This window comes from Mytilus trossulus, unplaced genomic scaffold (assembly GCF_036588685.1).
Source record: "Mytilus trossulus isolate FHL-02 unplaced genomic scaffold, PNRI_Mtr1.1.1.hap1 h1tg000373l__unscaffolded, whole genome shotgun sequence".
Taxonomy (NCBI): domain Eukaryota; kingdom Metazoa; phylum Mollusca; class Bivalvia; order Mytilida; family Mytilidae; genus Mytilus; species Mytilus trossulus.
This window is the reverse complement of record NW_026963340.1, coordinates 783,449-855,537: the sequence shown is the minus strand read 5'-3', so window position 1 is coordinate 855,537 and position 72,089 is coordinate 783,449. Positions and strand designations below refer to the sequence as shown.

The 72,089-nt window shown below is 36.0% G+C and overlaps 2 protein-coding genes and 1 long non-coding RNA gene across 3 annotated transcripts in view; all 3 read right to left on the bottom strand.

The window, feature by feature from the left end:
• Window positions 1–6,114, bottom strand: part of LOC134701976 (uncharacterized) — a 7,606-nt gene extending 1,492 nt beyond the window's left edge. The window contains exons 1-2 of the long non-coding RNA XR_010104282.1: window positions 5,998–6,114; window positions 3,369–3,464 (exon numbers count right to left, since the gene is read on the bottom strand). This is a non-coding gene — a long non-coding RNA (uncharacterized LOC134701976). The remainder of the gene's footprint in view (window positions 1–3,368; window positions 3,465–5,997) is intronic.
• A 25,737-nt stretch (window positions 6,115–31,851) lies between these two features.
• Window positions 31,852–37,674, bottom strand: LOC134701938 (uncharacterized). The gene is made up of 2 exons (XM_063563046.1): window positions 37,610–37,674; window positions 31,852–33,330 (listed from the first exon to the last, which is right to left on the bottom strand). Exons 1-2 carry the CDS (start codon window positions 37,626–37,628, stop codon window positions 32,060–32,062), a joined length of 1,290 nt encoding a protein of 429 aa, XP_063419116.1. The 5' UTR covers window positions 37,629–37,674; the 3' UTR covers window positions 31,852–32,059.
• A 21,064-nt stretch (window positions 37,675–58,738) lies between these two features.
• Window positions 58,739–70,717, bottom strand: LOC134701996 (uncharacterized). The gene is made up of 8 exons (XM_063563107.1): window positions 70,639–70,717; window positions 68,774–69,100; window positions 68,392–68,409; window positions 66,010–66,114; window positions 63,889–63,948; window positions 62,174–62,239; window positions 59,520–59,603; window positions 58,739–58,806 (listed from the first exon to the last, which is right to left on the bottom strand). Exons 1-8 carry the CDS (start codon window positions 70,679–70,681, stop codon window positions 58,739–58,741), a joined length of 771 nt encoding a protein of 256 aa, XP_063419177.1. The 5' UTR covers window positions 70,682–70,717.
• Between the last annotated feature and the right edge of the window lie 1,372 nt (window positions 70,718–72,089).

The window sequence follows — 72,089 nt, the reverse complement described above, 5'->3', positions numbered from 1 at the left end:
ACAGGCTCCTGAATATGGGTAGGCACATACATACAGAATGTGTAGGGGTATAACATATTAGCGGGATCCGATCCCTTATACTAACCTGGGAATGTTGTGTAACAGTACAACATATCAACGAACAGTTACAACAGTTCAAAGGGGGTTACTATTGCACAACAGTCCCAGGTGAAATAGAAATGATCCATGCAAACTTGTCACTCCTTTAAATACACTTATTCTGAAAGGTTACCTATTCAACACTGTAATAAGATCATTGAATATTGTTTTATAGGTATAAATATTGATTTTGTTATCAGTAAATAAAAAGATAACTAAAAATTACTAGTACGTTATATATTTTCCGGACCATATGAGTATTTGGACCATACGCGTATGGTGAGGACCATATGGGTACTAAATTATAATCCTGGTACCTTTGATAACTATTTACACCACTGGGTCGATGCCACTGCTACTGGACGTTTCGTCCCCGAGGGTATCACCAGCCCAGTAGTCTAGACTTAAGCGGTTAAATGTTGACATGAATATCAATAATGTGGTCATTTTTATAAATTTCCTGTTGACAAAACTTTGAATTTTCGAATATAATATAAGGATTTTCTTATACAAGGCATAGATTACCTTAGCCGTATTTGGCACAACTTTTTGGAATTTTGAATCCTCAATGCTCTTCAACTTTGTACTTCTTTGGCTTTATAAATATTTTGATATGAGCGTCACTGATAAGTCTTTATGTAGACGAAACGCGCGTTTGACGCACTAAATTAGAATCCTGGTACCTTTGATAACTATATATACTCATAAGGTCCGACCGTATGCGTATGGTCCGACCGTACGCGTATGGTCGAGGTTATTAACAATATGTTACAGTTTACTTTTAATACTTCTATTAAAGTTTTCATATGGTATGACCGTTCATTAAAATACGCTATCATATAGGTAATTCTATTATTATATTATAATGAAAAGATTAGCTAAATAAAAATTAGCAGTTTCACTTAGTTAATTTTACTTTCTTGTCAAAACTACAATAAACACATGTTATACCGATGGTCATTACTGATTTGTTATTACGAGTGAGTGGCAATATGTCGACTTAAATAAATAAATTCAAAAAATGTCTTAATGAACTGCTACATCAGAAGTCCCTGAATATGGTGTATTGCAATCATGTTACGATATTTGAGATCAAGAGCTTCTTAAAACACCGTAGACATATCGGAATGGCACACGACCTCGGCATCACTGTACGCAACTATAAAAAGGCTAGCTTTTCACTCGCAAACAAAAGGTGTAAATGAAAAAATCTATGATACCATTTGTAAATAAATGTCACCCCAAGCCTACACGCAAGAATGTAATTAGCGATAAAAACTAACTATGACATCAATGTTTAATTTTTTAGTAATATTTTAAATATAAAAAAAATAGATTGTCATTTAACCATCATTCTTATTTTAGATAAAGTTTTTGTAGTATTGAGAAACTTTTATAATGTAATAAAAAAAAAATACCTATATGGTCCAAATACTCATATTGTTCGGCCCGTTAATAACCAAACGAGTATTATACTCATATGGTCCGACCATACGCGTACATATATGGTCATGATCATACGCGTATGGTCCAAATACACATTCATGGATCTAGAATCTGTCGATACCTGTAACTTGGCATTGCACAAGGTCATGTTTTTCTATGGACGTTGATGACGTCTTTACATTAAATCCATTGGATGTTGAATGTGTACGGATTGATATTTTAGTCTTAGATGCATGATTTTTTTTAGTTGTTTGTGGCTTTGAACTAGCTGTCAGATAACTGACAGTACTCTCAGATCGGTCCATTGTGTCTTTTTGTTTCGGGATGTATAAGTACCCGGCCACTTCGACTTGTATATTTGTCCATCTGATGAGTTAAGCCTTTTTTTACTGATTTTAATAGTTCGTTCTTATGTTGTACGGTTATACCACTGTCCCAGGTTAGGGGAGGGTTGTGATCCCGCTTCAATGTTTAACCCCGCTACATTATCTATGTATGTGCCTGTCTCAATTCAGGAGCCTGTAATTCAGTGGTTGTCGTTGGTTTATGTGTTACATATTTGTGTGTTGTTCATTTTTTTTTATATATATAAGGCCGTTAGTTGTCTCGTTTGAAATGTTTTACATTGTCTTATCGGGGCCTTTTATAGCTGAATATGCAGTATGGGCTTTGCTCATTGTTGAAGGCCGTACGATGACCTAAAGTTGTTAATGTCTGTGTCATTTTGGTATATTGTTTACTGTTGTCTCGTTGGCAATCATACCATATCTTCTTTTTTAAACACTAAACTTAACTGATATGTGAATATTAGATGGAAATAATCTTTAACAGATTATTAACTTCATTAACTTCATTAAAAGTTACCTTTATTTCCTTTTCTGAAATATAAAATAAAACTTCAAATCTAAAAAAAAAATCCATATTGCAATTACAAGTTTTACGACTTTGACATACGTGCAAACATTTTGTGAAGTTTTACGCATCTGGAATGAAAGCTGACCATTCAGTTGATTGCTAAATTGTACTGCTTTTTTGTTTTATTTTTCTCTAAATGAATTCTGCAAACAAATCTGTACCAACAATTCTGACCTTTCAGATGTATGAAAACAAATGTAGGAGAACTGGTGATATGATAAGTGTACCCTTTTTTTATGAATTATAACCCTGTATTGATTTTAGAAAATATGACATAATAGCAAATACTTTATATTGTGATTTTATTAAAACAGAAATTTGTCCTACTACATTTTACACCGTATAGGACTATTGTTTTGTTTGGTATTATACTACAGATTTATCATAAGGGCCTAATTTGAAGTTTTAAGCTGGAAGTTACCATCAATGACAGTTAACAAAACATCGGGAAACTGAGATTTATTTTAATTTGAGTTTTGATGAGTATTTCCATTACAAAAAACATGAATCAGTGTGTATTTCAAAGTCAAAATGAAATACACTAAATGACATGGTAACGAACGCGCACTTTAGTAAATTAACAAAGAATGGTGAAAAGAACGTAATATCTATACTTATTTCCGAAATTTTCCACAAATACCCGGTACTGCCAAATACATTACCGTAGAGGTAATCCGTTATATTTGCGTTATTCATGTTTCTCGCATGCTCTTTAATGGTACATTTACAGTTAAAGGTTTATATTTCATTAGCAGAATTTAAAAACTTGACAGAAAGGTCATAATATGTACTCTGTCTGAGACCTGAATAACATTAAGCGTTATGTTCAGGTGTACCATTTTTTTTAATTATGTATGTATTACACAGTTTGATAAAGCGTTTTTTTTTCAAATTTAGGGAGAACTTACACAATAAATATCTGGTTGCCTCTGTCAAACAAGCATAAGTGTCCTGCGTGTGCATAGTCTATAACTCTTTTCTGATTGCCGCTTATCTAGACATTCCTACAAAAAAATTAAATTCCTTGATGTTCTGTGATTTAGATTTTTTATGTTTGTTTTGTTTCAAGAAATAAGATCAAAACGGAAGAACTCTCATACTGGACCTTCTGATCATTTTTGCAATTGCAAGTTCTCTCTGTCTATTACGGTTTTTATAAAAAAAAATAGGTTAATCGAAAAAGTAGTAAAATGGGTCATTTAACAACAATAGTTTCTACAAGAAATCTTATGACAGTTTTGACGTATATGGACAAATTGGTGAAGATCAGCATACTGAATGATTTTACTTTTTCCAGTTTTCTTTATTTATAACGGGTATCAGAAAAGTAGACAAAACTTTCATTTTAATCATCAGGTTCTATTAGCCACGTATCATCGTATGCCGTCTTTGTTGGCTGGCGGGATCATCAGACATATTTGTTATTTTAAATACCATAATGATTATTGTGTCTTTGTTTGATTCTATGTGTAAAAGCTGACAAATATTTACCAAAAAACTGTTTAGAATTTACTATTAGGGGCAATAACTCCTTACAGGATCAATTGAAAATAATGGTCATGTAACTTATTTGTAAATGTTACTTTGGTGAACATAATTCTTGTTATTGCTATTTACACTTTATAATATATCTATAGTTTATCTATAATAATAATAAAGATAATTATCGAATACTTCAAAATTTTCTTAGAATTAAACATTCAGTGGCAGCAACCGAAAAATAGTTGTCTCATTCATCTGGAAATATTTCAGGGCAGAGAGATCTTAGCCTCACGATTTTTTTTATCTTTTGTTAAAACTACATCAAATGCTTCAGACTCGCAGATATTAAAAGCCGGGAAATGCATTTCACCTTTATGTTCTATTTTTAGCCATGGTTGCCATTTTGGTTGGTAGGAGGGTTAATCGGCCATATTGTTAAAACTGTGTACTCTTATGATGATTTTGGCTAATGTTAGTTATATTAATCGAGAAATTTAGAGGAGAAGTTTTTTTTGTAAAAGTTGACGGACTACAACTAACGACGGACAATGGACGTGATAAGAAAAGCGATGAACTTGGAGAGTTAAAAAAAAATGCGTAAAAATTACATTCAATAATAATAAGTGTTACAAACGTTGTTACTACAAATTGTCATATTTATAGGTCTTTTGTGTTTTAAGTGTGAAGTCGTTCATTTTATTTGCACAACAAAATGCCATCAAAATCAATAACTGTAAAGGGAAGTAAACTGACAATTAAAGACATTCAATTTATTTCACATCGCTGTCTTTTAAAAAGAATTTATTGCAGATTTTAAGATACAAAACAAATCATAAATGTCGTTAATAGAAAATTGAACTAGTATATATTTGTTTAGGGGCCACCTGAAGGACGCCTCCGGTGCGGGAATTTCTCGCTATATTGAAGTCCTGTTTGTGACCTTCTGCTGTTGTTTTTTCTATGGTCGGGTAGTTGTCTCTTTGGCACATTCCCCATTTCCATTCTCAATTTTATGTTAAAAGAGTGGATGACTCCAAAGTAAGACCATGAAGACTTCTTTGCGTACGTCCAAAAAGGTCATTAATAGTAAGCATATGCTTTCTGAATGATTTTGGTCCCTCGTATTGATTTACCTTAGTTTTTGCTCCTAGAATAAAAAGATACGGGGTCATTATGTTTAATATTTTGGGCTGTTTATGCGCTACATGAGAAGAGATCGTATTAGATAGTTTGATGCCTTATTACCTTACAATAAAGGATAACCGATGAAGCAGGCGGGTTACAACCTTAATACACATATCTATCAGAAGGTCCAAGGACACAGTTATCGTCCTTTAGTTTTCGTTGTCTACGAATATAGTCCCTAGTGTAAACAGTGTATAACTTGCATGTTTTATCTAATACACTTTCCCAATTTATTTCTTTATATTAAATGCATGAAATATTAAGTAGGGGGATTTAATTACATGTCAAAAAAATTTGGGTGCTGAAACTTAATGTTAAGTAGTGAATTGGTCCAGTTCTAAAAGGTCAAATTTTATCACGTTTGAAGCTGTCAAACTGAATTGTATGTCACATGTACCCCCTTCACACAGAATTGCCAATATTTTGAGTTAGAGCTGGTAGAATTTTCTATAATTTTGATATTATTTGTCTCACTAGTAGTACACTACACTGTAAAAAAAAATTTGAGTAAGAGCAGGTGCGATTTTTTTAATTTGAATTTATTGTCTAAAAGAAATGCACTACGAAATAACTGTGTTCTCGGGCCAGAAGCCGTGGTACTATGAATTCGGGGACGGGTGATGGTCCTGGTATGAAATATGTATAAACAAAGGACAGGTTAAATAAATTTCTAAACGAATTTTCCTCTTGTTCTCGTGGAATATATTATCAATATTTCAACTCTGGTTAAATTTGGCGAGACGTAATTGGCGCTAAAACACGCAATACTGCGATGATAACGTTAATGGTGTATTAAGTATCTACATATGATACAATTGTAATGATTTATTGTGTTTTGATTAACTTCAATAATTAAAAAGAATAACTTACCCGTGCTCATCTGTTCGAATAATCCTTAATAGTTTATCAACACTTATACTATGAGAAATCCTGCGAATAAACCAACTATTTTTGATAATTTCCCGCTTTCCTTGCATGGATAAATACATGAAACGCGGACGTAATTGAAGACACGGGATTGAAAATGTTATGAAATGATTGTAAGGCTTTTCATTGGTTGATTGAAGTCAAAGTGATTTCTGTTCACCTATATGACTTTACGTATTGCGTTCGTTACATTTTTGAAACTAGGTAACAAGTAAAACATTAATAACAATATCAAATTGACCATATTGACTAATCTGTGGCACCGTTGATTTTTAAACCTTACAATTTGTATTAGTTCTTGACATAGTTGTCCCTTCCATTAGCAATGATACCTGCAATGTTTACTTTCAGATTTTTGTAATGTGAAGACCATAAATAATACCAGATAATCATGATACTTCTATCACTCTGCATAACAATTTTCGATCATTTTTTTTTAAAACAACACGTTCATTTCAACATATTTATAGTTCTAAACTGATTGTTTTGTATAATAATTGTAGTCAAACGTTAATTTATTATGTGCTTTCCCCACAGTGGTATATAAATTAATTCAATCAAACTGTGTTATGAAATACATCACACTTTCCGGAATTAGGTTTTCTTCAATTTTGATTTCATTACTTATCGTTATCTATGAACACATTTCAAGTGTTGAAACAAGACCGATTTGTTGAGTAGAAGTATACTATTAAATTTAGATAAAACCTGAAAATATGATATACTTTTAAAATATAATCTTGGAAACTATATAAGTTAAACAATTATATTTTTTGTCTATCTGGTGAGTTAGGAGGAGGGTTGGGATCCCGCTAACATGTTAAACCCCGCCACATTATTTATGTATGTGCCTGTAATTCAGTGGTTGTCGTTTGTTTATGAGTAACATGTTTGTTTTTCGTTGATTTTTTACATAAATGAGGCCGTTAGTTTTCTCGTTTGAATTGTTTTACATTGTCTTACCGGAGAGTTTTATAGCTGACTATGCGGTAAGGGCTTTGCTCATTGTTGAAGGCCATACTGTGACCTATAGTTGTGAATGTTTGTGTCATTTTGGTCTTTTGTGGATAGTTGTCTCATTGGCAATCATACCTTATCTTCTTTTTTATATGTATGGTTGCAGTAGTTTATTTATCCAATAAGCGCATCTAACTCTTTAATTGACTTATTTAATATCACTTACACAAAAGAAAATATAGCGCATGTAAAACTAAGAAACAATGAAAACAAGTTAACAAATATATAACAACCATATTCTAAAGAATAGAGAACCATGTGCTTGAAAGAAAGACCCATAATGTATCCAAAATAAATTAGGAAAAATGTCTAGTTTTCGAGAATAATATTTTCTCCATAGCAATAGTTTATTTTAATTTAGCGATATACATTGTACTCAAGTCATCCGATGTCTGATATATTTTATGGTGCTTCACGTGGAGAATCTGTTAGTGTAGCCAGCAAGGCAATAGTTTATTTCGTCTTCTTGGTGAACCGGTGTACCACATCCCCCTTTCAACTCTCTATACAATTTTAAAAATAATACTTGCAAAAGATTAAGTTGAGATTAGGTTGATCCAATAAGGATTTGTATGTCGACACAAGTCATACATTAGCTATTTTATTTTTTATGATAGGAATTAGTTTAATAGCCAATCTGAGAGATACTTTATATAACTAAACGAAAAATATTATTGCCACAATTAGTTTTTAATCCCTTAGTTCGTACGTGTTGGAATGTCTGAATACCATCATCTCAATTTAAAAAAAAAAAACAGTTTGGCCGATTGTGTTTTTTTTTTTTTTTTTGGTGTTTTTCTTCATTAAGACTAAAAAGGTCATTAATAGTAAGCATATGCTTTCTGTGTGATTTTGGTCCCTCGTATAGATTTACATTAGTTTTTGCTTCTAGAAAAAAAACCGGGGTCATTATGTTTAATATTTGGGGCTGTTTATGCGCTACAAGAGAAGAGATCGTATTAGATAGTTTGATGCCTTATTACCTTAAAATAAAGGATAACCGATGAAGCAGGCGGGTAGACTAGACCCTGTGTGTTGTAATGAGCCATAACATACTCATATGGCATGTTACGGAGGTCCTGGGAATGTTATATCCCTTATAAAAGTAATAATTTTCACATTTTATAAGGTATTTTTAATTTTATTGGTGCACCAGAGAGATCCTGTTTACATATTTTCATATCAGTTTACCGTTTGAAGATATCTGTTAGAAAAGACATACCCTTTAATGGACATTGCCTATAAGGTGTTTTTATATTTAAGTGCATTACCTCCCTTCCTGTTTCCAGAGGGTTTAACAAATAACAATTTATTGATAAATTAGTACTTAAATTAGAAAAATAGGATTATGTGTAACTAAAAGTGATGATTGATCTAACTTGTAATGCAAAGTGATAGACTGCAGATGACGTACTGATACAAAAAAGTGTTAACCAGGTGATATAAAAAAAAACGTGAATGTATAATTTGGCTGTTCGGGCAACTATATAAAGGATGTAAGAAATATTAATTGTGGAACAGAGGTGGGAGGTGTTTTCCTGGCTTCATTTCGTATAACATTTTCACTCTTTACACTATCTTTGACATCATTGTACATCTTTAATCTCTCTTCTCTGTTCTTTTGTTGTTTTTACTAACGTAGGAGTTGAATATAATAATTTTCTATTTACGATCGTTTGATATTATGTGTTTTATTCTTTGCGTATAAAATGTGGAAGTGATCAATTGATATAGCGGTAGGGTTGGATTTCAACAGGGTATGACATTATATCTAAACTTTAATATTGTTTATTACATACCCAGGAGGACACAGGACATATTCAATATTTTGCTAGTGGACCGTGAAAAATGCTGGAAATCATCTGTAATTTAAAAAATTAGAAGGATCATTTCATAGGAATTATGTGTACCAAATTTCAAGTTAAGTGGACTTTGACTTCATCAAAAACTACCTCAACCAAAACTATTAACCTGAATCTGGACAGACAGATGAACGGACAACTGAACGAACGGGAACATGAACGAACGGACGAACAAACTGAGGCACAGACCAGAAAACATAATGTCCATAAATGGGACATAAACATCCATACTAACCAAACAGAAAGACCTTTTACGTGTCGCATTTAATCGGCGAAGCGGACGATAAACTGCGAATCGTCTTAAAGTTATTTTACATGATATATTGATATCAAGCACTTTCGGCCACAGATAACCGATCAAAACAGGCCTACTTCAAATTAGATTGAATTATAATTAATAGGAAAGCCTAAACGATCCTACCTAAACAAACCTAAAACAAACAGAATGCCCTTATACGAGATACATTTCAATCGGAGTTCCATGTGCCATTTACACAAGAATTGCTAACTATACCTCTTGTGTTATGGCCTATGTGGTGATTATCTCAGTTTGACAAGCCGGCTAAAGTTTTTTTCGACATTTTTTTGAAAAAAGCTACCACCCCTCTTCGTCTTACTGGCTGCAGAAAAACTAGTACGGGTCTAGGGTTTAATTGTTATGGACCATTTTAGAGGCAATACTGTGGTTTCATTATTTTTCGTGGGACACCAATTTTCGTGGCTTTCGTGGGTACTGGCGAACCACGAAATTAAATGTTCAACGAATAACAAGTTTTCTATAGGCTTGTATGTAGACTTTGACAAAACCACGAAATTAAATATCCACGAACTTGCAAGTTTTCAATAATCAACGAAAATTGCTACCCACGAAAATAAATGAATCCACAGTACCAACCTCTACATCTGGTATAATAGTCGATGTGTAAAATCTCTTAGTTTGGCCAGCCGGCAATAGTTCAGTTCGAATTCGTTGTATCCGGGATAACATATCCCCCCTTTGGACCCTCTACTGACAAAATCGTACGGGTCTAGGGTATAAGTGTTATGGACCATTTTAAAGGCAATAAGTACCTCTTCGTCTGGTACCATTGCCCACGTGGAGAATTTCTTCGTTTGGCCAGCCGGCAATGGTTCATTTTAGAATTTGTGATATACCAGGGTACCCCCCTTATCCTTTTCTGACTAACTCGTACGGGTCTAGGGCATAAGTGCTATTGACCATTTTAGAGGCAATACCAACCTCTACCTCTGGTATAATGGTCGATGTGGAGAATCTCTTAGTTTGGCCAGCCGGCAATAGTTCAGTTCGAATTCGTTGTATCCGGGTTAACATATCCCCACTTTGAACCCTCTACTGACAAACTCGTACGGGTCAAGGGTATAAGTGTTATGGGCCATTTTCAAGGCAATAATTTCCTCTTCGTCTGGTACCATTGCCCACGTGGAGAATCTCTTCATTTGGGCAGCCGGCAATAGTTCATTTTAGAACTTGTGATATACCAGGGTACCCCCTTATCCTCTACTGACTAACTCGTACGGGTCTAGGGCATAAGTGCTACAGGCCATTTTAGAGGCAATACTAACCTCTACCTCTGGTATGATGGTCGATGTGGAGAATCACTTAGTTTGGCCAGCCGGCAATAGTTCAGTAAGAATTGGTTGTTAACCGAATACCATATCCCCCTTTTAACCCTCTACTGACAAACTCGTACGGGTCTAGGGTACAAGTGCTATGGGCCATTTTAAAGGTAATAAGTACCTCTTCCTCTGGTATCATTGTCCAAGTGGAGAATCTCTTCGTTTGGCCAGTCGACAATAGTTCATTTTCGACTTTGTGATATACTAGGGTATCCCCCTCCCTTATCCTTTTCTGACTAACTCGTACGGGTCTAGGGCATAAGTGCTATTGGCCATTTTAGAGGCAATACCAACCTCTACATCTGGTATAATAGTCGATGTGTAAAATCTCTTAGTTTGGCCAGCCGGCAATAGTTCAGTTCGAATTCGTTGTATCCGGGATAACATATCCCCCCTTTGGACCCTCTACTGACATAATCGTATGGGTCTAGGGTATAAGTGTTATGGGCCATTTTAAAGGCAATAAGTACCTCTTCGTCTGGTACCATTGCCCACGTGGAGAATTTCTTCGTTTGGCCAGCCGGCAATGGTTCATTTTAGAATTTGTGATATACCAGGGTACCCCCCTTATCCTTTTCTGACTAACTCGTACGGGTCTAGGGCATAAGTGCTATTGACCATTTTAGAGGCAATACCAACCTCTACCTCTGGTATAATGGTCGATGTGGAGAATCTCTTAGTTTGGCCAGCCGGCAATAGTTCAGTTCGAATTCGTTGTATCCGGTATAACATATCCCCACTTTGAACCCTCTACTGACAAACTCGTACGGGTCTAGGGTATAAGTGCTATGGGCCATTTTAAAGGCAATAAGTACCTCTTCCTCTGGTATCATTGCCCACGTGGAGAATCTCTTCGTTTGGCCGGCCAACAATAGTTCATTTTCGAATTTGTGATATACCAGGGTATCCCCCCTCCCTTATCCTTTTCTGACTAACTCGTACGGGTCTAGGGCATAAGTGCTATTGGCCATTTTAGAGGCAATACCAACCTCTACCTCTGGTATAATGGTCGATGTGGAGAATCTCTTGGTTTAGCCAGCCGGCAATAGTTCAGTTCGAATTCGTTGTATCCGGGATAACATATCCCCACTTTGAACCCTCTACTGACAAACTCGTACGGGTCAAGGGTATAAGTGTTATGGGCCATTTTAAAGGCAATAAGTACCTCTTCCTCTGGTATCATTGCCCACGTAGAGAATCTCTTCGTTTGGCCAGCCGACAATAGTTCATTTTCGACTTTGTGATATACCAGGGTACCCCCCTTATCCTTTTCTGACTAACTCGTACGGGTCTAGGGCATAAGTGCTATGGGCCATTTTAGAGGCAATACCAACCTCTACCTCTGGTATAATGGTCGATGTGGAGAATCTCTTAGTTTGGCCAGCCGGCAATAGTTCAGTTCGAATTCGTTGTATCCGTGATAACATACCCCCACTTTGAACCCTCTACTGAGAAACTCGTACGGGTCTAGGGTATAAGTGCTATGGGCCATTTTCAAGGCAATAATTTCCTCTTCGTCTGGTACCATTGCCCACGTGGAGAATCTCTTCATTTGGGCAGCCGGCAATAGTTCATTTTAGAACTTGTGATATACCAGGGTACCCCCTTATCCTCTACTGACTAACTCGTACGGGTCTAGGGCATAAGTGCTACAGGCCATTTTAGAGGCAATACTAACCTCTACCTCTGGTATGATGGTCGATGTGGAGAATCACTTAGTTTGGCCAGCCGGCAATAGTTCAGTAAGAATTGGTTGTTAACCGAATACCATATCCCCCTTTTAACCCTCTACTGACAAACTCGTACGGGTCTAGGGTACAAGTGCTATGGGCCATTTTAAAGGTAATAAGTACCTCTTCCTCTGGTATCATTGTCCACGTGGAGAATCTCTTCGTTTGGCCAGTCGACAATAGTTCATTTTCGACTTTGTGATATACTAGGGTATCCCCCTCCCTTATCCTTTTCTGACTAACTCGTACGGGTCTAGGGCATAAGTGCTATTGGCCATTTTAGAGGCAATACCAACCTCTACATCTGGTATAATAGTCGATGTGTAAAATCTCTTAGTTTGGCCAGCCGGCAATAGTTCAGTTCGAATTCGTTGTATCCGGGATAACATATCCCCCCTTTGGACCCTCTACTGACAAAATCGTACGGGTCTAGGGTATAAGTGTTATGGGCCATTTTAAAGGCAATAAGTACCTCTTCGTCTGGTACCATTGCCCACGTGGAGAATTTCTTCGTTTGGCCAGCCGGCAATGGTTCATTTTAGAATTTGTGATATACCAGGGTACCCCCCTTATCATTTTCTGACTAACTCGTACGGGTCTAGGGCATAAGTGCTATTGACCATTTTAGAGGCAATACCAACCTCTACCTCTGGTATAATGGTCGATGTGGAGAATCTCTTAGTTTGGCCAGCCGGCAATAGTTCAGTTCGAATTCGTTGTATCCGGTATAACATATCCCCACTTTGAACCCTCTACTGACAAACTCGTACGGGTCTAGGGTATAAGTGCTATGGGCCATTTTCAAGGCAATAAGTACCTCTTCCTCTGGTATCATTGCCCACGTGGAGAATCTCTTCGTTTGGCCAGCCAACAATAGTTCATTTTCGAATTTGTGATATACCAGGGTATCCCCCCTCCCTTATCCTTTTCTGACTAACTCGTACGGGTCTAGGGCATAAGTGCTATTGGCCATTTTAGAGGCAATACCAACCTCTACCTCTGGTATAATGGTCGATGTGGAGAATCTCTTGGTTTAGCCAGCCGGCAATAGTTCAGTTCGAATTCGTTGTATCCGGGTTAACATATCCCCACTTTGAACCCTCTACTGACAAACTCGTACGGGTCAAGGGTATAAGTGTTATGGGCCATTTTAAAGGCAATAAGTACCTCTTCCTCTGGTATCATTGCCCACGTAGAGAATCTCTTCGTTTGGCCAGCCGACAATAGTTCATTTTCGACTTTGTGATATACCAGGGTACCCCCCTTATCCTTTTCTGACTAACTCGTACGGGTCTAGGGCATAAGTGCTATGGGCCATTTTAGAGGCAATACCAACCTCTACCTCTGGTATAATGGTCGATGTGGAGAATCTCTTAGTTTGGCCAGCCGGCAATAGTTCAGTTCGAATTCGTTGTATCCGTGATAACATACCCCCACTTTGAACCCTCTACTGAGAAACTCGTACGGGTCTAAGGTATAAGTGCTATGGGCCATTTTCAAGGCAATAATTTCCTCTTCGTCTGGTACCATTGCCCACGTGGAGAATCTCTTCATTTGGGCAGCCGGCAATAGTTCATTTTAGAACTTGTGATATACCAGGGTACCCCCTTATCCTCTACTGACTAACTCGTACGAGTCTAAGGCATAAGTGCTACAGGCCATTTTAGAGGCAATACTAACCTCTACCTCTGGTATGATGGTCGATGTGGAGAATCACTTAGTTTGGCCAGCCGGCAATAGTTCAGTAAGAATTGGTTGTTAACCGAATACCATATCCCCCTTTTAACCCTCTACTGACAAACTCGTATGGGTCTAGGGTACAAGTGCTATGGGCCATTTTAAAGGTAATAAGTACCTCTTCCTCTGGTATCATTGTCCACGTGGAGAATCTCTTCGTTTGGCCAGTCGACAATAGTTCATTTTCGACTTTGTGATATACTAGGGTATCCCCCTCCCTTATCCTTTTCTGACTAACTCGTACGGGTCTAGAGCATAAGTGCTATTGGCCATTTTAGAGGCAATACCAACCTCTACATCTGGTATAATAGTCGATGTGTAAAATCTCTTAGTTTGGCCAGCCGGCAATAGTTCAGTTCGAATTCGTTGTATCCGGGATAACATATCCCCCCTTTGGACCCTCTACTGACAAAATCGTACGGGTCTAGGGTATAAGTGTTATGGGTCATTTTAAAGGCAATAAGTACCTCTTCGTCTGGTACCATTGCCCACGTGGAAAATTTCTTCGTTTGGCCAGCCGGCAATGGTTCATTTTAGAATTTGTGATATACCAGGGTACCCCCCTTATCCTTTTCTGACTAACTCGTACGGGTCTAGGGCATAAGTGCTATTGACCATTTTAGAGGCAATACCAACCTCTACCTCTGGTATAATGGTCGATGTGGAGAATCTCTTAGTTTGGCCAGCCGGCAATAGTTCAGTTCGAATTCGTTGTATCCGGTATAACATATCCCCACTTTGAACCCTCTACTGACAAACTCGTACGGGTCTAGGGTATAAGTGCTATGGGCCATTTTCAAGGCAATAAGTACCTCTTCCTCTGGTATCATTGCCCACGTGGAGAATCTCTTCGTTTGGCCAGCCAACAATAGTTCATTTTCGAATTTGTGATATACCAGGGTATCCCCCCTCCCTTATCCTTTTCTGACTAACTCGTACGGGTCTAGGGCATAAGTGCTATTGGCCATTTTAGAGGCAATACCAACCTCTACCTCTGGTATAATGGTCGATGTGGAGAATCTCTTGGTTTAGCCAGCCGGCAATAGTTCAGTTCGAATTCGTTGTATCCGGGTTAACATATCCCCACTTTGAACCCTCTACTGACAAACTCGTACGGGTCAAGGGTATAAGTGTTATGGGCCATTTTCAAGGCAATAAGTACCTCTTCCTCTGGTATCATTGCCCACGTAGAGAATCTCTTCGTTTGGCCAGCCGACAATAGTTCATTTTCGACTTTGTGATATACCAGGGTACCCCCCTTATCCTTTTCTGACTAACTCGTACGGGTCTAGGGCATTAGTGCTATGGGCCATTTTAGAGGCAATACCAACCTCTACTTCTGGTATAATGGTCGATGTGGAGAATCTCTTAGTTTGGCCAGCCGGCAATAGTTCAGTTCGAATTCGTTGTATCCGGGATAACATACCCCAACTTTGAACCCTCTACTTAGAAACTCGTACGGGTCTAGGGTATAAGTGCTCTGGGCCATTTTCAAGGCAATAATTTCCTCTTCGTCTGGTACCATTGCCCACGTGGAGAATCTCTTCATTTGGGCAGCCGGCAATAGTTCATTTTAGAATTTGTGATATACCAGGGTACCCCCTTAACCTCTACTGACTAACTCGTACGGGTCTAGGGCATAAGTGCTAGAGGCCATTTTAGAGGCAATACTAACCTCTACCTCTGGTATGATGGTCGATGTGGAGAATCTCTTAGTTTGGCCAGCCGGCAATAGTTCAGTAAGAATTGGTTGTTAACCGAATACCATATCCCCCTTTTAACTCTCTACTGACAAACTCGTACGGGTCTAGGGTACAAGTGCTATGGGCCATTTTAAAGGTAATAAGTACCTCTTCCTCTGGTATCATTGTCCACGTGGAGAATCTCTTCGTTTGGCCAGTCGACAATAGTTCATTTTCGACTTTGTGATATACTAGGGTATCCCCCTCCCTTATCCTTTTCTGACTAACTCGTACGGGTCTAGGGCATAAGTGCTATTGGCCATTTTAGAGGCAATACCAACATCTACCTCTGGTATAATGGTCGATGTGGAGAATCTCTTAGTTTGGCCAGCCGGCAATAGCTCAGTTCGAATTAGTTGTATCCGGGATAACATATCCCCACTTTGAACCCTCTACTGACAAACTCCTACGGGTCTAGGGTATAAGTGCTATGGGCCATTTTAAAGGCAATAAGTACCTCCTTCGTCTGGTACCATTGCCCACGTGGAGAATCTCTTCGTTTGGCCAGCGGCAATAGTTCATTTTAGAATTTGTGATATACCAGGGTACCCCCCCCCCCTTATCCTTTTCTTACTAACTCGTACGGGTCTAGGGCATAAGTGCTATTGGCCATTTTAGAGGCAATACCAACCTCTACCTCTGGTATAATGGTCGATGTGGAGAATCTCTTAGTTTGGCCAGCCGGCAATAGTTCAGTTCGAATTCGTTGCATCCGGGATAACATATCCCCACTTTGAACCCTCTACTGACAAACTCGTACGGGTCTAGGGTATAAGTGATATGGGCCATTTTTAAGGTAATAAGTTCCTCTTCGTCTGGTACCATTGCCCACGTGGAGAATCTCTTCGTTTGGCCAGCCGGCAATAGTTCATTTTAGAACTTGTGATATACCAGGGTACCTCCTTATCCTCTCCTGACTAACTCGTACGGGTCTAGGGCATAAGTGCTATATGCCATTTTAGAGGCAATACCAACCTCTACCTCTGGTATGATGGTCGATGTGGAGAATCTCTTAGTTTGGCCAGCCGGCAATAGTTCAGTAAGAATTGGTTGTTAACCGAATACCATATCCCCCTTTTAACCCTCTACTGACAAACTCGTACGGGTCTAGGGTACAAGTGCTATGGGCCATTTTAAAGATAATAAGTACCTCTTCTTCTGGTATCATTGTCCACGTGGAGAATCTCTTCATTTGGCCAGCCGGCAATAGTTCATTTTAGAATTTGTGATATACTAGGGTACCCCCTTATCCTCTCCTGACTAACTCGTACGCGTCTAGGGCATAAGTGCTATAGGCCATTTTAGAGGCAATACTAACCTCTACCTCTGGTATGATGGTCGATGTGGAGAATCTCTTAGTTTAGCCAGCCGGCAATAGTTCAGTTCGAATTCGTTGTATCCGGGATAACATATCCCCACTTTGAACCCTCTACTGACAAACTCGTACGGGTCTAGGGTATAAGTGCTCTGGGCCATTTTAAAGGCAATAAGTACCTCTTCCTCTGGTATCATTGCCCACGTGAAGAATCTCTTTGTTTGGCCAGCCGACAATAGTTCATTTTCGACTTTGTGATATACCAGGGTACCCCCCTTATCCTTTTCTGACTAACTCGTACGGGTCTAGGGCATAAGTGCTATTGGCCATTTTAGAGGTAATACCAACCTCTACCTCTGGTATAATGGTCGATGTGGAGAATCTCTTAGTTTGGCCAGCCGGCAAAAGTTCAGTTCGAATTCGTTGTATCCGGGATAACATACCCCCACTTTGAACCCTCTACTGAGAAACTCGTACGGGTCTAGGGTATAAGTGCTATGGGCCATTTTCAAGGCAATAATTTCCTCTTCGTCTGGTACCATTGCCCACGTGGAGAATCTCTTCATTTGGGCAGCCGGCAATAGTTCATTTTAGAACTTGTGATATACCAGGGTACCCCCTTATCCTCTACTGACTAACTCGTACGGGTCTAGGGCATAAGTGCTACAGGCCATTTTAGAGGCAATACTAACCTCTACCTCTGGTATGATGGTCGATGTGGAGAATCTCTTAGTTTGGCCAGCCGGCAATAGTTCAGTAAGAATTGGTTGTTAACCGAATACCATATCCCCCTTTTAACCCTCTACTGACAAACTCGTACGGGTCTAGGGTACAAGAGTTATGGGCCATTTTAAAGGTAATAAGTACCTCTTTCTCTGGTATCATTGTCCACGTGGAGAATCTCTTCGTTTGGCCAGTCGACAATAGTTCATTTTCGACTTTGTGATATACTAGGGTATCCCCCTCCCTTATCCTTTTCTGACTAACTCGTACGGGTCTAGGGCATAAGTGCTATTGGCCATTTTAGAGGCAATACCAACCTCTACATCTGGTATAATAGTCGATGTGTAAAATCTCTTAGTTTGGCCAGCCGGCAATAGTTCAGTTCGAATTCGTTGTATCCGGGATAACATATCCCCCCTTTGGACCCTCTACTGACATAATCGTACGGGTCTAGGGTATAAGTGTTATGGGCCATTTTAAAGGCAATAAGTACCTCTTCGTCTGGTACCATTGCCCACGTGGAGAATTTCTTCGTTTGGCCAGCCGGCAATGGTTCATTTTAGAATTTGTGATATACCAGGGTACCCCCCTTATCCTTTTCTGACTAACTCGTACGGGTCTAGGGCATAAGTGCTATTGACCATTTTAGAGGCAATACCAACCTCTACCTCTGGTATAATGGTCGATGTGGAGAATCTCTTAGTTTGGCCAGCCGGCAATAGTTCAGTTCGAATTCGTTGTATCCGGTATAACATATCCCCACTTTGAACCCTCTACTGACAAACTCGTACGGGTCTAGGGTATAAGTGCTATGGGCCATTTTAAAGGCAATAAGTACCTCTTCCTCTGGTATCATTGCCCACGTGGAGAATCTCTTCGTTTGGCCGGCCAACAATAGTTCATTTTCGAATTTGTGATATACCAGGGTATCCCCCCTCCCTTATCCTTTTCTGACTAACTCGTACGGGTCTAGGGCATAAGTGCTATTGGCCATTTTAGAGGCAATACCAACCTCTACCTCTGGTATAATGGTCGATGTGGAGAATCTCTTGGTTTAGCCAGCCGGCAATAGTTCAGTTCGAATTCGTTGTATCCGGGATAACATATCCCCACTTTGAACCCTCTACTGACAAACTCGTACGGGTCAAGGGTATAAGTGTTATGGGCCATTTTAAAGGCAATAAGTACCTCTTCCTCTGGTATCATTGCCCACGTAGAGAATCTCTTCGTTTGGCCAGCCGACAATAGTTCATTTTCGACTTTGTGATATACCAGGGTACCCCCCTTATCCTTTTCTGACTAACTCGTACGGGTCTAGGGCATAAGTGCTATGGGCCATTTTAGAGGCAATACCAACCTCTACCTCTGGTATAATGGTCGATGTGGAGAATCTCTTAGTTTGGCCAGCCGGCAATAGTTCAGTTCGAATTCGTTGTATCCGTGATAACATACCCCCACTTTGAACCCTCTACTGAGAAACTCGTACGGGTCTAGGGTATAAGTGCTATGGGCCATTTTCAAGGCAATAATTTCCTCTTCGTCTGGTACCATTGCCCACGTGGAGAATCTCTTCATTTGGGCAGCCGGCAATAGTTCATTTTAGAACTTGTGATATACCAGGGTACCCCCTTATCCTCTACTGACTAACTCGTACGGGTCTAGGGCATAAGTGCTACAGGCCATTTTAGAGGCAATACTAACCTCTACCTCTGGTATGATGGTCGATGTGGAGAATCACTTAGTTTGGCCAGCCGGCAATAGTTCAGTAAGAATTGGTTGTTAACCGAATACCATATCCCCCTTTTAACCCTCTACTGACAAACTCGTACGGGTCTAGGGTACAAGTGCTATGGGCCATTTTAAAGGTAATAAGTACCTCTTCCTCTGGTATCATTGTCCACGTGGAGAATCTCTTCGTTTGGCCAGTCGACAATAGTTCATTTTCGACTTTGTGATATACTAGGGTATCCCCCTCCCTTATCCTTTTCTGACTAACTCGTACGGGTCTAGGGCATAAGTGCTATTGGCCATTTTAGAGGCAATACCAACCTCTACATCTGGTATAATAGTCGATGTGTAAAATCTCTTAGTTTGGCCAGCCGGCAATAGTTCAGTTCGAATTCGTTGTATCCGGGATAACATATCCCCCCTTTGGACCCTCTACTGACAAAATCGTACGGGTCTAGGGTATAAGTGTTATGGGCCATTTTAAAGGCAATAAGTACCTCTTCGTCTGGTACCATTGCCCACGTGGAGAATTTCTTCGTTTGGCCAGCCGGCAATGGTTCATTTTAGAATTTGTGATATACCAGGGTACCCCCCTTATCATTTTCTGACTAACTCGTACGGGTCTAGGGCATAAGTGCTATTGACCATTTTAGAGGCAATACCAACCTCTACCTCTGGTATAATGGTCGATGTGGAGAATCTCTTAGTTTGGCCAGCCGGCAATAGTTCAGTTCGAATTCGTTGTATCCGGTATAACATATCCCCACTTTGAACCCTCTACTGACAAACTCGTACGGGTCTAGGGTATAAGTGCTATGGGCCATTTTCAAGGCAATAAGTACCTCTTCCTCTGGTATCATTGCCCACGTGGAGAATCTCTTCGTTTGGCCAGCCAACAATAGTTCATTTTCGAATTTGTGATATACCAGGGTATCCCCCCTCCCTTATCCTTTTCTGACTAACTCGTACGGGTCTAGGGCATAAGTGCTATTGGCCATTTTAGAGGCAATACCAACCTCTACCTCTGGTATAATGGTCGATGTGGAGAATCTCTTGGTTTAGCCAGCCGGCAATAGTTCAGTTCGAATTCGTTGTATCCGGGTTAACATATCCCCACTTTGAACCCTCTACTGACAAACTCGTACGGGTCAAGGGTATAAGTGTTATGGGCCATTTTAAAGGCAATAAGTACCTCTTCCTCTGGTATCATTGCCCACGTAGAGAATCTCTTCGTTTGGCCAGCCGACAATAGTTCATTTTCGACTTTGTGATATACCAGGGTACCCCCCTTATCCTTTTCTGACTAACTCGTACGGGTCTAGGGCATAAGTGCTATGGGCCATTTTAGAGGCAATACCAACCTCTACCTCTGGTATAATGGTCGATGTGGAGAATCTCTTAGTTTGGCCAGCCGGCAATAGTTCAGTTCGAATTCGTTGTATCCGTGATAACATACCCCCACTTTGAACCCTCTACTGAGAAACTCGTACGGGTCTAGGGTATAAGTGCTATGGGCCATTTTCAAGGCAATAATTTCCTCTTCGTCTGGTACCATTGCCCACGTGGAGAATCTCTTCATTTGGGCAGCCGGCAATAGTTCATTTTAGAACTTGTGATATACCAGGGTACCCCCTTATCCTCTACTGACTAACTCGTACGAGTCTAAGGCATAAGTGCTACAGGCCATTTTAGAGGCAATACTAACCTCTACCTCTGGTATGATGGTCGATGTGGAGAATCACTTAGTTTGGCCAGCCGGCAATAGTTCAGTAAGAATTGGTTGTTAACCGAATACCATATCCCCCTTTTAACCCTCTACTGACAAACTCGTATGGGTCTAGGGTACAAGTGCTATGGGCCATTTTAAAGGTAATAAGTACCTCTTCCTCTGGTATCATTGTCCACGTGGAGAATCTCTTCGTTTGGCCAGTCGACAATAGTTCATTTTCGACTTTGTGATATACTAGGGTATCCCCCTCCCTTATCCTTTTCTGACTAACTCGTACGGGTCTAGAGCATAAGTGCTATTGGCCATTTTAGAGGCAATACCAACCTCTACATCTGGTATAATAGTCGATGTGTAAAATCTCTTAGTTTGGCCAGCCGGCAATAGTTCAGTTCGAATTCGTTGTATCCGGGATAACATATCCCCCCTTTGGACCCTCTACTGACAAAATCGTACGGGTCTAGGGTATAAGTGTTATGGGTCATTTTAAAGGCAATAAGTACCTCTTCGTCTGGTACCATTGCCCACGTGGAAAATTTCTTCGTTTGGCCAGCCGGCAATGGTTCATTTTAGAATTTGTGATATACCAGGGTACCCCCCTTATCCTTTTCTGACTAACTCGTACGGGTCTAGGGCATAAGTGCTATTGACCATTTTAGAGGCAATACCAACCTCTACCTCTGGTATAATGGTCGATGTGGAGAATCTCTTAGTTTGGCCAGCCGGCAATAGTTCAGTTCGAATTCGTTGTATCCGGTATAACATATCCCCACTTTGAACCCTCTACTGACAAACTCGTACGGGTCTAGGGTATAAGTGCTATGGGCCATTTTCAAGGCAATAAGTACCTCTTCCTCTGGTATCATTGCCCACGTGGAGAATCTCTTCGTTTGGCCAGCCAACAATAGTTCATTTTCGAATTTGTGATATACCAGGGTATCCCCCCTCCCTTATCCTTTTCTGACTAACTCGTACGGGTCTAGGGCATAAGTGCTATTGGCCATTTTAGAGGCAATACCAACCTCTACCTCTGGTATAATGGTCGATGTGGAGAATCTCTTGGTTTAGCCAGCCGGCAATAGTTCAGTTCGAATTCGTTGTATCCGGGTTAACATATCCCCACTTTGAACCCTCTACTGACAAACTCGTACGGGTCAAGGGTATAAGTGTTATGGGCCATTTTCAAGGCAATAAGTACCTCTTCCTCTGGTATCATTGCCCACGTAGAGAATCTCTTCGTTTGGCCAGCCGACAATAGTTCATTTTCGACTTTGTGATATACCAGGGTACCCCCCTTATCCTTTTCTGACTAACTCGTACGGGTCTAGGGCATTAGTGCTATGGGCCATTTTAGAGGCAATACCAACCTCTACTTCTGGTATAATGGTCGATGTGGAGAATCTCTTAGTTTGGCCAGCCGGCAATAGTTCAGTTCGAATTCGTTGTATCCGGGATAACATACCCCAACTTTGAACCCTCTACTTAGAAACTCGTACGGGTCTAGGGTATAAGTGCTCTGGGCCATTTTCAAGGCAATAATTTCCTCTTCGTCTGGTACCATTGCCCACGTGGAGAATCTCTTCATTTGGGCAGCCGGCAATAGTTCATTTTAGAATTTGTGATATACCAGGGTAAGCCCTTAACCTCTACTGACTAACTCGTACGGGTCTAGGGCATAAGTGCTAGAGGCCATTTTAGAGGCAATACTAACCTCTACCTCTGGTATGATGGTCGATGTGGAGAATCTCTTAGTTTGGCCAGCCGGCAATAGTTCAGTAAGAATTGGTTGTTAACCGAATACCATATCCCCCTTTTAACTCTCTACTGACAAACTCGTACGGGTCTAGGGTACAAGTGCTATGGGCCATTTTAAAGGTAATAAGTACCTCTTCCTCTGGTATCATTGTCCACGTGGAGAATCTCTTCGTTTGGCCAGTCGACAATAGTTCATTTTCGACTTTGTGATATACTAGGGTATCCCCCTCCCTTATCCTTTTCTGACTAACTCGTACGGGTCTAGGGCATAAGTGCTATTGGCCATTTTAGAGGCAATACCAACATCTACCTCTGGTATAATGGTCGATGTGGAGAATCTCTTAGTTTGGCCAGCCGGCAATAGCTCAGTTCGAATTAGTTGTATCCGGGATAACATATCCCCACTTTGAACCCTCTACTGACAAACTCCTACGGGTCTAGGGTATAAGTGCTATGGGCCATTTTAAAGGCAATAAGTACCTCCTTCGTCTGGTACCATTGCCCACGTGGAGAATCTCTTCGTTTGGCCAGCGGCAATAGTTCATTTTAGAATTTGTGATATACCAGGGTACCCCCCCCCCCCCCTTATCCTTTTCTTACTAACTCGTACGGGTCTAGGGCATAAGTGCTATTGGCCATTTTAGAGGCAATACCAACCTCTACCTCTGGTATAATGGTCGATGTGGAGAATCTCTTAGTTTGGCCAGCCGGCAATAGTTCAGTTCGAATTCGTTGCATCCGGGATAACATATCCCCACTTTGAACCCTCTACTGACAAACTCGTACGGGTCTAGGGTATAAGTGATATGGGCCATTTTTAAGGTAATAAGTTCCTCTTCGTCTGGTACCATTGCCCACGTGGAGAATCTCTTCGTTTGGCCAGCCGGCAATAGTTCATTTTAGAACTTGTGATATACCAGGGTACCTCCTTATTCTCTCCTGACTAACTCGTACGGGTCTAGGGCATAAGTGCTATATGCCATTTTAGAGGCAATACCAACCTCTACCTCTGGTATGATGGTCGATGTGGAGAATCTCTTAGTTTGGCCAGCCGGCAATAGTTCAGTAAGAATTGGTTGTTAACCGAATACCATATCCCCCTTTTAACCCTCTACTGACAAACTCGTACGGGTCTAGGGTACAAGTGCTATGGGCCATTTTAAAGATAATAAGTACCTCTTCTTCTGGTATCATTGTCCACGTGGAGAATCTCTTCATTTGGCCAGCCGGCAATAGTTCATTTTAGAATTTGTGATATACTAGGGTACCCCCTTATCCTCTCCTGACTAACTCGTACGCGTCTAGGGCATAAGTGCTATAGGCCATTTTAGAGGCAATACTAACCTCTACCTCTGGTATGATGGTCGATGTGGAGAATCTCTTAGTTTAGCCAGCCGGCAATAGTTCAGTTCGAATTCGTTGTATCCGGGATAACATATCCCCACTTTGAACCCTCTACTGACAAACTCGTACGGGTCTAGGGTATAAGTGCTCTGGGCCATTTTAAAGGCAATAAGTACCTCTTCCTCTGGTATCATTGCCCACGTGAAGAATCTCTTTGTTTGGCCAGCCGACAATAGTTCATTTTCGACTTTGTGATATACCAGGGTACCCCCCTTATCCTTTTCTGACTAACTCGTACGGGTCTAGGGCATAAGTGCTATTGGCCATTTTAGAGGTAATACCAACCTCTACCTCTGGTATAATGGTCGATGTGGAGAATCTCTTAGTTTGGCCAGCCGGCAAAAGTTCAGTTCGAATTCGTTGTATCCGGGATAACATACCCCCACTTTGAACCCTCTACTGAGAAACTCGTACGGGTCTAGGGTATAAGTGCTATGGGCCATTTTCAAGGCAATAATTTCCTCTTCGTCTGGTACCATTGCCCACGTGGAGAATCTCTTCATTTGGGCAGCCGGCAATAGTTCATTTTAGAACTTGTGATATACCAGGGTACCTCCTTATCCTCTACTGACTAACTCGTACGGGTCTAGGGCATAAGTGCTACAGGCCATTTTAGAGGCAATACTAACCTCTACCTCTGGTATGATGGTCGATGTGGAGAATCTCTTAGTTTGGCCAGCCGGCAATAGTTCAGTAAGAATTGGTTGTTAACCGAATACCATATCCCCCTTTTAACCCTCTACTGACAAACTCGTACGGGTCTAGGGTACAAGAGTTATGGGCCATTTTAAAGGTAATAAGTACCTCTTTCTCTGGTATCATTGTCCACGTGGAGAATCTCTTCGTTTGGCCAGTCGACAATAGTTCATTTTCGACTTTGTGATATACTATGGTATCCCCCTCCCTTATCCTTTTCTGACTAACTCGTACGGGTCTAGGGCATAAGTGATATTGGCCATTTTAGAGGCAATACCAACATCTACCTCTGGTATAATGGTCGATGTGGAGAATCTCTTAGTTTGGCCAGCCGGCAATAGCTCAGTTCGAATTAGTTGTATCCGGGATAACATATCCCCACTTTGAACCCTCTACTGACAAACTCCTACGGGTCTAGGGTATAAGTGCTATGGGCCATTTTAAAGGCAATAAGTACCTCCTTCGTCTGGTACCATTGCCCACGTGGAGAATCTCTTCGTTTGGCCAGCGGCAATAGTTCATTTTAGAATTTGTGATATACCAGGGTACCCCCCCCCCCTTATCCTTTTCTTACTAACTCGTACGGGTCTAGGGCATAAGTGCTATTGGCCATTTTAGAGGCAATACCAACCTCTACCTCTGGTATAATGGTCGATGTGGAGAATCTCTTAGTTTGGCCAGCCGGCAATAGTTCAGTTCGAATTCGTTGCATCCGGGATAACATATCCCCACTTTGAACCCTCTACTGAGAAACTCGTATGGGTCTAGAGTACAAGTGCTATGGGCCATTTTCAAGGCAATACGTTCCTCTTCGTCTGGTACCATTGCCCACGTGGAGAATCTCTTCATTTGGCCAGCCGGCAATAGTTCATTTTAGAACTTGTGATATACCAGGGTACCCCCTTATTCTCTCCTGACTAACTCGTACGGGTCTAGGGCATAAGTGCTATAAGCCATTTTAGAGGCAATAATAACCTCTACCTCTGGTATAATGGACGATGTAGAGAATCTCTTAGTTTGGCCAGCCGGCAATAGTTCAGTAAGAATTGGTTGTTAACCGAATACCATATCCCCCTTTTAACCCTCTACTGACAAACTCGTACGGGTCTAGGGTACAAGTGCTATGGGCCATTTTAAAGGTAATAAGTACCTCTTCTTCTGGTATCATTGTCCACGTGGAGAATCTCTTCGTTTGGCCAGCCGGTAATAGTTCATTTTAGAATTTGTGATATACCAGGGTACCCCCCTTATCCTTTTCTGACTAACTCGTACGGGTCTAGGGCATAGGTGCTATAGGCCATTTTAGAGGCAATACCAACCTCTACCTCTGGTATAATGTTCGATGTGGAGAATCTCTTAGTTTGGCCAGCCGGCAATAGTTCAGTTCGAATTCGTTGTATCTGGGATAACATATCCCCACTTTGAACCCTCTACTGACAAACTCGTACGAGTCTAGGGTACAAGTGCTATGGGCCATTTTAAAGGCAATAAGTACTTCTTCCTCTGGTATCATTGTCCACGTGGAGAATCTCTTTGTTTGGCCAGCCGACAATAGTTCATTTTCGACTTTGTGATATACCAGGGTACGCCCCTTATCCTTTTCTGACTAACTCGTACGGGTCTAGGGCATAAGTGCTATTGGCCATTTTAGAGGCAATACCAACCTCCACCTCTGGTATAATGGTCGATGTGGAGAATCTCTTAGTTTAGCCAGCCGGCAATAGTTCAGTTCGAATTCGTTGTATCCGGGATAATATATCCCCACTTTGAACCCTCTACTGACAAACTCGTACGGGTCTAGGGTATAAGTGATATAGGCCATTTTTAAGGCAATAAGTTCCTCTTCGTCTGGTACCATTGCCCACTTGGAGAATTTCTTCGTTTGGCCAGCCGGCAATAGTTCATTTTAGAACTTGTAATATACCAGGGTACCTCCTTATCCTCTCCTGACTAACTCGTACGGGTCTAGGGCATAAGTGCTATAGGCCATTTTAGAGGCAATACCAACCTCTACCTCTGGTATGATGGTCGATGTGGAGAATCTCTTAGTTTGGCCAGCCGGCAATAGTTCAGTAAGAATTGGTTGTAAACCGAATACCATATCCCCCTTTTAACCCTCTACTGACAAACTCGTACGGGTCTAGGGTACAAGTGCTATGGGCCATTTTAAAGGTAATTAGTACCTCTTCTTCTGGTATCATTGTCCACGTGGAGAATCTCTTCGTTTGGCCAGCCGGCAATAGTTCATTTTAGAATTTGTGATATACCAGGGTACCCCTTTATCCTCTCCTGACTAACTCGTACGGGTCTAGGGCATAAGTGCTAAAGGCCGTTTTTAGAGGCAATACTAACCTCTACCTCTGGTATGATGGTCGATGTGGAGAATCTCTTAGTTTGGCCAGCCGGAAATAGTTCAGTAAGAATTGGTTGTTAACCGAATACCATATCCCCCTTTTAACCCTCTACTGACAAACTCGTACGGGTCTAGGGTACAAGTGCTATGGGCCATTTTAAAGGTAATAAGTAACTCTTCCTCTGGTATCATTGTCCACGTGGAGAATCTCTTCGTTTGGCCAGCCGGCAATAGTTCATTTTAGAATTTGTGATATACCAGGGTACCCCCCTTATCCTTTTCTGACTAACTCGTACGGGTCTAGGGCATAAGTGCTATTGTCCATTTTAGAGGCAATACCAACCTCTACCTCTGGTATAATGGTCGATGTGGAGAATCTCTTAGTTTGGCCAGCCGGCAATAGTTCAATTCGAATTAGTTGTATCCGGGATACCATATCCCCCTTTGAACCCTCTATTGACAAATTCCTACGGGTCTAGGGTATAAGTGCTATGGGCCATTTTAAAGGCAATAAGTACCTCCTTCGTCTGGTACCATTGCCCACGTGGAGAATCTCTTCGTTTGGCCAGCCGGCAATAGTTCATTTTAGAATTTGTGATATACCAGGGTACCCCCCTTATCCTTTTCTTACTAACTCGTACGGGTCTAGGGCATAAGTGATATTGGCCATTTTAGAGGCAATACCAACCTCTACCTCTGGTATAATGGTCGATGTGGAGAATCTCTTAGTTTGGCCAGCCGGCAATAGTTCAGTTCGAATTCGTTGTATCCGGGATAACATATCCCCACTTTGAACCCTCTACTGACAAACTCGTACGGGTCTAGGGCATAAGTGCTATTGGCCATTTTAGAGGCAATAATATGATTTGTTAATAATGACTCAGATTGGTCTCCATAATTTTGAAGAATCATATGTCATTGAAATAGTAATTGACAGTTGTTATTTTTCTGTTATTTTTATTTCTGCAATGAACTATGTTTCTATTTTTCTGATATGTTTAAATAGAAAATACTGTCGTAATATTGTATGTTTTAGTTTCATGATTGGACTATATTGGTAGACAATGAACAAATGACCATTAATTCTCTGTCATTCCTAAATTTCAATATGTAATCATTTTTTTAAATTTATTGTAGCTTACATTGATTCAATTATCACAAAATTTTAATAAGAACTGTTCTTTACTTTATTTGTTTGTTGTAATGTCCCGTTTAATTTCTATATTTAATTATATTTTTTTAAAACTTGTTATTGCTTTAGTTTTCATTATTTCTCTAATCACAGAATGTTAAAAGACCATTTCTTTGTTTTATATTTATGGAGGCATTTACATTGTTTTTATTACATTTACAATTTTGTTTAAAGACGCAGACCTTGAAGAAGACCCAAGGTTGATTCAATAAACGCGGACCTCGAAGAAGACACCCATTGACATGTCTATTTGAAGTAATATCAAATATAAATAGGAACGTTATTTAATTATAATTATCGTTCATAGTTTCTAACAACACTTCTTCGAACGCAAGTCATCTCATGAATATTATTGACGGCTCATGAATATTATTGAAGGCTGGCCTCATGAATATTAACGCCGGCTGCTATCGACGGCTAGATCCACACTAGTGGATTTTTCGTATTTCGAAATGGAACTTTTCAATTTTTTGTCTCTAATGGATCCAGTCTAACAAAGGCATTTTAACGAAACTTTAGTATATAGATCCATGTGGTCAATATTATCTATTTGTATGTGGTATGTTTGAAGATAATAGGGTAATAGGTCCCAAGTCAGGAGCCTCTGGCCTTTGTTAGTCTTGTATTATTTAAATTTCAGTTTCTTGTGTACAATTTGGAAATTAGTATGGCGTTCATTATCACTGAACTAGTTTATATTTGTTTAGGGGCCAGCTGAAGGACGCCTCCGGGTGCGGGAATTTCTCGCTACATTGAAGACCTGTTGGTGACCTTCTGCTGTTTTTTTTTTTATTTGGTCGGGTTGTTGTCTCTTTAACACATTCCCCATTTCCATTCTCAATTTTAATTTCACTGATTCACCGCTTCTACGAGATATGTTATAATTTATTTAACAAAATAGCTCAATGGTTCCTTTACTCTTTTTGTACGGAACATAATATTATATATATATAGAAAGAGAAAAGTAATATGATGGTCAATGAGACAACTGACCAACAGAGTCAAATGAGGCGAATGATATCACATACGAGTCACCGTATATGGCCTTTTTGTATGTATATTTGTCATTTTTTTGCAATATATATTTTTGCAAACTATCAAACCCAAAAGGTTAAAAAAGTCACATATAATTAAAAGGTATATGCGTGTTTCTGTGTGCGAAAAGTACAGAATTAGTCTTTTATATCATGAGATCAAAATATATTTCCCGAGGTATGGAGATTAGCTTATTTTTCTATTGCCCGAAGCCAACCAGTTTTTCAAGAACTATTATATACATGTTAGTATAAAACGTTCTGGAAAATAGGATAATGAAAAAAGAAAATGAGATAAAACAGAATTACCATTAGAATAAACTTCATGTACCAACTTCAGTTTATTTTCTTTAGAACAGAACCGATATTCCGGAGATATCTATACATGTACTATTAAACGAGAAGACCTAATTTTGGGTGTCGCTTCTCTTCTTTCCACAATAAATTAATCAACACGCCTCTGTGTACTATTGGTACAGTGCATAGTGTCATTTGTCATCTATACTATTAAACGAGAAGACCTAATTTTGGGTGTCGCTTCTCTTCTTTCCACAATAAATTAATCAACACGCCTCTGTGTACTATTGGTACAGTGCATAGTGTCATTTGTCATCTATACTATTAAACGAGAAGACCTCATTTTGGGTGTCGCTTCTCTTCTTTCCACAATAAATTAATCAACACGCCTCTGTGCCCTATTGGTACAGTGCATAGTGCCATTTGTCATCCATTCATATGATTATTCAGATTGAGTTATTTTTGGAGAAAAACGAGAAAAAAGGCATCCGGATATTGTCCCGTCATTGGACGAAATTTTAAGTCAGATCAGACTTCCGGTTTGCGTTTTTCTGTATACTTTGAACATACATATATACAAAGAATAAAGTGTATTCAGAATTCTATCTGCTATCATTTTCAAGTTTACTATCCACGGCAGTCACAGATATTATTAAATAGAGAGGGTCTGTATACTATATCAATGACCACTATGGATCGATTAGTAAACTTCGAATTGAAAGTAAATACACTATATTTATATAGTAATGAATGTTCATAATATACAGATAAGCGCCAAAAATATTCATGTGAACTTTTGATACCTTTTCTGAAATTCTCCAGTCATTAAATCTTTTACAAAATTCATTGATTACAAAAAAAAGAAGATGTGGTATGATTGCCATGTTGAAACTCTCCACAAGAGACCAATATGACACAGATATTAACAACTATAGGTTAGCGTACGACCTTCAACAACGAGCAAAGCCCATACCGCATACTCAGCTTTAGAAGGCCCCGAACTGACAATGTAAAACAATTCAAACCAGAAAACTAGCGGCCTTATTCAAGTCATTCAATATTTTACAAAATTCTTCCAACAACACTTTACATACTTTAAACTACGCTCTAAATGCCGGGTGTGTTCTAGTATATATATAAACAACGTGTCATGAGAGATCAACATCAATTGTATATAACATCGATAAGCGTTAAAGAAAAGCTTTTGAATTAAAGTCACTTGACAAAATCACAATGCAAAAACTTTTCTATTCACTAAAACAAATTAAACTGCAAATGAATTTATAGATGGTGTTCTTTCACTAAATAATTCTAAATTTGGTGACTTTGTGGAACGCATCTATCCCATTGAACTGGAGATAAAGGATACTACAGATACAGTTAAGTCGGCTTCATATCTTGACTTACATGTAGAAATTGACCATGAGGGTCGGTTGAAAACAGAACTTCACGACAAAGCGTCTGGCGTATTAGATTATAAGCATTTGATACCCATTGTCGCAGGCGAGACAAAAGAAAAATACTCATTTTCTTAATTCCGTTCAACAAAGCGACAGCATGTAACAAATTTATTGTAGTGAAAAGCGGCATCTATATAATTTTAGTTTTGAAGAAGTTAAAAAAAAATGATAATATTTATTTGATATAATTATGTTCCTTTCTTACATAATTTAACCGCAGTTGACTTGTTGATCAAAACAATGTTGAACTGAGTCGTTCAGTCTTTCTTGCGTTTGATATAAAATACCTTTGATGAAATTAGAGACGTGCATAAACATTATTTATAACAATTCCCTTCGAAATACAAATTGTATTTCATCTTTCGAAATTTTAATTGTTTTGGGGTTAACAATGTAATATGAAGATGTATCATTGCCTTCAAGTGATGCTGTGTGTCGAGATCTCTTGTAAATGATCATTTTCAGTAGATTCAGTCACAGACTACATGCATCCGTAACGTAACTTTGTTGTTCTTTAAAATAATGGAGTGGCAATACCAACAACATATCAACAATTAATATTTATTCTATTTTAGACAATATTATGTCAACACTTTTTAACCAAATACACTGATATCATAATACGGGATTCTGCTGACTCGTCTCCATCTATAATTAGGGTAAGCGTAAGCTCTATGCGCGCTCATAGTAATAACACTAACCAATGCTGTTTCTTTATTATCTAATGAGTTACAAACATCTACTGCCCTTCGACCGACTCTCCTATACCCAGTCCACCAACTTCCACCACGTTGTGATACTGGTACTTTATACATTTTCGTTTTCGCTCGTTCTAGATCCATGACTGGATGACTCCTCTCCACACTCGCCACTACTATGTTTCTTCCATTTTTCCTAAGTTTGATGTAACCTCCACTGACCTCGGCCCAATGCTTGTCATCTCCTATCGGGTCATAGGAGATAACAGCCCAGTTCCTCCAGTAGTATTTAATGGAAAGATGATCGTATAGTCCATTAGCAAATTGGTCGTGTGTTAGACCTTTGTTTTTAGAAGAATATTCGTCGATATCCTTTCCAGATTGGAGGTAATAATTAACTCTGCACTGTTTTTCAATTTGTTCGAACTTCTCTCTAACTTCCTGTATTCTATTTTCCCAATCCAACTTAAAATAATCTGCATTTTCAGTAAAATTGATAACTGAAAGAAAGCCTAATTCTACTTTTACAGCTTGCAAGAGAAGTTGCATTACACCGGTTAAAAATATCGTCGTCTTGTAGCAGTAGTTTTTGGTATAACGCAAAACGGAAGTACCAAGGTCTTCTTGAAATGTACCTTGTTTTAGGACAATCGCTTGATACAATTTTGTGCCACTATTCTGATAATCACTTTTATAACTCCATATATACAGCTTCTTCTGGTTTTGCACAGCCGTTTCTGGAACATTATAAATATGCTCAAACTCACGTGACACTGCTTTTATTCTTTGTTCTATCTGCCCGAAGTTGACTTGAACAACATTCCACTTAATCAATCGTTCAATATCGTTAAATCGATTATCTACCTGATCCAAACGATTATCGATATTCTTCATCATATCTTTCATGAAAGACAACTCGTCAGACTCTATTGGAATAAACGCCAAAACGATCCCTACGAATGGACCTAATGCACCAAGGTATGGACCTATTCCTTTTGCGATCTTTGCTAAAGAACTAGTAAATTGCTTATTTGAAAGCAGTTCACCGATTTCTTTTCCAATTTCAAGGCCAGAAGTAACTGCTTCTCTGATTTCCTCAGAAATGCTGACAGCAGGCCGTGGAAGAATCACCAAAAGAATCACCATGAAGAACCATTTAGATTTTAACACTGAAATGATAAATTCATGTATGTGATGACCGATTGTATAAGACTCTCATGGAAGTCAAGTGTGTTAACCCCACCCTCCTAGTCTATTTATAAGAAGTTGGCGGTTGATTCGTTATTCGATATTCAATATTCAACAGGGTGCCAAAGAGAGGCAAAAGAAACCAAAGGAATAGTTAAACTCATAAAATACAAATTATTTATCAATATTAAATTGTAAAAGAGGGACGAAAGATACCAGAGGGAGAGTCAAACTCATAGATTCAAAATAAACTGACAACGTCAAGGCTAAAAATAAAAAGACAAACAGACAAATAATAGTACAGAAGACACAACATAGAAAACTAAAGACTAAGCAACACGAACCTACAAAAACCGGTAGTGATCTCGGATGCAGAACATGGGTAAGCAGAGCCTGCTCAACATGTGGCATCCGTCGTGTTCCTTATGTTATTACAAATCCGGTTAATAGACTAGTTGGGTAGGTGTAAGCTTTTGATATGCAAGGTTGCAAAACTATTACATTTGTAATATGTTTACTCAACTAGTATATAAATCAAGGGCCAGCTGAAATTCGCCTCCGCGTATGAAATTTTCTCGCTGCTTTGAAGATCCTTTTTTTTGGCTTGGTCTATTTTTTTGCCGTTTGCGGGGTTGTTTACTTTTTGACACCTTCTCAGTTTCCATTCCCTGTTTTACTTTTGAATTGTTTATACAAAAGATGTGGTATGATTGCAAATAAAAATTCCTATTCATTCGATTTCATATGAATGATATTTGGTCTTCCATGCAGCGAGAAACTCCCGCATCCGAAGGCGTATTTCAGTCGGCCCCTAACAATTATGTATACTAGTTCAGTGATAATGAACGTAATACTTAACCCCGAATTATACAAAAGAAACTAAAATTAAAAATAATACAAGACCAACAAAGGACAGTGGCTCCTAACTTGGAACAGGCGCAAAAATGTGGCAGGGTTAAACATGTTTTTTGAGATCTCAACCCTCCCCCTATATCTCTGGTCAATATAGAAAAATCAAACGCACAACGTTAACACTACGCACAGTGAAACTCAGTTTAAGAGAAGTCCGAGTCCGATGTCAGAAGAGGTTACACAAGAAAATAAAGAAAATGACAATAATACAAAAAATAACAACAGACTACTAGCAGTTCCTGACATGCCAGCTCCAGAACCCAATTATACTGATTGAAAGACTGCCTTCATCATATGAATATCAGGCACAATCCCTTCCGTTTGGGGTTTAGTAGTATATCATCCTAAAATATATGAGAAGAACATAACCCGTGTCATGCCAACAACTGGTTTTAAAATAAATGTGTTTAATTCCGACGCAAAGACCTTATAAGTAAATCAATATTAAAGCCAAAGTGTGCAGTCTTTAATGACCTGACAACAGTATCGTAACTATATTCTTAATAAGTCTGTAAAAACACTTATCAAATTTGGATTTTACTTTTGTATAAAAAATATATATAGACTAGTTCCCAAATTAATCTATAACAACTGAAATGTCTCGCCTTCTTTACTAATCATTGATAGTATGTTGATAGACCTAAACATAAAGCTTTATTACAACTGTCACATAAACTCTACATTAACCAAGAAAACGAATCATTGATCAACGAACCATGAACATGAGGTCAAGGTCAGATGAACCATGCCAGGCAGACATGTACAGCTAACAATTCTTCAATACAACAAATATAGTTGACTTATTGCTTATAAATTAAGAAAAACAGACCAAAACACAAATACTAAAACACTTAGCAATGGACCGTGTAAATGAGATCAAGGTCAAATAAAACCTGCGTAATAGACATATAGATCATAAAATATTTCAATAAACAAAATATAGTTGACCTAATGCATAAAGTAATAGAAAAATAGACGAAAACTAAAAAAACTTAACTTTGACCATTGAACCATGAAAATGAGGTCAGTCAGATGACACCTGACAGTTAAACATGTACACCTTACAATCGTTTCATACACCAAATATAGTAGACCTACTGCATAGAGAAAACCAGACAAAAACACAAAACCTTTACTATAACCACTGAACCATGAACATGAGGTCAAGGTCAAATGACACCTGCCAGTTGGACATGTACACGTTCCAGTCCTTCCATACACCGAATATACTAGACCTATTGCTTATAGTATCTGAGATATGGACTTGACCACCAAAACTTACCCTTGTTCATGAAATGAGGTCGAGGTCAAGTGAAAACTGTCTGACGGGCATGAGGATCTTGCAAGGTACGCACATACCAAATATAGTTATCCATTTACTTATAATAAGAGAGAAATTAACATTACAAAAAATCAACTTTTTTCCAAGTAGTCACTGAACCATGAAAATGAGGTCAAGGACATTGGACATGTGACTGCCGTAAAGTTAGTAACATGAGGCATCTATATACAAAGTATGAAGCATCCAGGTATTCTACCTTCTAAAATATAAATCTTTTAAGAAGTTAGCTAACACTGCCGACGCCGCCGTAGCCGCCGCTGGATCACTATCCCTATGTCGAGCTTTCTGCAACAAAAGTTGCAGGCTCGACAAAATTGTTGAAGTGACGAATGTCTTTTTACATTTTTTATTTAAGTTTTTTTTTCACTGTTGAATTTTGAGAGAATTACTCGGAGCTCAACCATTTTATAAGAAAAAATGTCTGCCTGCATATGTTGGTACTACGGAAGCGTATTAGCGCCACACATCTTTTTTTTTTTTTTTTTCCTATGTTTGCATTATAACGCAAACCTTTGCGTTATATAACGCAAACCTTTGCGTTACAACGCAAACCTTTGCGTTATAACGCAAACCTTTGCATTATAACGCCAACCTTTGCGTTATAACGCAAACATTTTGATTTCAATTATTCATTAAGTTTTGTATATATGTTCGTCAGTCATTCATTTCGGATGTGCTTTACTAGTAGATAAAAAAGAAACATACATACAAGGCCAAATCATTAGAATAAATATGCAAAGGAATAATGGAATACTTGAAGTGCAATTATACATAAATTAAGACTGATTTGTGCATCAGAAAAGTATAGAATTTAACAAGAAAATAGATATAGTTTAGTATATAGTCATATTTAAATTGAAAGATCAAAAATAATGTCATACAATTGTGAAACCTCCAAGTCAAATAGACAAAATGATCTTACTGCTTTAAAATGAATTATTAATAAGGATACATAATTTTTTTAAATCTCAGAATATGATCCAGATTCTTTGATAGAAAGTCATTGAATGTTCATTTCAATATAATGTAGTATTTTTAAGATGCTTTGGTAGCAATGTGAATAGAGAGAACATATTTTATTAATAAAACATCTTCATTCTATACATTTATTGGCAAAGGGTAGCTTCTGGAATCTAACCTACTTTACACATTTCTCAATCGAGAGCTTACTTTGGAAGTATATTTATATTCGGTTATAGCTATATTAGCAGGGTTGATTTTTTTTAGGTATAATAAACCTCAATTTACTCAATTTTCTTTGTAATATATATACTAGTAGTAACATGGATATCGTTTTTGGGGACCTTTATAGTTTGTTGTTTTTTGTGAGCCAATGCTCCGTGTTGAAGACCGTAATTCGGCCTTTGATGGTTTACTTTTACGAATAGTGACTTAGATGGGGAGTTTTCTAATTGGCACTCATACCACATCTTCTTATATTATTCTGCTCATTATTAGTCATTGATATGATCTAATTATTCAAGCATTTTACTTTGCAATGACTACAAAGGTGATAAATTTTAATATATACAGCCACCTCCATTAATAACTACTGTTTCCTTTGAATCTTAAATAAGAAATAAGATAAAACAAATGTTTGCGTTATAATGCAAATGTTTGCGTTATAACGCAAATGTTTGCGTTATAACGCAAAGGTTTGCGTTAAACGCAAAAGGTTTGCGTTATAACGCAATGTTTGCGTTATAACGCAAAGGTTTGCGTTAAACGCAAAGGTTTGCGTTATAACGCAAACATAGGAAAAAAAATTAAAAAAAAAATGTGTGGCGCTAATACGCTTCCGTACGTTTTCCCAATATTTGCTTGGTCTTTAGAATACTGTGGGTTAGACTCACCAGATAGGCACACGGAAACATAAAATATCTTAAGTACAGATCAGCAGATAAAAGTATACTAGCAGTTACTGGAAACTAGTTCAGAGTCGGAAGCAGCAACTTAAAAAAACATGTTCTTTCAATTTAAAAGATCGTTTTGTTTAATCTACTTACCAAATAGAATGTTTGACATCTTGTTTGTCCGATTGTGTGCACTGCTATAAATGTCAAAACGGAATCTTAATTCCCCGGATGTGAAATGTGTTTACAATATAGAGTTGATTTCATTGAAGAAACAAAGAAACCGTTTCCCGCTTTTTAAATTCTTTTGACTGAACTTTAAACCCAAAATTTACCATAGCTTTAGCGTTAAATTTGGAACAATGGTGATTAATGTTAATTGAAGAAAATAAACAAAATATGCACGTGGATGTACAAGGTAAACATATCAAGCACGTGTATTAGATATACATGTGTGAAGAAAAAATATATTGTGTATGTTTGGTGACATCCTTTTTTTTGACAACCAATGTCCAGCCCTTTTTTCAGCATTTCATTATTCCGATAGTCAATAACACTGTACCCCGACATCCCATTATTGCGACAGTTCATTTTTCAGCATTTAATTTTTCTGGTATAAAAAAGAAGATGTGGTATGATTGCCAATGAGACAGCTATCCACAAAAGACCAAAAAGACACAAACATTAACAATTATAGGTCACCGTACGGCCTTCAACAATGAACAAAGCCCATACCGCATATAGTCAGCTATAAAAGGCCCCGATAAGACAATGTAAAACAAATGGCCTTATTTATGTAAATAAATGAACGAAAAACAAATATGTAACACATAAACAAACGACAACCACTGAATTACAGGCTCCTGATTTGGAAGGCACATACATAAATAATGTGGCGGGGTTAAACATGTTAGTCCTTTACCCCGACATCTCATCTTTCCGACAAACCATTATTCCGACAGTTCATGATCATTATTCCGACATCTCATTATTCCAACATTGAATCTGTTATGTATGGAATTATTACCACCTCCATAAGACCGACTCCGATCTCGATATTATGTGTGATTCACAGGCACGTCTTCTAAAAAAAATCCTATTTACCTCAATATAACACAGGAATATACATGTTGACATTTTTTTCTGAGACAAGTGCCAGTCTTGTGGTTGTCCGCTTAGATACCGATTATGCTTATCATGGCAATGTATGATGTTAGTCTCAGTGTCTTGAAGCTTATACACATGCTAGTTGAACTGATGATTCCTTATCCTAGTCCCCTCTTTTAGTTTACGGTTGGAATTTAAGTTGTCTTCATTTTTCGGTGTTTCTGTCCATCGCCGTTTTGTGCCGTTCTAGTCCAAAGATTTTTTTCTTTTAATACACCTACTTTTCACTAGATTGTCAATTCCTCTTGACCAATTAAGAGAAAGGATCTTACAAATTTTCACTATGTCGGACTAATTTCTAGGGCAGCACTGTCGGACTCGTTTCTAGGGCAACACGGTCAGACTAATTGCTAGGGTAGCACTGTCAGACTCATTTCTAGGGTAGCACTGTCGGAATCATTTCTAGGGTAGCACTGTTAGACTCATTTCTAGGGTAGCACTTTCAGACTAATTTTATGGTAGCACTGTCAGACTCATTTCTAGGGTAGCACTGTCGGACTCATTTCTAGGGCAGCACTGTCAGACTTATTTCTAGGAAAGCACTGTCGGACTCATTTCTAGGTTAGCACTGTCGGACTCATTTCTAGGGTAGCACTGTCGGACTCATTTCTAGGATAGCACTGTGAGACTCATTTCTAGGGTAGCACTGTCGGACTCATTTCTAGGGCAGCACTGTCAGACTTATTTTTAGGAAAGCACTGTCGGACACATTTCTAGGGTAGCACTGTCGGACTCATTTCTAGGGTAGCACTGTCAGACTAATTTCTAGGGTAGCACTGTCAGACTCATTTCTTGGGTAGCACTGTCAGACTTATTTCTAGGAAAGCACTGTCAGAGTTATTTCTAGTGCAACACTGTCAGAATAATTTCCACAGCAGCACTGTCGAACTCGTTTCTAGGACAGCATTGTCAGACTTATTTCTAGGGCAGTACTGTCGGACTCATTTCTAGGGTAGCACTGTCAGACTCATTTCTAGGGTAGCACTGTCGGACTAATTTCTAGGGTAGCACTGTCAGACGTATTTCTAGGGTAGCACTGTCAGACTCATTTCTATTGCAGCATTGTCGGACTTATTCTAAGACAGCACTGTCAGACTCATTTCTAGGGTAGCACTGTCAGACTCATTTATAATGCTGCACTGTCAGAATCAGTTCTAGGGTAACACTGTTGGACTCATTTCTAAGACAGCAGCGATGATTCTCATTTTATTCATATTTAATAAAAAATTATAAAAAAAAGAAGTATTTGAAGTATAATGTTTGACCACTACAATATTGTAATAATGATTAACCAGCTGAAACAGTCTCGTGTATTTAAAAAACCTAATCAGTTCGTCAAACATTTTTTTCGAATCAGCTCAATCGTCCAGTAGTTACATTAAAAATAATGTACTTTTATGTTTTTAGTGACTGAAATAACACGGTGAAAATACCAAACAATCTGTTAAGACAATTGAAAGTAAGACATACAAAACATACCTCAGGACTTCCTATTAAATTCGGAAGCTATTTGTGAATTAAACAAACTTATTTTAGACCTTGAAAACTCAAATAAGTCACAAGTCGATTTAGACCTGATGTATTGTGAATTTGTTAAAGTGGTTAAATCGGAGATGTCAAGTAAACTTCCATGTAAAACATAAATTTCGGATGGATTTAATAACAAACGCCGTAGATGCAAAAAAAACATGGTGGAATGAAGAACTAACCGTTTTATGGAATTGTGTTTGTAGTGCCGAAAAAATATGGATTAAACAACCTGTAATAAAAGTGAATTACGTCATAATTATGTCCAAAAGAGGAAACATTTCGATAAAGCGTGTCACCGTTCAATACTGGTATAAAATGCAAGATGAATTAAAGAATTTAGAAGATGATCAAAAAGAATTTTGGAAAAAAATCGGGAAAATTGGAGTATAAACAACAGGCAAAGTATTCCAATGGAAGTGAAAATGGAAGATAATTCAATATGTACCGATCCGAAAATTGTTTTAGATAAACGGAAATGTGATTTTTCAAATATGTTAAATTCTGGAAATTTATATGAAACTACCGAAAAAGATGCCAACAGTTGCATAATAACCGATGATATTCTTGATAGAGAAATAACCAATGAAAAACTTGTCAATATTTTAAAATTGTCAAAAGCAGGAAAATCTCCTGGTTATGATGAAATTCCGATGGAGATGTATAAATATCAGACAGCTTTAAACGCCCTTACTCAAGTGTTCAACATTTGTTATAATACAGGACGATACCGGATCTATGGAGTAGAGGAACAATCACCCCGATACCGAAGAGTTCGACTTCCGACCCTCCGGACCCGATGTCTTACTGAGGAATAACATTGGCGCAACTGCATTTACATTTAAACTGTATTGCGGAGTACTGAATTCAAGAGTAATTGTAAAGCTTGATGAGCTAATAAAATTTTATACATGATGAACAAAATGGTTTTAGATCTAATCGTAGTACTATAATTGATAATTTGTCAACAATTACAAGTATTATTGAAACAAGAAAAATGTGTAAACTGTCAACTTTTGCAGCTTTTATTGATTTCAAAAATCCATATGCTTTACCAAACGTGACTTATTCCCGATTGTGACTGTTTTGCTGCATGTGAATTCGCATCACTATACGACGTGGTACGGTACTTGTCTTTTCCAAATTCATGTATTCAGTTTAAATGTTTAATGTTTTATTTGTAATTCTCATCGGATTTTTTTCAAATGTGTTGGCGTCTTTTCTATTATATTTATGTGTTATGGAAACAAAAATTAATCACCGCCTTCAGTTATTAGATTTAATTCTGTTCAACGTAATCTGTACGATAATTTACGTTTGAAGTTGGATGCATAACAAACTGGACATATGTGCATTGTGTTTAAAGAGGGGGATATGACCTTTTATCGGGACTCCGGGATCGGGTGTTTTTAAGCTAGGGATTTCGGGATTCGGGAATTCTTTTTTCGAATTTCGGGACCTCGGGATTTCGTTTCTTTTTAAGCCCGGGATTTCGGGATTTCGGGATCAGGACCCCTCCTACTCTCCCTCTTCAAATGTGACATTAGTATTTAGTTCTTATATAATCTTAAATCAATCCTAATTCTATCTTTTGAAATATAGTTTTTCATATGATAACAAATCTTGTTAACCGGAAAATAAGAGATGAAAAATTTCTAAGTTTATTTACGGCGATGGTTATTTTCTTACATGCAATACCATGTTAGGAGACATTTTCACAGTAGTACTTGTAATTGACAAGATAGGACTTTTCTCATTTCAATATCGTTTATTTGAGACAGAGATAAATTCTGCACAAAAAAAGAAGGACAAAAGATACCAAAGGGACAGTCAAACTCATAAATCTAAAACAAACTGACAACGCCATGGCTTAAAATGAAAAAAAGACAAACAGGAAAACAATAGTACACATTACACAACATAGAAAACTAAAATATAAACAACACGAACTCCACCAAAAACTAGGGGTAATCTCAGGTGCTCCGGAAGGGTAAGCAGATCCTGCTCCACATATGGCACCCGTTGTGTTGCTTATGTGATTAAATTACAATTAAATGCTAACTAAACAAAGACTAATAATTAATTACAAGAATTTTGTTAATCGACATATGTCTAAAACATTGGCTTGTTGTTCAATTTTCTTAGGAAATTATCATTGAAACAAATGTATGTATCTGCAGCAGGGGCAGAATTATAAAACACAAGGCCTGAAATTTAAACCTTTTATAACTTAGAACGACCAAGCATTATGCATTGAGAACTTATGCTTCAAAGGGGCTATATTCTTTTTTAAATATAGAAAGTTGATTTAGTCAGAAGTAATCGAGCTTAGTATTTGTTGAAATAATTTCTTAGCAGTAAAATTCATTGATTCTTAAATACATACATCTTTTTATTCATTATTTGTTTTGTAATTGTTAATACCCCGTATAAACCGTATTCAAGATTGAATAGACGCAATTAAAGAACTAAAAATTATGATGGTACTTTAGTAAATGAAAGTACTTTTAATTCATATATCAATAAAAAATTCATTGTTGAAGTTCAACTAACATATGTTATTTTTCTCATAAACAATTATGATAATTATTTTATCAAGCATTGTAAAGCATTGTAAAGCAAAAAATGAGGAAACTATTCAAAGCTCATTTTAGTTATTAAGGTCATTGGTAAACATAAACAATTGTTCCAGAACTTCAGCATTCGTGGAACAGTAAACATAAATGTCATGTCATATTGAATAAGCACCTGTGCTTTGTTGAAGATCATGTATTCATGATATTGGAGTGCATTATACATTTTTACATGTGTCGTTGGTTTGTTTTTATGCGACTGTCATATAAATGAGAGTATTACCTATATATAAAACCAGGTTTAATCCATTCAAGAAAATGTCTGTACCAAGTCAGGAATATGACAGTTGTCATCTATTAGTTAGATTTGTTTGAGCTCTTGATTTTGTCATTTGCTTAGGGACTTTCCTATTTGAATTTTCCTTGGAGATCGGGATGTTTGATAAATAATTTTGGCCGATCAACTAATTCATCAACACATATCGGCATCATATAATGCATACAAAAAATCACGGTAAATGTACAGGATCAAAACACACAAATCCATTAGTTCAAATAATATAACCTATTTCTCATGCACCTGTTTTTTTTGTCATCTAAACATAGATGGTTAAGAAAAAGATCATGTGAAGTAAATACATGTTTTATCTATATACATTAGATATCTCATAATTGTAGTCTGGTAACATGTAAGATGACAGGAGCGATTGTTATTATAACGTTGATTACATTTGGAAAAAAAAATTGACAGTGGGAGTCCATCTACATCCAAAGTTTAATGCTATTAAAACGGTAATCTAGGCAGAAATTCAATTACAGATGTGTCTTTAGACTTTTTATCGAACATCATGACAGAAACAGCCATTGTATTTTTTTTTACCACACGGCTTACATCATCTATCATCATGATCATATTTACATGCGAAGCATTTCTTAAAAAAGATTCAAAACAAATACCAGGCTGCTAGTTTAGTGAGTGACACGAGCGTTTAGTTTTTATCAGACTCTTTAGTGACGTTCGCAATGTAAATTTTCTCTTGAATTTAAAAAAAAAGGTCTCTCCTTTTCCCGTCTAAATGGGCAAACATACATTTTTGAATATGTTACAAAAATCGTTGAACCAAGTTTGGAACAAAGTTACATGAGATGATTTAAAACAGATTGTCAAAACATGACAGTAGCAAGTCAACATAAATCAGAACTCTTCACTATCTATGTGTCATGATTTATCCTATACAGGCCAAACACATCATTTTTCCCTGGACACACTTTGTATAAAATGCCCAGTTGTTGAGGATAGACTTCCTTACTGGCTGTGCCGCATCAATAAGCTGACATTCGTTCGTTTGTATGTTAAAGTTGACTCCCAGACAACAAACATTTAGTGAACATTCAGAGAGACAGCCTATTTCTGAACGTCCTGTAGACGTTGACAGCAATAGCATTTCACCATATACATCAGGAACGAAGCAGTAATAACCGGTGAACAAAGCTGGAAAAAATCAAAAATATTAAATTACAGAATTATCATGAATATCTTCTATCAGTTCTATTTCTAAGGTTTAAGCTATCTTCAGATGTAATAAAATGACTTTTTTTGATAGTCCTGACATTGTTATATTAGTGATTATTGTTAATTTGTTCATATAATTGTTTATTTAATAATTTAGTTTAACAAAAGAGGGACGAAAGATACCAAAGGGACAGTCAAACTCATAAATCTTAAACAAACTGACATCGCCATGGCTAAAAATGAAAAAAAGACAAACAGAAAAACAAAAGTACACATGACACAACATAGAAAACTAAAGAATAAACAACACGAACCCCACCAAAAACTAGCGGTGATCTCAGGTGCTCCGGAAGGGTAAGCAGATCCTGCTCCACATGTGACACCCGTCGTGTTGCTTATGTGATTACAAATCCGGTAAATAGTATAATTCGGTAGGTCACATTCATGAAAGGGATGGGAATTGTAGTTATGACGAAAGGAACATATCCAATATCATTTGTGAAACGGTTATTCCATAACGGTCAACCAACTCTTGATGGCGTCCGTAAAATTTACGAAGGGATGATTTTAACAAATGGTATACTGTGAATAAATCAGTTACAGGTTAACACTAAGTTTTTTTTATACTGTTGAAACGGAAACGAAAGAGATTCTTAGAAAGTCCTTGTTTTGTATATTCATAGGCAAAGTTATTAAATAAAAACAACTAATTTGGTGCGTCCACTACTCTCGCAACTTGCAAGGGAGAAGGTTTGGTACCATTAAAACGTTTAATCCCGCTGCACCTATCCTAAGTAGGGAATCTGATGTCCAGTAGTTGTCGTTTGTTGGTGTGGTTCATAAGTGTCTCTCGTTTCTCGTTTTTTATGCAGATTATACCCTTGGTTTTCTCGTTTGAATGGTGTTACATTAGTAATTGTTTAGGGCCCTCTATAGCCAGCTGTTCATTGTGATCCAAGGTTTCGTGTTGAAGACCGTATCTTGACTTGACTGATGGTTTACTTTAATAAATTGTGACTTGGATGGAGAGTTGCTCTTTGGTACTCATACCACAACTTCCTATATCTACAGCAGTTTCATTTAGACTGTTCAAAGACAAAATCTGACCTGCGTGTTCAATAATCCACGATCCATCTGATCCCCAACCGGTAGCGAAAAGGTAAAGTCACAAAAATACTGAACTCAGAGGAAAATCAATTTGGAAAGTCCATAATCACATGGCAAAATCAAAATACCAACTCCTTTAATTGCTAGTGGTGATGGATCTGTCCAGTTAAATATAATTTCTGATCCGTCATTCGTTTCTGTTTCCAGTATGATGTTTCCATTTATTGTCCAACTAACGTGAAAAGCTCTGAATTTTGAACAGTCTATTACATCAGGAGTAATTCTTGTCAATTCAGGATAACTTTTGTTGTTTCGATGTAGTTTCGTCTTATTGTTTTAGCCGCACCTAATGATATTTCGTAAAAGTCCAGAGATTGCAGATCTGCCGCAGCAGATAATAGAAGAAACGCATTATCACACGCTTGTACAGCGAATTTCATGAATCTTTTTTGGACAGAATTTAAATAGTAGTTTTCCATGTTAATGTAATAATTGTAAACATCCTGGGTCGTCCGTCCACTTATTTGACCTCTATCTGGACTGTGTATCCATATTCCATCCAAAATATGTTCTGTTTAAATTATAAAATTGTAAATTGTACAAATACACAAACAAATAAAAAAAAATGTGGTAATCGTTTTCGGTTTTGAGATACGAGCTGTTGAAAGTAACAGCATGATATGAATACTATTACGGTGCTAAACATTCAAGTTGTTACTCGCAAATCTGTCTTCAACTTATCCCGTTTTACTGGTTCAAATCATGCACGGTGCACAACTATGCAATTTTGTAACACAAATTTTCATGTCTCAATCGCTTACACGATAATGTATGACATAATATTTCCTGGCTGAACGAATTATTAAACGATAATATGATTTTAGAGCATTATAATTTTTTTTTTGATTAGTAATCCACACGCACGGGGAAAAAATCGATCCAAACGGACGTATTTGTAGAGAGTCATTCATTCAACCTGTGCGACAAATATTTTAGTTCCAATGCACCCAATAATTATACGCTGCATGACCTCCTGAAATGGGGCATTCCAATATCAAGATTCCTAGCAATTATACCAATACTGTGTTAGGACGACCTTCATTGCACCATATTGTTTTAAAAAATAGACTTCAGGCACGATTAGAGTTATATAATTGTTATGTGGAAGAATAATGCTATGGGTACAACCAATGAAATTGCCTGGATCACCATTTGGATCAAATAAGCTTTATCATTTTATCACTTATGTCTGATCTTGATAAGAACAGCAAGATTCGTATAGTGTGCCGATTTTACTGTAAAATTATCAACACTTAGGTGATTTGCAATACACATGTTCATATCACAGCCTTATGCAAACTTATGATGAAAGGAAGGCTAGCAGACCTTTATTATGGTTTCCTGATTTTTTTCAGTTCAATCGACCAAAGCAATCTTAAAAATGATATTCAACTTGACAACTAACAAAATATGAGAAAAGATTCTATATGGAACCAATAATGTCGAAATAAAGGTTACGATTATACGCGACACAAAATTTAGTACCGAATAACAAAAGATAACTAAGCTAATTTCTTTGGACACACTTTCATTGAACACTTATAAATGTAAACGATAAATTTAATAACATACACTTATAGTTGAATGAAACTAAATGTTACCTGACGCGTTTGAAATAGACCATAACTGTCCTATTATAAGTATTGAAATTAAGTGAGAATATATACGTATTTATTTATTTGTAATATATTAGAAAATAGTAAATGATAATTTGTTACATTAAAACCAAAACGATGTAGAACGAAATAAAATACGGCAGTATTAGGGATTTTAATAAAATCTGTATACATTAAATTTTGTATGACGACGAATTGCAATAGTCGAAAACTGAAGTGCGTTTTTTTTTGTCACACTGAATTTTGTTGGCGGCATATATATGGTTTATCGTTTTTGTTGTTGATTGTGCTCGTGTTACTCAGTCCTGTTTTCTATGTGGTGTTCTGTAGGCTGTAGTTTGTATGGACACCTTTCCGGGGCTTCTGAGATCACCCCCAAGTTTGGTAGGGTTTGTGTTGTTTAGTCTTTTGTTTCTATGTTGTGTCATACCACTGCTTGTCTTTTTCATTTTTAGGCATGGCGTTGTCAGTTTAGTTTCGTTCTTTGAGTCTGATTGCTGCGGAACCGTAGCTCGTAGGTCCTTAGGTTTGTTTTGACTTTTTGCGGTATATGGTCCGCAAATAGTCAAAAAATAACACGAGGACCTACGAGCTACGGTTCCACAGCTATGAGTTTGACTGTCCATCTGTTATCTTTTGCTCCTAGTTTTATCAATTTATTGTTTTTCTTACTTTTTGCAATGTTTTAGATGGTCAATCGTCGAATTCTTAGTTTAAAACGCTCTTGTTACCTTGAATGTAATACATTTGGAGACTATTTATTTACAATTGCGTTCGAAATTTTGTTATATTCACACGTATTCACAGGTAATACAGGTTAATATAACGGTGATTCATAATAAATGATTTGAAAGTTTTTGATTTTCAAAACACATCTCTTTCAAATTGGATTCTCAAGTTGTATTAATTATAAGTGATCATGAGAAATCCCATTATAACCATATCGGCATTGTTCTGCTATAGAAACTTATCTGTCACTACATCCTAGGTGAGTAGGATAATCATAACGAGCAAATGATACGGTATGTATTCACAGATAAAGGTAATGGCTCAAATGAAAATGCATTGCGCTCAAATGAAAAGGCAATGCACGATAATTCAAATGTAATGCACTGAATCCTCGGCTATCATCCTCTTCTTTTTTTGACTCCTGAAGATTAAACTAAACCTAACCATGAGAATGAAAGATTTGTATTTTGTCGAATAAATGTAATTTCTACTTACATAAACCAAAAAGTCTCAGCACACGAGGAACCCATGTTACAGTGGTCATTATGAATTTCGATGATACATGGGTAACAGGTACAGATCAAATTTCTATGGCTCAGATATTTTTGCTTTTTGGTTAATTATACAAGAAATTTGCAATAAAAAAAAATTAATAGCATTGGAAAACTTATCATTCAGACGGGATGGTAATCAAACTTAAACATATCTTCAAAATAATCACAAAAGAAATATTAACTTGAAGTAGCATGCCTAGATCAATTGTTAAAAGTCCGTGAATTATGATCTATATCTCATAAAATTATAGATTCAAATATATACAAAGATGTTTTTTATAATATTTAAATGGATCTTACATATTTAATCAAATGAAATTCGTGAAGATTGCTCAAAGTGCACTTTACCATAAAACATGAATGAGAAAAAACTTAGACAAAACATTATAAACATAAACCAAGTTATAGAATTAAAAATGATATGTATCTATTTGAAATAGCTAAACATTATTGATGATTTGTGTACGAATATCAGGTAGACTCTTTAACAAGAATTTTTTAATCTTTTTCATATTTAGACTGCTGTATCTCTATTTTTGGCTTATTTCTGGAGACCTAAACATAGTCAATAATTACAAGTTGAGACAACTTTTGTCTAAGAGATTGAAATACAGAGAGCCACAGCTAATCAATTGGAATCAGAACTTCAAACTACTAATGGATTCTGTTGAGAGTTATGCAAAAGACTAGGCAAAAAGAGAAAAGGTTGAGGTTGATGGTCTTTCGGAGTGGGATAAGAGTAAGTAAGCTTGAAAGGGTCAATGAGCACCAAAGCTCCTTCTAGCTTTAATGACCCTCAGGTGATAGAGGAGTTGTATTGCCACCATGACAAATATATTGTCGTTCCAGCTGACAATATTGTTTTTTGTTTGCAAGAAACACTACATTGACTGCCTGATTAAGGAACTAGGGATAAATAACACACTTGGAAATCCTACATATACACTAGGTATGCTTACGAAGTAGGAGATCCTGGAAAACCATAAATCGGTTCTAATCTCCTGTGGTGTTAATCCAATAGAAGACAAGGATCTTCCTTCCTTATATTGGATTCCTAATCTTCACAAAAATCCGTATATGGAAAGATATATTGCAGGTTCTACCAAGTGTTCCACTAAACCCCTTTCTAAAGTTCTTACTGCCATACTCACTGCAGTCAAAGAAGAAATTCAGAAATATTCTGAAACGGCATATTCAAGAAAATGTGTTAATCAGATGAGGATACTGAATATTCAAAAGCGTTATTGGTGAATTTACAATATCAGTCATTAAAACATTGTTCCAACATTAAAACCTCTGATTTTTTTAATTCTTTATACCACTATTCCCCAAACTAAACTTAAAGCTCGACTGGAAGAACTCGGCACTAATGTTTCCTTAACATAACGGGCACTAGACGCTTTAGATATCTAGTGTTGGGCAGGAATTCAGCTTACTTTGTGAAAAATCATACAGAGTCAAGGAAAATACACCGAAGAGGATATCACTGCCATGCTTGATTTTTCAATTGACAACATATTTGTCGAAATAGAGGTTTGGTCTTCAAACAGACTATTGGAATCCCAATGGGTACCAATTGCGCTCCTTCACTTTCAGATGTGTTTTATATCCTATGAAGCATAATTTATACAAGGCCTTGTACAGAAAGGAGAAAAGAAATTAACATATTCTTTTAATTTCAACTTTCGGTATATTGGTGATGTACTGTCTCTTAATAATAATAGATTCAGTGATCAGTCGCCATCATGAGTTGATTGGCCATTATGACAAAAGTGTGTCAGAAATCATCCTCAGTCATAATAACCTTCCATCATTACCGAACTGAACAAAGTAATAACACGATGGGTAACGTATACGGTGCAGGAAATGCTTACCCTTCAGGAGCAGATGATTTCACTCCCGGTTTTTAGTTAAGTTCGTGTTAATTTTTTTTTATATATATAACTGTTGATGTAGATGTCCCTTGGTTTTGTAAGTCTTTGTTTACGCCTTGGTTTCGATTGTTATTGTTTTTGACATTTATATCTTTTACGTCTGTCTGTTTTGTTCATACAACGTTGTCAATATAATAGGATTTTATGCAACTTTCTTACAAGTACAAAGTTTAGCCAGCTATAAAACCGGTTTTAAGCCATCCTTTTCTAAATAAGAACATGCATGTTTCAAGTCAGGAATATGACAGTTGATATCCATCGTTAGATGTGTTTGAGCTTCATGATTTAAGGGACTTTCCTTTTTGAATTTTCATCGGAACTCAGTATTTTTGTGATTAACTTTTTTTAACTCGGTGTTTCAATGCAGTATCGAATGTATGTTCAAGACAGCAAATATGAAATTTAATATAATAAACTATATTAATACACAGGCAAATTGTGATTAATTAACCTTTATATATAAGTTGCAGGGTAACACATTTAGGAAAATAAGTGCAGTACTGACACTATTGCTTTGAATACGAAATAATATTAATAATAATAATAATGAATTCAACACATACATAGTTAAACATTGTTATCAAACCAACTGTTAATCTATACTATTAAACGAGAAGACCTCATGTTGGGTGTCGCTTCTCTTCCTTCCACAACAAATCAATCATCATGCCCGTGTGTCCTATAGGTAACATGCATAGTCGCATTTGTCATCCATTCTTATGATTATTCAGATTGAGTTATTTTAGGAGAAAAACGACAAAAAAGGAGTCCGGATATGAATCCGTCATCGGACTAACTTTTAGTCATAGATTAGATTTCCGGTTTGAAAGATGCACAAATAAAACCAATCGTATGATAGATAACTAAATGATGAAAAATAAATAAGCAAATCAAAGCGTTCTCCAAAGCATGGGGCTTACATCGCATGAACCACAACTATTATACCTCCTCCTATAGAGGACAATACTTATTTTTCGCGTTTATCTATATGTAAACTAAGATTATGATACTTAATATATAGAGACTCTCTGTATTCTGTCTACTGTTTTCTTTGAAATGTTTACTATTTACGCCTTTTTAAGGGGTCATACCAGCTGTATATATATATATATATATATATATTAAAATAAGTAAAATATTTGACACAAGTACAACCAATTAATCGTATGATGGATAACAAAAATGGAGAAAAATAAATAAGCCATTCAGAGCGTTCTCCATATCATGGTGTTCATATCATGGTGTTTAGATCGCAATAATCACAACTATTATTCCTCCTAAGAGAGGACAATTACTGTTCGCGTTTCATATCACGGTGTTTAGATCGCAAGAACCACAACTATTAAACCTCCTTAAAGAGATAATTATTTTTCGCGTTTACCTACATGTAAACTACGATTATACTACTTCAATATATAGAGACTATCTTTACTCTGTCAGGGACTTTTTATGTTAGTATAGAATGTCGGCCCTGATTCTGTCTACTGTTTTAGTGGGAGATATTATGGACATAATTGTGCAAATCGTGATACAAGCATGAAATTTGGTATAAAGGTTAACTAAATGATACTAATAAAAAATCCCCTGCTGGCCAGAAAAAAAAATCATTTTTTCAAAATGGCCACCACACATTTGAGAATGTCGTTATAACAAAGTAGCCATTATTTGTTAATCCTTTGAAATGTGTGTTATATGTAAAATCCATTGTTAGATTTGATAAAAAGCAAATGTCAGTTCATAAATAACGACTAGACAAAACATTTATGAAATATTTGGTCACTTCCGGTTTCAAAATGTCGACAAAAGAGTAAAAAATATCGATTTTTTTTTTTACTTTTAAGCAAGTTTACAAGGGATTTTAAACCTTGAAAGATGTATTATGTATAATCCAATGTAAGTTAGGATAAACGTTAAAAAAAGATCCTTAGTACGACAAAATAACACATAAATGAAGAAAAATAGTGGTTTCCGGTTTCAAATTGGAGACAGATACGTAGAAAATATTTTAATAATTTTCAACAACTTAACAAGTAATAACAAAAGCATGAAATACAAGCATGAATTTGGTATAAAGGTGGAATAAATGATAATTAAAAGAAATCTGGTGCTGGCCATCAAAAATTTCCATTTTTTTAAGATAGCCACCGATCATTTTGCAAATGGCGTCATATTCAGTTGGCTACATTTCATAAATCCTTGCAAGTTGTGTAGTAGGTATAATCCGATGGAAGTTTTTATTAAGCGTAAATAACAGTTCCAAAAGTACGACAAAACAACACATAAATGACGAAAAAAGTGATTTCCGGTTTCAAAATAGAAGCAGAATTTTTGAAAATGTATTTTTTTTTATAATTTTCATCAACTTAACAAGTGATATCACATTCTTTGTTAAGATTAAATGCCTAGTTTTGTTAGAAAGACAGGTTGGTTATCTTATAATTATCTGACAGTAGCCAATAAAAAACTCGTAGAAGGAATGACAGAACGGTAGCATTTACAGTCACAAACAAAGCTGGATTTTTCGCCTCCTCATTTCAAAAGTTCCCGACAGGCGATTGCAACTTTAACTGCAGCCGAAGAAGTCCATTTTGGTTTCCAACTGTCATCGATTTTTTTTCTTTCACCCAACCGCAGTGTTCATGAATTGGTACATAAATCAGGCTGAGCTCAAACTTATCCTCCTTGGTACGCTGCTCTTTGGATGCGCTCCAGAAAAAATAAACTTTTGTAGGCAAAACCACATCACAATGCCCCTGCTTCCTGGGTAAAATTTACATCGTGTCTCGTTATCAGCAAAAAGTGATGTAACAGTTGTTCTGTCATACATGATGCAAACAAATGCTTCTTTTATGTCCATGTATGTGTCTTTTTACTTAAGCAAAGAAACAAGTACGTCCCTTACATGTTGAAATACTTCCCATGTCATCCAAACTGACCTATTCCCTTTCCCACGAAAATCCGACAAAGTGTCACATCCACCGGATTTATGAATGAAAGGAAGAGTAGCTACACGAGGACCAAACACATTTTATATATCACGTACTGGAAGCCATCAAAAGTCTTCATTCTTGCCAAAACCTATTCCCAGTTTGTTCCACAATATGTTTGGAGTGCTGCAATTCTTAATACAACTACCTCTGTGTCGGTGCTACTTTAAATTACCGTCTTACAACAATTTTCATAATCATGCCGAACATGGAAAAATATTCGTATGTCTGCTTCTCCATGCTTACAAGGGGTAGCTGTAAAGTATCTTTATTAGTCTCTTAAGAAGCATTTCTGTCGGCAAGACACTTGGAAAAAACGTTTCGTTGTCATCTTCATAGAGAAAACTACCACAGAACCCAACTTTTATCTTCTCACATCTAGCCTTTCAATTATTCATTTAGGAAACATTTAACACTATGTCTACTCCTGAATACTCAATGCAAGATTTTAATTAAAGCCGTATGACACAATTGCAAAATTATCCAATAGTGTTGCCCAACAAGGTGGCCTAGAATTAACCATTACTGCCCCATCAACGACAAATGCGTCAGAATTTGGATCTGCAAATGTTTCAAGTTTATCCATTTGCAACGAAATCCGAAGACAAAAAAGGAGGAGCAGTTTGTCTTTATGGATTAAAAAATATTCCAAATCAATTTGTCCACTGCGACAAGAAATAAAAGTCTAGAAAAGATATCTAAGGTTCTCTAGCTTTGATTTTTACAAAAACGTTTACAGTTTTATTTTACCGACATAATAGGAAGTTGTTCTTTTTGATCTGGTTATAAGAAACCGGTTCTCCTTCGTTTTGCATTTGCTTCAAACGATCTTCAAATTATTTGCCTTTGATCTTTTAAAAGAAATCTTTTTGTGTTTATGGAGTCGTTCATCTATTAAAGAATGACTCAAACCACTAGATCTTGCAAATTCATGTGATAGTCTACTGACTTCTGGTCCAGCTACCATCAATACGTCTAAATGAAGTCTACGGTTAAACATATGACAACACATCGCCCTTAACCATTGCATTATTTGGTGTTTTTTTGTCTGATCAATGGTGCTATAAGAAAAATATATGTTCTGGTCTTATACGTACAGTGACATTATCATTTTCAAAACCAATTGCCACCTGTGGGTGATGTGAGAAAAGGGAAGCCATATCTTGGAGAAGGTCGCTAGCAATCGAGAATATGTTACACGTTCAAGACATATATAAATACGGTATCATGCTTTATATGAACTGTTTGTACAAAATCTGACTCATGAAATGAGCATACTACCAAATTTACAAGAAGTTCTTATTCTATAATTGAACGCCAGGAATTAAACTGTGGCTATATTTTCTTACACCAGTCTATCAAAATATTGAACGTCACACAGTCATGACATGATTATAATTTCTGTGTTTAGCTTTCTTAAGCCGAAATATACCATTCAAGCTAAAACACATAGAGTTGTCTGATGCGCGTGTCTAGTCTTAGGTACATTTGAACATACATACAATAATATACCGTTCTAGGTGTTGCAATATTGGTTTTAGTGAGGACATATGTCCATCTACTTTCACGTAATATATTACCCAGAATTTTATAACAAGTCATTTCAATGTGAAATCCACCTCACATGACGGAAAACTTATCTTCTCTGTACAAATCAGACAATTCCTACGAAATATCCATTACCAAAAGTGCATTCACAACATTTTCCGTCTTATCCATCAAATACCTGATCATTGCAACTGAATGGGCTTGTTTTTAAACAGTGGCATTAAATATTTTACACTTACTTGCTTTTTTGAGTAATGAGATGAACTACGATTTATACCACTGAGTTTGACCTGGTAATGCATACAAATCACTTATAATGTCTATAAATAATTTGCGCATGCGCAAAATTGTTAAATCATGTGTGTTATAACCTTGAAATATGTTATCAACCCAAATCATAATATCATTGAAAATCCCAAATCACTTAATATTTTATTGTAAAAAAATAAAATGTTTTTAATGAATTTTGTTACATTTTTGCGCATGCGCAAACCCTGTATATGTCAAATACTCATGTCTAGTGAATTATTCACATGTAAGGAAGGTAGCTACCAAACCTGACAGCTGTTTTTTTACTAAAAGAAGGTAAACGAAAAGTTTTCTAGAAAAAAATAAGTATTTTCAAACTGAAATAATCGCCATTTTAGAAAACGGTGGTGGCCATCTTGAAAAAATGATTTTTTTTAATGGCCAGCAGTTGTTTCTTAAAAAGTATATAATAATAATGCTTTTTGTAAATTTTCATGCTTGTATCATCATTTGCACAATTCCCTCGATTTTGCCTGCTAATATCTTCCACTATAAGGGGTCATACCACTTGCATATCTATACTATTAAACGAGAAGATCTGATTTTTTTGTGTCGCTTCTCTTCCTTCCACAATAAATCAATCATCGTGCCTTTTTATCCTTTAGGTAACATGCATACCCGCATTTGTCATCCATTCTTATGATTATTCAGATTGAGTTATTTTGGAAGAAAAACGACAAAAAAAGAGTCCGGATATGATTCCGTCATCAGACTGACTTTTAGTCATAGATAAGACTTCCGGTTTGAAACATGCACAAACAAAACCAATCGTATGATAGATAACAAAAATGAAAAATATATAAGCCAATCAGAGCGTTCTCCATAAAATGGTGTTTAGATCGCAAGAACCACAACTATTTTACCTCCTTAGAGAGAACAATTATTTTTCGCGTTTATCTACATGTAAACTACGATTCCACTTCTTTAATTTATAGAGACTCTCTGTATTCTGTTTACTTTTTTTTATTTAAAATGTTTACTATTTTTACGGGTCATACCAGTTGCATATATATTAAAATAAGTAAAACATGTGACACAAGTACAACCAATCGTAGAGCGTTCTCCATATCATGGTGTTTAGATCGCAAAATCACAACTATTATACCTCTTTAGAGTGGACAAATATTTTTCGCGTTTATCTACATGTAAACTACGATAATACTACTTTAATATATAGAGACCCTCTGTATTCTGTCAGGGAATGTATATGTTAGTATAGAAAGTCCCTGATTTTGTTTACTGTCAGTTTCTTTAATATATAGAGACTCTCTGTATTCTGTCCACTGTTTTCTTTCAATCGTTTACTATTTAAGGGGTCATACCACTTGCATATATATTAAAATAAGCAAAACATGCTCAACTTCATCTTAGACTACCTCGACCAAAAACTTTTACCTGAAGTGGGACAGACAGACGAGACGAACGGACGTACGACCGGACGAACGAACGCACGGATGCACGGACTAGAAACATAATGCCCATAATTGGAGCATAAAAATTAATTGTTAAAAGGGAAAATAGTGATTTGGCAAAAATGAAAGTAAGGTAGAGATTAGAGGGAGGCAGGACCATTTTCAGGGCGTCGGGATCGGGTGTTTTTAAGCTCGGAATTTGGGGATTGATCCTTACGGGATCCGGGAATATATTTTTCGATTTCGGGATATGAATTTCTTTAAATTCTGCATCTCGGGATTTTGGGATCAGGACCCCTCCGACAACCCCTCATATTAGCATAAGTCGGTATTAGTCATTTATGTATATATGATTAAAATCCTACCATTGGCATGTTAATAAGGCTAAAAAAAAGCGGTCAGTCTGATGGATTGTCATAGAAGCATATTTTTTAGACTATAATAATGGTCTATATATAAGCAGTTACATTTATTTTATGTTTGAAATTGTGCAAATTTTTAATTTGATTTGACTTTTACCAAAAGTAGCAGTGTAGCAAAGGAGAAAAATCATTCTGGTCGTAGGCCAGAAACACGAATATAATTGAATTTAACAGAAATGAAACAAATATCGGACTTTGGAAAAAGAGAGAGGGCTTTTGATACCTTTTATGTTATTCGGTACGTACGTGTGAGCCAAGGATCCGCGTTGAAGGCCGTACTTTAACCTATAATGGTTTACTTTTTAAATTGTTATTTGAATGGAGAGTTGTCTCATTGGCACTCACACCACATCTTCCTATATCTATAGTATGTTTTACAAAAAATCATTCTACAACAGTTCATAAGCTGTATATGCCCGCGATTTCGCGGGTGTCTTCTAGTAAAGATTTAAATCTTTTGATTTCTTTTTAAAATTATAGTTTCCAGTAGTGTTCATCGACATAAATGTTCCCGTGTCATTCCTTAAAGCAAAATTTTTTTAATTCGGATGCTAGTAAAGCGTTATACATGTAATATGAAAACGAATAAACCGTTTGAGGTCTAAACTTGATTTTAAACTGTGGTTTCTTTGATAAGCTTACACATAATTTATAAAATAAAGATAATGATTTACTAGTATTGCTTTCAAAATTTGTTTTAGTTGAGTGCATTATCAATATAAAATTCAAAATAATGACGTGCTTCAGTCAATACTATATTTCTAGTACAAAATCACACAAGTAATGCTTAAATTTAATGTTAAAAGTGTTATTATAAATTACTACATATACGATAACAACAAATTAGAAAATCTTTCACGTATGCCGAATAAAGACAACAGTAGTATACCGCTGTTCAAAACTCATAAATCCATGGACAAAAAACAAAACAAAAACGGGGCATCAAACCAAAACAGAGGGAAACGCATCAAATATAAGAGGAGAACAACGACACAACACTGAAATGTAACACACACAGAAACGGACAAAGCATCAGACAAAATCCCACGAGAATAACAAATATAACATCAGGTATGATTTTTCAATATAGCTGCTGTAAAAAATAAAGCCACACACACATACATACAAACACAAATTATGATATCTAAAAAATTTATTGAAACTATTTGTTAACGAAAAATAATTGTCAGGATAAAGAGGAGCATTTAAATGGATTACCCAGAATATTAAAGGGACAACATGTAATGAATATTCGTGCCGCATTGTAAATATTCAACAAATATCTGCACTGGAACATAACATTAAGTCAGAGGTAATACGTAACATATACGTGTAATTCAGTTCTCAGACAAGGTATATACTGTGACATTCCCGGCTTAGGGCTTATATTCCCTTCACCTTTGGCTCAGGGGATAGAAACTCTAAGCCAGGAATGTCAGTAAATATCCTCTCTGAGACCTGAATATATAATATAACGTAAGTAATGGAATAACGACCAAAGGAAATTTCAAATGGACGGATACAAAAACAAACAAAAGGCAATTGCAAACTATTATATTCCCTATGATATCAACACGCAGTGAAATCGAACTATCAATAATCCAACATCTTCAGTTTATTCTTCAGATGAATCTGAAATAAACTAGTGCTCAGGAGATTCTGTTTTTGTCATGTACTATAATCGCGAAATACACCTAACTTGTCTAAAAACCACAAAGTCTTTCCCATTTCACTTGATTTATCCTATACTGAAAAGAACATCTTTTCCTGTTCAATAACACAGCCAAATATTCTTTCGAATAAGGACGCATTTCCTCATTAATTTTATACATCAAATTCAGTTATTTCTTGGTCATTCTCCGGAAATATTATGACCAATGGATCAAGGGGATCTACAAAAATAAAAAAAATAAATGATTTAACAGCATAAATCCAACTTTAGTATGATTTTAATTGACCGTAAATACAAACATATTCCTATAAACAAAATCATTTAGAAATAGAAATATTGTCCTTTATTCCATCACCATTATACAACCGGATTATTTAGTGAAGGTTTCGTACAGCTGTTTCTTTTTTTTCTTTTATAACAGTAAGAATTTCAAATGATGCGAGGTGCTATTCAAGGACAATATGTCTACAATCTACATTCAGTTGTTCATTCTTAATTGTAAATTTAGGTAATTCATTTTATCTCTGAGTTTTATTCAAATAGAAGTAGATCGTAAAAAATGTTTTTGTTTGTTAAAATGTTAAAAACTCATTTTTTGTGAAAACAAAACACAGATTGAATGATTTAACATCATATTTTATCGAATTATTGACTGATGATGCAGTTATAATGTTTGTGAGGAAGACATTTAAAAATCTGGTTCATTGTATATATGTTTTTTTCTTCTTCTGGAAAACCTTAACGTTCAGTTCGTCCCGTATCCATCGAGTGTGTAGACAATATCACAAGTGTACACGAACCCATTCATAAACACCTGAAATATATTTCCAAAAAGTAAATACCTTACTTCGAGGAAAATTCATAACGGAAATATGCAGTTACGGTATACCGGTATATACTCTTTTTTTATTTTTCAAATACGAAATTACAAACCGAATCCAGTATCACTACTTCGTTTTGTTTTAGGACTGTCTTGGATCGATATTTTTCCATTTACATCTTTTTCTGTCCTAACGACTAAAGAAGAAATGAATAGTATTATACGAAGTTTCTTAAATAATGTATACAATTTCTGTTATACTATTGGTGTGAAGTTAGAATAAAATAAAAATCCTTGTTTTTGTTTGTTTTCTTATATACTTTTGGTATGTCAACTGATCGAGATTTTTAAGAGTAAGCGGGTTGAAGTCTATTGCAAACTGTAATGCATCATATTTCTGCGGCAGTGGAAAAATATTTTTCATAGTTTTATTTCAATTTTTAGTGTTGATGTTTATTTTGAGGAAGAGTTTATAGGGAAAATATGTTTCTAAATTATTTGAAACAAAATGTTATACTAGGTAAAATACACTTTTCTATGTCTCTTGTTTTTTTGTAAAGATATGACTGGTAAAGACATTTTTATTACGCGATAATGGTTAAAGCTGAATATTGAAAAGAAAATATATCATCCATCGAAACGTAGTTTTCTTTTTAAAATGTAACTCGAAGGGAAAACGTCTTATTGATGATTAGTTGATTTCTTTATATGAAAAAAGTAAAATAACAAATATATACAACTCAAACGAAAATTCAAAACGGAAAGTCACTTAATACAGGGCAAAATCAAAAGCTCATTCACATCAAATTCTGAAAAAAAATCTGTCCTTTTCCCATTATGGTACAAGCATCTCATAATTCCAAAAATGGTGGATCAAACCTGTGTTTGTATCTAACTAAACGTCAAATTTGCACACTTCATTTGCTTGAAGGTCGCGTAAAATGTTATTTTATATGGACATCAATGTGATAGTAAAACAAACAGAAGTAACAGTGGCAACGTTAAAAATTGCAGTCAACGCCTAAAATCTTTACTTCAAGACCGTCATGTATAATGTGTGAAGTTAATACTCGATATTTATCCACAAGGCATTCGTATCTTCTACTGATTTTTTTTTAGAAAATAGACTAGACTTTCTTAGGCATTTCCATAGTTCATTAACTTTTGATAAGGCACTAGTGACGCTTGATAAGTTTGAGTAGCGGCAGGACGCGATTGAATACTGTGCGTTATGAAAAGTGTATCTCATATCGAGGTGAAGTCGGTATTTTGCTGCTAACGGGGGATTTATAATTTCTCGGTTTTGTGTTGTAACCCGAATTAAATTTCGCTTATTTGATTTCTGAGTATTGAACTGAAGTTTACAATTATTGCTTTTATTTGACATATATTATTTGAGTGATGAGAGAGATGAGTGAAATTGCATCTTTAATTCCTAATTCTGCAGGATATCGTAAAATCAACTACAGAGGAACTCATTTTATTCGGAAAAAGGTAAAATAACAAAATTACTGAACTCCTAGGAAAATTAAATACGGAAAAACCCCTATCAAATAGTAGAATCAAAAGCTCAAACACTGAAACGAATGATTAACAACTGTCATAAACTGTCATAAACAGTCGGCTGGTTGTCGCTTTGACATATTCACCATTTCCTTTCTCAATTTTATTATAAAATACATATACTACGTAAATATGATATGTTGTACGAATAGCAAAAAGGCCAAACAACGAAGACATATTATATTGAAAATGTTATACTTCATACAGGAACTTCTTAGGAAGAAAGATAAGAAGTTAGCAATATCCTTTAACTCTACTTTTCGCTATATGGATGATGTTCTTTCACTAAATAATTCAAAATTTGGTGACTTTGTGGAACGCATTTATCCCGTCGAGCTAGAGATAACGGATACTACAGATATCTTGACATATCTTGACTTACATCTAGAAATTGACAATGAGGGTCGGTTGAAAACAAAACTTTACGACAAAAGAGATGATTTCAGCTTTCCAACTGTGAACTTTCCATTTCTAAGTAGCAACATTCCAGCAGCACCTGCATACGGGGTATATATCTCCCAATTGACACGATATTCACGTGCTTGCATTTCCTATCATGATTTTCTTGATAGATGGTTGCTGCTTACAAGGAAGCTATTAAACCAAGAGTTCCAAATGGTGAAGTTGAAATCATCCCTTCGTAAATTTTACGGACGCCATCACGAGTTGGTTGACCGTTATGGAATAACCGTTTCACAAATGATATCGGATATGTTCCTTACGTCGTAACAACAACCCCTTTCCTTTCATGAATGTAACCTTCCGATTTAAACTATTAACCGGATTTGTTATCACATAAGCAACAAGACGGATGCTACATGTGGAGCAGGATCTGCTAACCCTTCCGGAGCACATGAGATCACCCCTAGTTTTTTGGTGTGGTTCGTTTTTATTCTGTAGTTTTCTATAGTGTGTCAAGTGTGCTGTTGTTTGTTTGTCTCTTTCATTTTAAGCTATGTCGTTGTCAGTTTGTTTTAGATATATGAGTTTGACTGTCCCTTTGGTATCTTTTGTCCCTCCTACATGTGTTAGGTGTTATCCAATTGTTAAATACCAAAATATAGCGCTAAGTCGTTGAATTAAAAAAAAACAGTTTAATTCAAGAACACCTTCTGATTAGTTAACTCTTTTCAATATGGAAGTTATTGGATATGGATGTTCATAAGAGCGTGTAATGTTAGAGGCAAGCATTGACAAAAATTACCAAATTTTATCGGTATTGGGAATAACAAGGCAATGGCTACGCCAACAATGATATATGATTCTTCATCTATAAAGAAACAAAAGCATATTGAACAAACAAAAATAATAATCAACGATTGTTACATTTCATCTAATGATTCTATTTGCAGGACTAAAATGACTTTAAAACAAATAAGGAAAAGCTAAATATATATATATATATAAATGATATGCAAACATTACCAATATTTATACTTATTCTAATATATAACTAAGGAGAAGTTACTTGATAATTAATCATTATACTAAGAAAAGGTATTATCACTTAAAAGATTATGTTTAAAATCAATACATATGAGGTCAATGAATTTTTGTATTTTTAATTAAATAAAATGTGTGAAGCCTTTTTCCTGCTAAATATAAAAAATATTATCTCATCAAAATAAATATTTCTGATGAAGTTAAAGAACAGTTCAGTTTCTTTCTAGATACACATACATTTTGTGATATTTCTATTGGTCTGCTCTATTATAATTTATAATCGGAATTACAAATACGAGTTAATCAGTACACACTATAACGAAGTATTTAAAAACATAGCAACATACACCGCATGTTGTGTGTGTTTTTTTTTTATATCAAATCAAAAGCAGACGTTACCTTTACAAATGGTATCATCCATTGCACCTTTTATAATCGGTATTAGAAACAGGATCAAAATTATTAGAATTATGAACATTCCAATCAATCTTGTTGCTGTAAAGGGAAAACGAAAATTTATAACAGAAAATTGAGACGGAAAATGTGTAAAATTCATGACAAAAAATATCTAAATGCAATTGGCCTTTTAAATAGCTAAAACAAAGGTAAAATATTTGGTGAAAAGAAACAAGACGAGTGGTATGCGTGCCAAGGTGACAACTCCTCATTCATTATCCAATGTGTAAAACGTAATCAATCATAGATCACAGAACGTCCATGTACGCAAAGCCTTGATGCACACCGAACAGCAAGCCATCAAGGTCACTAAAATGACTACTGTAATGTTCATTTCAAAATTTTATTGAGACCTTTACCATTGCACGGTGCCTCATTGGCCTACTAAGTCTAAGAAGTCAATCAACTGTATCATTAACCTGTCAACAAAATGTTACGAGTTCGAACCCGGGCACACATACGTGTAGAAGTAAACTTAGACCGACACAAAATAGCATACTATTGCTGAAAGTGGCGCTAAACACCACTCAATGCAATCATGAATCAACATCGAACAAAGACTTATGTGTCAAATGTTTTGTGGACTTCTTTTGAATAAATAATGGAATATAACGCATGAACGAGTGAATATTGTAACCATTAATGACATAAAACAGAAAAGACATGTACAATGTAAATGATTTAGTATTCGATATTTGGTAAAAAAAAATTTATTCAAGAGTCCTACGTATATTAAAAACTTACGAATGCAAGAATCTCATTCAGAGGTAAAAAAAATTATAAAAAAAAATGAGAATAATCCGACGTGTGTTGATGTGTTTTAATTCGAACTCTACCTTTCTGTGTCCTGTAAGTTATCTTAAATATTGACCTTATTAACCTTGATTATTTAAAAGCAAATTACATATTATTTTTTATATGTAAGTAAGAAAAATGCTTTGTTTCCCTACAGGTAAGTATGACCACAGTAAAGCAGCGTTGCATTCATGTACCGTACATTCTTCATTGTTTATAATATACCTGTTTTGTATTTTTGGAGTTTCAATCTAGTGTTTTTCCACAGTGTCTTACATGTACTTTCTACAAAAAAAAGGAAATCGAGTATAAAAAAAATCAAGTCGCTTCGTATATAACATGTATAAGCAGATTAAGGTTTTGCATCTCGAACTAACCTTTATCAAATATTTCCATATTACATATTAAAAGAAGATGCGGTGTGTATGCTGCAAAGAAACATCTATTCACAAGAGACCAAATGACACAGAACTTTTGAATTAACGAAAAACAATTATCAAACACAGCAACAAACAAAACCACTGAATAACAGGGACAGTCACAAACATACAGCATGTTCCGGGGTTGAATATGTAAGCGGGATCTTACGCTTCCCTTAATCAGGGACATGTACAGTGTTGTCACAGTACAACGAACTATAAAAATCAAATATATAAAACTCATGAGATGGATACAAATATAAATACATCTAATTAAAACACAGAGTGAACGTGGCAAAGGCATATAATAGATATTGTCTGTTTTCTGTACAAAGTGTGGAGTAGTGTTGTACATTTGAGAAATGAAAATAAGCTGCACCGGATATAACTCGACCTCTTGCAAGTGCACTCACGTATACATGTGCATTGATAAGACATAAGAAGATGTGATATGAGTGTCAATGAGAGTACCCTCTATACAAGCCCCAACTTGTAAGGGTAAACCAGTTTAGGTAAAAGTACGGTCGTCCTAAGACTTTGATTGATTAAAATACATTCGAATACGACTAAAACAATGTAAAAGTAAAAGTTCGACTTTGTAACTTCTATTGCATGAACTCATTTTTAAACGTTTACAGATTTTGTAAACCCGCAATAAGTTATCAGACGTACAGACATCTATTTGCATCAGACTGATTTCTTTCCGACACAATTTAAAAGATTTTATGGAGAACTTGTCATGATAATGACTGAAAATTAGAGATTATTAATAATAATATTTAAATGCTTTTCGAATTGCCACAGCTGGCTTACGCAAAATATTTGAAGGCCTATTTTGAATTTTTCTAGCGATTTTCTTATTTTAAGGTAACGGATTACCTTAGCCGTATTTGGCACACCTTTTTGGAATTTCGGGTCATCAATGCTCTTCAACTTTTTATTTGCTTGGCGTAATATCTATTTTGATCTAAGCGTCACTGATGAGTTTTTTGTAGACGTAACGAGCGTCTGGTTTATTAAATTATAATCCTGGTACCTTTGATAACTATTTACATTACTGAATCGATGCTACTGGTGGTAGATGTTTCGTCCCCGAGGGAATTACCAGCCTAGTAGTCAACACTTTGGTGTTGACATGGTCATCAAGAATATGGTCATTTTCAAAAATTTCCTGTTACAAAAAATTTGAATTTGTCGAAAAACTTTCGAAAAAGTTTTTTCTTATCTCAGGAATAGATTAACTTAGCCGTATTTGGCACAACTTTTTGGAATTTTGGGTCCTCAATGCTCTTCCACTTTGTACTTGTTTGGCTTTATAACTATTTTGATCTGAGCGTCAATGATGCGTCTTGTGTAGAAGAAACGCGCATCTGCCGTATCAAATTATAATCTTGGTAGCTTTGATAACTATTGGACTGTATACGTAATGATAACATGGACAATGTCTGCAAGACTTTTAGATTTAACGGATTATCTTGACAAGCCAACGTAATATCGTCTAATTTAAAACCGAAATGGCGCTTATAACTTCTCAGTCCAGATTTCAGAAGAAATATTTTCACCTTAATTTTGTATGGATTTATCGGTGTAATGAAGGGTAATTTCTGTATGTTTAAACATCTCTCTTTTCGTACATATACAAATAGTATTTGCTTAAAAGTCCACATTTTATTTTTAAGGCAACCCACAATTGTTTTTTGCACAATTTAGAAGTGTTCTTTCTGAAATAAGTACATATTTGTCGATAAGAGAAAACAAATATCCACAACATCTGTCTCTTCAAAATGTTAAATACCGAAAAATGTACAGCTTTAAATTTCTCTAATAAATGCACTTTCGAACTGATGATTTTATTAAACCTGCTTACAGTCTACTTTTAAAAAACATGACTGTCAATATTGTAGTTCATGAAATGTAAAATTCTTACCTACGCGTTTTCCACGACAGGTTACAAATATGCAAAGCCAAAAATATACAGGACAGGAAAAACCAATCATTGTATATGCGAAATACGACTGCCAACACCGTGGATCTTCAATGAAAAGGAAATACTACTAGATGAAAACATACATAAACTTCTTGTTAAATTCTAAATTCTAACATTGATGTTTAGTATAACATTTGTGGAATTTTGGTCCTCAATGCTCTTCAACTTTGTACTTTATTTGGCCTTTTTAACTTTCTGGATTCGAGCGTCACTGATGAGTCTTTTGTAAAAACAAACCGCGCGTATGTCGTATGCACACAAGTTAGTCCTGGTATCTATGATAAATTTATTTTAGGATTTTTTCTTCGACTTTAATATGAGTATTATGACATATGTCAATAGTATAGAAGAAACAATTTATTTGTACGTTTCTTTATGCTGAGTGGTCTTCAGTTTGAGTGCTCTGTTTTTCTGTCACGTTGTGTTGTCATTTAAGCAATATTTTTTATAATTGCCAATTAGCAGGAGATTTGGATAACATTACAACCAGGTTCGATCCACCGTTTTTGTTTTCTTAAAATGTCCTATACCAAGTAAGGAATAAGATAGGTGTTATCAAATAGTTCGTTTGCATGTATGTTCGTGTTTGTTTTTATGCACTTCAGCATTTATGTTGTTCCGTTGTTTTCCTTTTATAGTTAATATGTTTGTAACCCGGATCACCGGTATACTTTAGTTGCCTTTTTTATTATTATCGACGATCCTTGATTCCCTTTACATACCCTCTCATTGAAGAATTATGTTATAAACTACTTAAACTGTTAAAACAGATAGAACAAAGAATAAGCATGCATATTGTCGATGGTGTGTTATACTTTAGATAATAAGTGACTGATCATAACCATATGGTTTACGAGGATTTGTTCACGGAACATGGTGGCGGACGAATGCAAATTCCAAGTTGATCACCCATTTAAAAATATCAATAGGTATATTGGACTGCATAGTTCTTACGTTTTTCATGTTATAATCATTTTAGTTGTAATCTTGGGCAGCATATCTGAAACTAAACGCTGGTTCAAACCACAATGAGCTGAAATATTTACTAAGACCAAAATGAAAGTCGATCGAAGATACAAACTCAACTCTGTAAATAAAAATATTTATTCCGTCCGTGGAGAGCTGATAATATCCACATGGACAAGATTTTAGGCCACACCTGAACAAGGATAAAAGTGTTTGTTTTGGTCGAAACACATTCCTGTATGTTCAGTAGATGTCATTTTCAGGGATGTGGCTATAAGTGTTTCTAGTTTCTCGATTTTTATATTGATTTAACCTTTGCTTTTCCCGTTTGAATGGTTTTACACTAGTATTTTGTGGACACCTTTATACTTGTTGTTTGTTGTGGGCCAAGGATTCGTTATGACGAGATTAATTGATCTAAAATGGGATACTTTTACAACTTGAATGGAGAGTTGTCCAATTAGCACTCATACCACATCCTCTTATAAATTAATTTAAAAAAAAATACAAAATGTTTCAAATTACAGCAACTGAACGGATTATACATTTACCAACAAAGCCTTCAACACCAGTGATAGTAATGCTATCAAAGGCTTCGTTGGCTTCATAACACAGATATTAAGGTGGTATGGGAGTCTAAAATAAAAATGATAGAATTTGTGTATACTTTGTCAAAATGTAGTATCTATTGATACATGTTCAAAAATATTAGAAAAATGATAGGTCACCGCGCATTTTCTCAAGCTACAGGTTGTGACAAAATGACAAATTCTGTATGGATTATACAGGAAAAAACAATATTTTGTTTATAGAAACTAAACAAATTGATAGAATTGTAAAATAAATTAGGAAAAGATTGCTTTCAGACAATGCTTTGAGAATATCAAAAGAAAAGATAGGGTCACCGTACGTTTTTTCCGGCTAAAAGACAAAATAGGAAAATTTCATGTAGAGTCCAGCAGAAAATGCACTGTTTTAGAGTTACCTCCCCTTAAACTTCCAATTTGAAAATATTCAAAAACTACCAAAATAATCTACACTTGTAAAAATATTAATATTTCTATGTTATATTCTTATAAATTGGTTCTTTTAAATGAAAATTCACATTAAATATCTGCATTCCTGCATCAAATTTTGCTAACTTGATAGATAATATGGACCTTAGATTCTCTGTTTTTTACAATCCAAGATGGCGAAAGACACCCATACCACCTTAAGTGTATAATAACTGCATTTTATATTTTTTTTGTTCTCTATCTATTTGCTTTATGATCATTTGAGAAGGTAATGTAACTTCTGTTTAAAAATAGTTCGGTATACTTCAATGCAGTAATTTAAATCATACCATGTACCTACCTTGGATGTTTTTCGAATCTGTAAAGTAAATATAATCGTTTTGTTTTATGATATTAGTAAAGGTTCATTTTAAACAAATATCTAAAGTTTACATACACACGAGAAAGAGTTTGCACATCAGATGTTTATCGTGACTTGTTGCATGCGGAAATAATCTACATTTTTTCCCTGATGAATCTATATACATTTTTAAATCAATAAATCGAATATGACGCATCCGTGCTGGCGTATTTTGAAAAACAAGTCGAAGGTTTAATGCCATACTTTCATAATTTTACTTTCTTCTTAAAGAAAAGATTTTTAGAATAATTTCAAAGATATGTTACTGTCGGCATTCGGAGGAAAAATAAACTGACTACTAGCATATCATGTATATAATTACATGAATTCAGAATAGTAACGTTGATAGTTGCACTATCCCTGTTTGTTCCATGTTTACACTCCCAACGTCCATTGAAATGCCTGTCCATTTCTCCTTGAATTCGTAAGTATGTTATATTTGTCAAAGAATTTTGCATAATTTCTGTGTTATTGTTGGAGGCAACACATTTTGGTGTTGGTCTAGGGTGAATACAAAATCCTTGCTCTTGCTGTCGGTTGTTAACAACTACAACCCCAAACCTTAGATTGTTGACTCTGCATCTTATATCAAGATAATTATTTTGCACAGTCCACGTCAAGCAGATTTGAATATTACACACATCAGTGCCTGTAAAATATATTTTTATAGCAACATAACTTAAATTATTTTGAAATATGCTATGCAATAAAAAAAAACCCATTGTATTTGTATTCAATTTTAATGAGGACATCTCTCATTTGAAAATTTAAGAAAATTCGAATCCACCACACACATCAAAACCTTTCTTTACCGTATGCCCTTTTAAGAGAATTGTGATATAACAAAACTGAATAAGTGTTAGCACATTTGAATTGTAAATTCATAACATTGAAGACTACTCGCTTGTAGTTAATAAATTTCTCAAAATGACCGTTTTAGATCTAGATAAATATTGGTTTCCTAGTGAAAAGGAAATATAGAATACACAAATTTGACTGGTTGGTGAATATAAAATTAAATGTTTTAAATGTTTAATTATCGTTGACAATTATATAAGTTAAGGCTGTTGTCTGCTCTATGGTTGTCGCTTTAACACATTCACCATTTCCTTTCTCAATTTTATAAGTTATATACTTCAATAAAACGACATTTTAAAAGAAATAGTTACAATTTAACTACTATTACAAAAAGTTGTATGCATAATATTGAGCAAACATTAGGAAAATGGTCGGCAATTCAATAGAAATATCTAACGAACCTAGTCACGCCTGCTGACTCGAAAACGCAGTTGAAATGAAACTAAAAATTATTTGCAGTATACAAAATGTGGATACAATGTCAGCCTCCAATTCGTCGAGGTAATTTTTTCAATCACTTTACCAGAAAATTAAGGCAGGAAGTTGTACATGAGATTATCATCCGTTCATTTCATAAAAAATAATTGAATGAGGAAATAGTTTTTTGGATTTCAGTTTTCAGATTTAATATTTGATTTATCAGATTCGTACAACTAAATAAGCTATCATGATCTAGTGTTATTTCGCATCTGTTTTTTTCTATATCGTCTATGTTCATAGCTAGTCATTGTGTTATTGGTTAATAACTAAGTACTGCCCACATGTCGTCGGTCAGCGACGTTCAAGTGTTTATAAATTATATGATAAAAGTCATTAACCGTGAAATGTTTATATTCTGTGGATGTAAATTATCAAAACTTTCTATTGTAAAGCTGAATATAAGTTTTGATGGAAATATGATATTTGTAATATTACTACCCAAGAAAAATATATTTAATGCACATGTATGATGGCTTACAAAAAATAGATACATAATTGACACATACATGTAAGTTACAGGGATGAACTAGGAAATCACGTGTTTCTCGTTATCTTTCTTGTCATGAATTGGTACATCACCAAACACTTAATTATAATAATGTGTATTATTTTGTATACTACGTAAGGTAACGAGATCATTCATTTGATGGTGTGGTACTTTTATACTTGGCGTTGTCAGTTTATTATCGATTTATGAGTTTGACTGTCCCTCTGGTATCTTTCGTCTCTCTTTTATAATAGGAATATTTTGTTCTTGCAAATTGATAAAATTATGAAAAAAGCGTCGATAATGATATATCTCTTCAGGATATAAATGATATCGAAATTAAAAATATGGTCTTTCTTTACCTGTTATCACAGCAGCAAGAATTAACAGAAACATAAGGTCCATGTTGCACGTTTTTTTCTCTGCAGTTGAAATTATTCTACAATTGATAATTATAAAACTGTATCTGTTACTAATAAAATCATTCGGAATTTATTAATGAACAAAAATAGTAAAGGGGCATTTGCTACGAAATATGAAAAAAATAGCATATGACAGTATGGTTCAATCATTATAGTCCGTCAGCTGGTAAGGTAAAATTTCAGTTCTGTGATACACCCCACGGTACCGCATTTTTTTTGGTATAATCTAAAGAGTAATGTCTGAAGAATATTTTAAGAGGTGTTAGACTTTTAAAACGTATCAAAAAGGGGTCAAAAGAGGTCTTATTTAAGAGTATATAAAAATGTTTGATTAACAGATATAAACCGAAAAAAAAAGAATAAACAAAGTATTCGGTACTATTTCTCTTATTAAATTGAATAGATCATATCTAATTAATACGGAGGCTAATTCTTATTTAATTTCAAATCGTATAGAACCAAGAAAAAAAGGGGAAGGGTAATATCCAAAATACAGGATTTTGAATGAAACAAAGCATGCATACTAGTTGCCTTGATAAGAACAGGTATATTTTTACATTGAAACATAGAGCATCAAGTAACTAGAGGCAGTTGAACAAAATTCAAAGGTAAGAAAGGAAAAAAAAAACATGCAATCAATGACAAACACATTCATTAAAAATCCACACATAGTTCTAAAAAATAAAAGAACTGTCAGGGTTTTAAGATCTATATTTAATAGATATAGGAAGATGTGGTGTGAGTGCCAATGAGACAACTCTCCATCCAAATAACAATTTAAAAAGTAAACCATTATAGGTTAAAGTACGGCCTTCAACACGGAGCCTTGGCTTACACCGAACAACAAGCTATAAAGGGCCTCAAAATTACTAGTGTAAAATCATTCAAACGGGAAAACCAACGGTCTAATCTATATAAACAAGTTCTTTTAACAACAGAATCTTCCCATTTTAAGGTAATGAAGAAATTCATTCCATAGAATCATCTTCATTTTTGTCAACGCCATCTACTGAATTACATGTATCGTCACCATCATTTCCATCATCTTTGTCGTCATCCCCAGCCATATCAACGATTTGATTATTCTTGTTGCTACAAGCATTCATGCATTTGCAGCCATCTGTACAGGATAAACCTTGCCGAACACATGAACATCTTTTGATGGCACAACCAGCTTTACATGAACAGGTTAGCAGTATCAATATAGCATCTAACACGGGCGGTTGGTCTAGACTATTGATGCTGATCAAATCGTTCTTAACAATCCAACCATGGTTGTTTGGCGATGGAACAGTGTTGTGCTGAAGAACAAATTTTCGAATCTTTGCCTGAAAGTTGGCTCGTTTGATGTGCTTTAACATTGCATCTTTTGTTGGGGCAGTAGATGACAA

Coding starts and splice junctions, on each gene's coding strand:
- LOC134701996 (XM_063563107.1), bottom strand. CDS start 70,681: ATGGACCTTATGTTTCTGTTAATTCTTGCTGCTGTGATAACAG. Junction 69,101..70,638: donor TCTTGCTGCTGTGATAACAG/GTAAAGAAAGAC, acceptor TATATTTTACAG/GCACTGATGTGTGTAATATT. Junction 62,240..63,888: donor ACTCCAAAAATACAAAACAG/GTATATTATAAA, acceptor GTTTCTTTATAG/ATGAAGAATCATATATCATT.